Source organism: Calypte anna, chromosome 1 (assembly GCF_003957555.1).
Source record: "Calypte anna isolate BGI_N300 chromosome 1, bCalAnn1_v1.p, whole genome shotgun sequence".
NCBI classification, from domain to species: Eukaryota; Metazoa; Chordata; class Aves; order Apodiformes; family Trochilidae; genus Calypte; species Calypte anna.
Genome location: NC_044244.1, coordinates 93,051,530 through 93,108,739, shown reverse-complemented (window position 1 = coordinate 93,108,739; position 57,210 = coordinate 93,051,530). Strand labels below are relative to the sequence as shown.

The 57,210-nt window shown below is 44.0% G+C and overlaps 2 protein-coding genes across 7 annotated transcripts; one reads left to right on the top strand and one right to left on the bottom strand.

Annotated features, from left to right (window-relative positions):
* Positions 1–8,080: 8,080 nt before the first annotated feature.
* Positions 8,081–13,804, bottom strand: CREG1 (cellular repressor of E1A stimulated genes 1). Of its 3 annotated transcripts, none has more exons than XM_030449539.1 (4): positions 13,452–13,804; positions 11,377–11,496; positions 10,371–10,555; positions 8,081–9,827 (listed from the first exon to the last, which is right to left on the bottom strand). In XM_030449539.1, coding segments are annotated over exons 1-4 (612 nt in total). In that variant the 5' UTR covers positions 13,758–13,804; the 3' UTR covers positions 8,081–9,826. The 3 variants fall into 3 exon arrangements, with proteins under 3 accessions (XP_030305399.1, XP_030305408.1, XP_030305415.1); XM_030449548.1 differs by having other exon boundaries at positions 8,081–9,412; XM_030449555.1 differs by lacking the exon at positions 8,081–9,827 and having other exon boundaries at positions 10,370–10,555.
* A 9,565-nt stretch (positions 13,805–23,369) lies between these two features.
* RCSD1 (RCSD domain containing 1) lies at positions 23,370–56,960 on the top strand. 4 transcript variants are annotated; one of them, XM_030455562.1, is made up of 8 exons: positions 23,370–23,578; positions 29,811–29,858; positions 47,922–48,029; positions 50,357–50,446; positions 51,733–51,804; positions 53,082–53,285; positions 54,322–54,982; positions 55,819–56,960. In XM_030455562.1, the coding sequence occupies exons 1-7, from the start codon at positions 23,573–23,575 to the stop codon at positions 54,967–54,969; spliced, it is 1,176 nt and encodes a 391-aa protein (XP_030311422.1). In that variant the 5' UTR covers positions 23,370–23,572; the 3' UTR covers positions 54,970–54,982; positions 55,819–56,960. The 4 variants fall into 4 exon arrangements, with proteins under 4 accessions (XP_030311422.1, XP_030311414.1, XP_030311425.1 ...); XM_030455554.1 differs by having other exon boundaries at positions 54,322–56,960; XM_030455565.1 differs by lacking the exon at positions 29,811–29,858 and having other exon boundaries at positions 54,322–56,960.
* Positions 56,961–57,210: the final 250 nt, after the last annotated feature.

The following is a 57,210-nucleotide window of genomic DNA, read 5'->3' as shown; positions in this document are numbered from 1 at the left end:
CAATTATATGAAAATCATACCACTTGACACATTGATGCCAATTCTCACTTCATAGGAAGTCTTGCATTATTGTGCTCTTTTCAAACGTGAAAAAAATTTTCTTCTGTTAACAGAAATCATACAGTTTAGACAACTGTGAATTAGAAAAGCTTGAAAACATTACTTAGATACACCTTAAACCCAAAAACTCAGCCATCTCCCCATCAAAATACAACTAGCTCAACACAAAATTGCTGAATGTTAGCAATAACAGTACTATTAATACACTTAAGAATCAGATCTTAGGCTGGGAGGAGGCACAAGTGTTATTTTATTTTTTTTTTTAATTTCTAATTCTTAGGAAAAACAAAAGCGAAAGGAGAATATGCATCCCTAGCAGTTAGGGAAAAAAGGCCTGGTGATAACAATTTCTCAGTAGTATGAAGGCAACTGGCAGGATGAGACTTACGGTGCATGTAAGAAGTAAGGATTTATAGTCTTTTGGAAGCAAAGAAAATTGAAGTTCTTGGAAGAAAGCGACAAAGAAATTAATCACCTTGCTGTCTGGAGCGAAGAGGGCTAATAAACTGATAAAACAGTATTACGCTTTTATTTAATAATAGTTATATATTATGCCAGTAATACCAACATTATTAGACACTAGTTCTAATCCAGAAACCAAAACCTAGCACTGAGTGCCATACTGTGATACCTAGACACTACAACTGAGACTCTGCTCTCACTCAACCTTGAGGAGAGCTTCCTTTGTGGCTCTTCTGGAAGGAAAGGCTGAAGGCTGGAGACAGGCTCCAAATCACTGCCAGGCAGAAGGGAAAGCAGAGCCCATGAGAACCACCACACACTGGGGCCAAAAGAGGTATCTTTAGTCCCAGAGAGGGCTGTTTGCTTGGGTTCATGGTCTACATTCCACTGTGAGCTGGAAAAAGCCCTTTCTGTCCATGTCTCCACCTAAAAGAAGGTTAGCTGAAATCAGGAATTAGTGAGAAGGAAAAGACCCCTGTTTCCAATGCAGGCTGCCTAAATCTCACTGATGCCTTATCCAAAAGCTAAAATAATATCATACTAGTTATTGATATTTTTGGGTAACAGTATTTTCAGAGAAGCAAATGGCCCTGCTCATCACTATTCTGCTGACCCCTGTCTCCTCCTGTTATTGATCATAGCTTCTCCCTCAGGCAGAAAGCCAGCAGATTATCACTTTGAATAAAGAGCTGAGGCCAAAGGTAAGGAAAAGGAATGAAGAGCTGTATAAGAAAGGGAGATTAATGGCAGCAGTAGGCACAGAGGGAGAACAGCAGTTGGGCCAGTGTGTTTTGATGTCTAGATAGGGAAAGGTCAGAGAAATAGCGTATTTGGACTTCATTTAGAACTGCGGGTAGAGTCAGAAAAAGGCTTTGCACAAGAGCACCCCTAGAAATTCTTTCCTCCCCATCCCTCAGCTTTTGGAACAAGGCAAGCTTATCATTATAATCTAAATACAATGAAAGTATACAAAAGAGCAATCATGCTTGTATTGAGTTGTTCTTACAACAGGCACAGCATGGGAGATGCAAATCACATCCAGTTGAGGAATACAGAAAAAGATAAAGGGGAAGTTGTCTCTTCTCTAGGAAGAAACTTTTCTGTGTTCATACAGCTTGAAGTTACATTGTGAGGAATGATTTTCTTAGTGTCACCTCCTTTTCAGCCTGTTTGGTCATTGCATCTCTAGAACTACAGAGCACAGTAAAAACTTGGCCTAAACCACAACATGGGCAAGAGATGCCAGTCTTGTATGTGCATTTTTACCAACATTTTAAACTATACTGATGGTTCAGTTTATTCACTTCAGTCAGATCTTAAAAGCTTAGTTAACAACTGGACTAGAAGTGAATGCCAACACCAGGTTCAGCAGAACAAGCAGCTATTTGTCTCAATACAGAGAAGGCCACAGTGGAGACATAACACCCTCACTGCTGGGCTAAGAAAAGGTCTCAGCTAAACTTGACTCTTTATCTAAACAAATGTGTGGAGAGAAGTGCATTCTCAGAATTACCTGTGCTGGAAAGACTGCAAGATTTGATCTATGGTTCCTGAAACAGAACGGGTCAGGGAATCGAAGTGATACTCAAGTACTATTGAGTTGTATTCAATGCTGGTTAAGGTGCAGCTCATTATCTGTAGGATAATGTCTTAAAAAAAAAAAAAAAAAAAAAAAAAGACAAGGTATGGATTCAATTGGTTCTGTGTGTCAATATGCCATTCTTTTTCTGGACACAAGAAATCCTGAAATCCTGGAACAGCTCTAATGCCAGAGGCTTATTCATCCCCAGAAGCATCCCCTTTTCATGCTTACTGGTTATACTTTGGCTGTACTATAAAAAAGCAACAGGGTTTACAGTTTTAACAGGAAATAAATTAAAACTAAAAAACAAACCCACAATATAGTCAAGCTGACTATAAAAAAATAACTACACACTGCCCTCTGGCTCATGCATTGCTGCTACAGAGAACTTGCCTGTAACTGTCACTGGAGACTGCTGGGACTGAGAACAGGTCAAGTATCAAAAGTTTTCCTAAGCCTATTTGATACAATTAGTAATTGAAGGCAAAATTAATACTTATATTACCTGATGGAGCTGGCCAGCTTTACAGACTGCAGTTTTGCACCTGATCCATCAAGAAATGACAGCTCTATTGCCAGCATTAACAAGTATCAAAATAATTTAAGGTGCTAACAAAAAGATAATGGGTGTTAAATAAGCAAAAATTTCCTTTCATGAGCAAGCTGTAGCCCGCAGGCAATGCATTCCTTTTGCACAGTAGACTTAATAAACTGAAAATAGAAAGCCTGCTGTTTACAGCATGTGAGCCCACAACTTTTACTTACAAAATGTTTCAGCCTGACAGTCTGACATTGCTTCACAGCATTTCAATGCACTGTAGTGCCTTACAGTGAAGCAAAGCTTCACTGTAATTGGGTTAGACTGTGCTAATTCCCTTGGAATGCAGCAATTAATACTTATTTAGTGATAATTGCTGAATTCCAAGAGGATTAGTCCCTGCCCTGCACTTTTGCCACCACTGCAAATGGGGAGCTGGAAAGGAGACTACATAACTACAGATCTTGCTTTGCAGGTCCCAACAAAGAGACAAGAGAAGTTAGTCTTGCTACAACTGTTCCCATATAAGTGAACATACTTCTTTCCAGGGTAAAAAGAAATTTGACTGTCACTACTCCTTACAGCTGCATTGTGCAAATAGAAACCCTGCCACATCCAACCAGGAAAAAAACAAAACAAAACCAAAAAGAAATCAGACACCTGTGAAGTACCACAAAGACCGCCACGAGCGTATAAAAAGCAGGCTCTGATGCCATGTAAGCATGAATTCTTATTCGTTATTTTGGCTTTTCTGTGACTAGCAGTCCTCTGTTCCTGCTATGGCCTTAAATTTTCAGTGCAACATGGGTTTTAGAAACCTATGAAGGAGATTTTAGTAGAAACTTAAAACTCATCATCTCTGAATATTCAGTGTTAATACTACTGAATGCATTATTTCCAATTCTTTCCTCTTCAGTGAAACATCTACAATCTACTTTGGATTATTTTTGTGTGTGTGTGAGTATGTGTGAGTGTGTGTGTCCTGGAGTGATCACTGCTTATAACTTAAGGAAGCAGAATGTTTCTTTTCCTTTAGACTAGTCAAGCTACTCTCTCACATCATTAACATTTTCACCGGTTCCCTGATTACATTAAAGAGTACATAGACAAATTCTGGGACTTTACCACCAAACACACCTTCTGGAAATGCTGTTTTTAATTATAGAGCACTTGTAGCATTTTCTTGCATGGCTGTATGGGATGTAATTGATCAATAAGGTTATGTCTTTCACAGAATCACTTTGTTTAGAAAATACCTTCAAAATCATTGAGTCCTTCCATAACCTAATACTGACAAGACCTTAACTAAGCCATTATGAATAAGGAAGTATTCTAAAGCCACATTTTAGGACCTGTGACAGGTATCTTTGTTTCCTTTATTTTCTTCCCCTCTTTACCCCTAACACATCACTTCTGCATCTGGAGAGAAACTTAATTGAATGAACTGAAATTCATTTAAGTTGATCAGGCAACAGTTTGGGATTTTTTCTGAATGAGAACAGGAAAGTACTACACCAGGTTCTTATCACAAACTGCATTTAGTGCAATTATTTATCTATTGCTGATCCCTGAACCAATTGCTTCTTTTTGATCTAGAAAAGGTTATGTTTTAATACTGGGTGATGTTTAATAGGGCTCATAGGCATGAAACACCATAGAAATACAAAGTATTTTCAATGTTTTCACATAAATATACATACTTACCTATGCAGTTACATACATAGTACCCAATATTTCTTTAATATCTTTCTCCGTGTTTGTGTATGTGTACCCTATGCATGGCTTTGTCAAGTTATTCTGTGTTTGTATCAACCAGAAGTCACCTTGTTTTTTTAAAAAAACATTTCTCTCATCTAAAGGCACCAAAGTGATTTACAAGTACTTTATATGAGCCCTGAAAACTGTTATCTAGTTACATTTTTACAGATAAGAAAAAAAAAAAAAAGTAGGGGTGCAAAATGAGTAAGGTTACAACCTGAGCCAGTGACAGCAGCAAAAATAAGGTGAGGTAGTTCTAGACCTCTATGGGTAATGCTGAAATTGAGGGAGAGAATCCTCTCTCTAAAAGATACTTGCAGAACAGTTATTGGATCTGCCACCATGATTAATCTCTTTTGTTTAAACTGGAGAAATCATATGCAAAATAAAGCCTAAGAGATGCAGGAATCAGAAACAAAGAGTAGTGGGGAATTGTTACAGCTTTTCTCTTTAGCTTATGAACAGATGGAGGAAAAAAAAACCAAACAAAAAACCAATCACTACAGCTATCAGGTTCCTTAAGTAAAAAGAAGACATCCACTAAATAATACAAAAATTCATAAGATACTTCAGATACTAACTGCATGTGTGGTCTCAGTCAGCCAGAAGACTCCATGAAGCTCTGAAACCAGCACAATTAATGAAACTCATTTTTTTAAAAACCATGACCCTTGCTCCTTTAATATACATGAACTGAGTTTTGTTTCCTCTCTTGAGTTCCCAGTTGTCATGACATATATAGGAGCTTTGTGGCTTCAAGGTCAGACTACCCATTTCAAATCTAAATCTAACTGAGTAAAAAAATCTGACAAAAGCAAGTGTCCAGAAAACACATTACCTAAGCCTTCCTTCCATATAGAACTGGACTATGAAGAACATTAACAGCCTCAGCCAGAATGAATTAGTCTTACACTCTAATCCTATTATGCTATAATATTCAACACAGAAACCCCGAGGAAGCCTCTAGACATAGAAGCTCTAATGTCAAAAAGCCCTGGGATCAACTCCAACGCTTTTCATAAGAAGGTCCTGGCTGGAGCCTCCCAGCACAGAAAACACCTTGGAGACCAGCAAGGGGCAGCTCCTCCTCCAGCCCCACCACCAAGACCCACAGAACCTGGACAAGAAGAGCAGGTTGGGTGAGAGCAACCAGGGCCAAACACGTGAGGTCAAGGCAGGAGGACTAGACAAGCAGCAAGGACCCGATTTGTTACACAGCCCCCAGACAAAGAGAAGAGTTGAAGCAGGCTTTTCCTAGCCCTGCCTCACCACCCAAGCACCTGCACCTAATCAGGGCTGGGCTCCAGCACAGGCAGCCTGAACTACTGGAGGACTGGGAGGCATGGAGACAATCCAAGTTCAACAAGATTAATTAGCTGTTGGAAATTACAAATCAGAGTCAGGTGGCATAGTTCAGCTAAAAACAAACCCAACCATCTTCATACGAATGAACACCCTCACGTTGGATTCTTATGGCTAGTGAGTACTGAGAAATAAACATTATTGAGTCTGGAGGTGGCTGCTCCCAGAGATTTTATACCTCTCTCCATTTCCTTTACTAGAGTTTCTTAATTTAAAAACCTTTAAATCATTTTCATGGATATTACCTCTGAGCACTCCAAAGCACAAAATGATTACAAAACACAAAAAAAATGATGAATGCTTCTTTTTTAGCAGCTGGCAGGCTGCTGTATTTATGGAGGAAAGCACTCATAATGTAAAGCACTGTAGAAAAAGAATTTGTTCCTATTATGCCCCCTGTTGTATGCTTTACAGGCACCTTTGAGTTATGAGGAATTCAATAACCAATTTTAAGTATTAAACATGGAACAACAAACTCAAATGCAAGTCTGTGGTACCCTCTTGTGTTCAGCAATAATATAACAGTTTATTTGATTTTGACTCTAGATTCAGTGCATTGTTATTCAGGAAAAGCATGTTAAAAACAAATTCATCCATTAAGTCATGATTAATACTTTTGGTATTAATACATTGAGCTACCCCTATTTTATTGTAAAGATCACAGATACAGTACTAAATAGCTAAGAAATTAAATCCAGCAAGAAATGAATAAAGGATTAAAATGTGATATACATAAACTCTATTCTGTGATGATGTTGCATGTTGCAAGAAGCTACTGGACATAATTTTTATCTTAAAACACACAAAACCCCCCCTGAAAATCAAGAAGCAGAAACACAAACGTGTTAATGAGCAAGATTAGCAGACAAAGGAAAAAAGGGTTACTATATCGTCAGAGAGACAGGCTGATATTATCCTAATTAGATTCCCTGCTCACAAACTTCCTGTGACTTAGTGAGGTGCCTAAGGTTATCCTCTGGCTCTGATTCTTATCTACAAATGGAGATACATAACTTCCTGGGTATGGAGAGTAACTTAATTACTATTTAGAATATGTTTGGATACGTCAAGCATGTGATGCTAGAGGACACATGCAGTCAGAAGTCAAAACACTGATTCATTATTTACAGGTGTATTAATTTCTTGCACTTGGCCTGTTCTATTTTAAGCCACAATATTACTCTGGATATTAGGAAACAATAAAGCACACTCACAACCAATCTCCTGAATCAGCCTAATACAACTGTAAACACAGGAAAAGAAGGTGAGGAAAAACAAAAGCTGATGATTTTCTTGAGCTAGTTACATTAACATTTGCACACCTATTACTGAGATGCTTAGGGAGCTTGATACCCCGGTCTGCTTTACTATCCACTTTTACATATAAAAATGTCTTTATCCAAGTATTCAATGAGATGCATAGATATAGCAACTCCATCTCTGGTTCATCTCTGATTAACCCTCAAATCTGTACCTGTACATTTAGCTTAGCCCTTCCGTTGTTCACTATTCTCCAAAAGTCTGGCTGGGGACTTCTCAAATTTAAAATTGAGATTTCTCTGATCTAAAATTGTTCCAGTGAAACATGGTAGTATTACACAACTGTTTAAGATTAATTTTTATCCAAAAAGCCCTCCCTCCCCCAGTCAGAAAAAACCTGGGAATTAGTACTAGCGGAAACATCAAATCCAGCAAGACAACCAAAGAGAAACAAAATAAACCAAGCTTTATTCTGTACCAACCCCCCAAATGGAAGCACCTTTCAGAGGTGATGTACTGGGATAATTTTTTTCAGCATAGCTTGTTTGGGGTTATGTTTGGAATTTGTGATGAAAACATCAGTGTTCATAACACACCAGTGTTTCAGTAATCACTTACACAATGTCAAGGGCTTTTCTGCTTCCCACCTTGCCCCACCAGAGAGAGGGCTGGGGGTGAACAAGAAGTTGGGACAGCTGACCCCAACTGACCATCAGGATATCCCAGCCCATATGGCATTGTGCTCAGCAATAAAAGCTGGTGGAAGAACAATGGAAAGAAAGGGGCATGCAAAGTGATGGCATTTGTCTTCCCAAGTAACCTCTACACACGATGGAGCCCTGTTTTCTTGGAGATGGCTGAACACCTGCTTGCTGATGATATAGTCATTTAGAAATGTAGAAACCCTATCCAGAGGATACAATCAAATAAGGCTTCCTTATATTTATTCTCACAAACTCCACTTCTGTTATTTTTTTGTTCTGTTTCACAGTACTAGATGTAGAAAAGAAAGAAAAACAGGAAGATGTTTATTTCATCCAAGGAGGGAAAGTCGGGTGTAAGAGAGGTGTTTCACCATTTATTCCAACACGAGTGAAAGACTCCAGAGTGACAATAAAACAAGGACTGCAAAGAGAGGGTGCTTGAGTGAGAATGAGGAAGAGAAGTATTATTGAATGTGCAATAATTGGCAACACCACTTGTCAAAAAATACTTTAATTTTAACAAAGTTCAGCATAAGCTGTCTCACACAATAAAAATTATGGAGTAACATTCAGGTGTCAACATAGCAAGAATCAAGTCTTTACCAAAGGATCATTTGAAATTCCACAATTTTTATGCCTCATATAAAAATATTTTCAGATTAATATTTAATGTCAATGTTATCTGTTCAAAACAAACTGTTTCCATACTGTAATTTTTTTATCCTAAAATAATTTTAAATAGTACAGTGTGTTTGATATAGTAACAAGTACCTTTTTCCCCCGTTTCAGAGAAGAAAAACCTAATATATTACCTCAAAAAACTTTCACAAATCATCATAGTATTTAAGAAAAGCAGTGATATAATAAAAGCATTAAGATGTAGAGATGATTTGATATGACAAATTCTACTGTTCTATATATGGGTATGCCTCTAAGTAGTCAATATTTTCACATTCTTTACTGTCAGCTTGGTAATATTTGCTCATTTTAAAATCAACTTAATTGTTCGTAATACCTTCTGAACTTCCCATATGGGAAATGAGGGATGATGTAAGAGTATTAATTTATTTTTTTGTGGTTGTGTGTGGCTTATTTTAACAGATAATTAATTATGCATCCCTTTCATTAATTTTCATTCCCTACAATTAATAAATCATATGTCATATCGTATTAGCTTCTGTGTTGCTTCTGGGTTACTAAGCCAAAATTGCTGTGTATGGCTTCCAAAATGAAAAATCTGCTCAGTTCTACTGTTGAGGGTAGCTCTTGAATTGCAATTTGATCATATTAACAATGCTGAAAATTTCAGATTCCTAATAAGAAAACATTTGCCTTCCACAACATAGTAGTTGAATTTACAAGCCACTATTCTTCCCTTACACAAAAGCCAGATACATTAGGCATTACCACCTTCTTTTAAAGAGTCAGGGGATATAATCACTGCAAGCTGAAGAATTACCAAAACCTTATGAGGAGCTTTATGCACAGTTTGCACAAACACAATCATATTCTATAACACATAGGTGGCAAAATAGAAAAATGGCTTAGACAAGTGAGTGTATTGGCATACAAAGAAAATTCGTAAGAGAATTTGGGAACTCAGCACACCATTTGCCACTGCAATACAAGCAATGCTTTCCACTCCATAGTCAGCTGAGACACCCTGTAGTACTTTGCCACAAAGATCTAAAGTACACAGATATTAAAAAAATAATTTAATTGGGAAGTGATCACAAGAAGCTATTCTGTGCCTGAGTCACTGGAAGTTTTAGAACTGGACTAATCCTTCAGTTACTAGTAAACACAGCCTTTCTAAATGAAGACTGCCAGAGAGACACCTTTCTAGAATCACATCCAATGAATAAAATTTAGTTATGGCTTATGCACAAAGGTTTTTGAGTGCGCCATGATTCAATCTGTGCTAGTTAGTAAGAATTTACATTTGCTTCAGAAGTGTTATAAATGTTCATTAACAATGGAAGGTGCTTGATTTTTTTGCATTATTAATCCAGCTTAACAATAGATAGAAAAAAATAAGCCTTTCACAAAACAGCCAAAGTAATTCTTTTGTGTATCAGCATCACCAAGGATCTTTCTCCACCTACAAGGAGTAAAACCAAAATTGAACGTGTAAGTGCTGAATGCAGCAAAATGTATTTGAAAGTTCTTAAGACTTGGTTAAATGCAGACAATGGAACATAATTTCTCTATACTTCAATTTTGTTTTGAAAACAAATTTTGTTTTGAAAATATTAAGCAATATTGCTGCAATTCCATGAATACAGTTTCATAAAAGCCAAATAGTCTACCTATTTTTAACTATTAGACCAAAACATTATCTGGCTTGCAATTAGTTAAAGAACGGAGGACAGAGAGTATGCCCACTCTATGAGTCCTTCCTCTCAAGAAACTGTATTTAAGCTGAGTTGTAAGTGCAGTTAACCACAGGTAGTTCTAACCATACTTCAATTGATACTGTCAAGAAGGTGGATCCTCTGTTATGATTTCATACACTGCATCTAGTAGACTACTTACAGAAGAGATTTAAATGTGTATAAAAAAAAGGAAATACACACTGTAAATAATAAGACGTTTTACAGGTTCCAAATATAATGAGTTATGCGTGCAAAATTCAAGTACTTACTAAGGCTTGATGCTGTAGTATTCTTCTGGTGTCACAATTTTCAAACCACCAAAGTAGTCCAGGACCCAAATATTGGTGATGTTAAATTTGGCAAAGAACCAATTATGATCTTTAGGCCAACCTTCCATTTCAGGATGGCGACTGAATAGTGCCTTCTTTGCTATGTCTGCTTCTGAATCATTCACCTAAACAATAACGAGCAAAATATTACAGTAAGATACAGTTAAGAAATCTCAGCTAAAAACACACCACTGCAGACTGCAGCATGGTTTGTTTGGGGTTTTTTTTTCAGTTTAGTCACATCCAGTTCCAGAGCACTCATTCCGAGTCCATGCACCTTCACTGTGACCTATAACTGTATATGTGACAAAACATAACAGACAAAACAGACAAAAACTCCAAGGTAGCTACTTTAAACATCAAAAGGTGCTTTTAAAGTAAGCATGACCAAGGAAGTACTTCATCAACATAATGAAAAATATCTTGACAAGCCATAAAATGGGAATTTTACCTCCTCTGCCCTGCTTAATCCAAACAAACCCATCCAAATGTGTTTACATGCATGCAAATACACACACACACAAACAGGATGATACAAAAGAGTCTACAAGAGACTAGAAGCTGAAATGTGTGACAGCAATTAATATACGATGAGCAAATATTTAAAGGGTTCAATCAACAAATTAGATTTTTATGTATAGTACAAAAGGAACTAATTAAAATAAACAATTCCCTTACTGATGAGAAACTTGTGACAGCAATTAAAGGATTGCTGGAGTGTCACATGTAAACACCTGAGGTGTGAAAACACCAAATAAAAATTTAGACTACCATACAATTGACTGTAATGATAATTAGTCCTCATCCTCAATCATTATGCTCAATAATGGGATTAAGATCTTCAATGCAGGTATCTTCAATGCTTCAATAACACATGCAGTTCCTTCTATGGGACAGTGAAGTTCTGGAAGTTCTGGTGTATAAATGTCAACTTTTAGCTGCTTACCTTTACAATACCCCCACAGAAGATGATGTGAGCACAGAGGGGATTCTGGGGATCATACCTGTGCTTCTTGCAGTAAGGAGTCTGTGCCAAAGACACAGTTAAGGAGGCATTTGAATTTATCTGAAATGCAAATAGATAGGAGGTTTATATATTTTTTCAGTAAAATGTCACCATATTTTCAGCTTTTGGTATTCTATTCAGCTCAGTAAACCTGGTAAAAAGAGAAAGCTTTTGTCATCTTTTCCTACCTGTAGCTGAAAGTCTGCTTAGATAAGCTCTGAACTGGAAAGAAAGCCCAGTTTAGAAGTGTGCTGAACTTTGTTAGTGTAAAGTACAAACCTCAGGAGCCACTACTCCCTCAAACTCTGAATTCAATATACAATCCAGTAATTTCACATTCAATTGATGATATATTTCAATTTACATATATACAGGACAGTACAAAACACAAAGACATACAGTGAACTTCGTTTAGTTATTTCCAGTGGAAAGACTAGGGGTTACTGAAAAGCATATACCGCATTTCACAAACGTTGATAACATTAGTGAAAACAAAACCAAACAACCAACTTTCCTACCAAAACTATCCTCCTGGCTGCCCCCAAGCTGGTCAGCCCTTTTGAGGTTTAAACTGAATTTTAAAAGTTATGGTTAAAAAATCCTGAGCATTTAAGTAAGACAGCCCGAAGAATTAAAGAATTTCTAAAGCTAATCTGGTGGGCACAGCCTGAAAAGTATCGGTGCAAAACAGGGCTGTTTAGTGCAGAACATCACATTCTGAAGTTCATTATCTTCCAGAAAAGAAAGCTTACATGCATTGGGAAATTTAATTAAAATAGTGATCTCAAAAAGAAGGACCCCAAAGTCACTCAAAGTACCACTGAACTGCTGGAACAGGAGCTGCCATGGGACAGCTGGGAAGCTGCTTCAGCAGGAAGGAGCTGACTCATGATTATTCAGCAATATCTCCCAGCTCACGTGACTGTGAAAGGCAAAAGTTTCAGCCCTGTAGCAGCAGAATGAGGATCTGCAAAGGAGCCTTCTGAAGGAAAATGTTCATTAGCAGTTTATGCCATGATTTTTACCTTTGTCTGAAAAAAAAAGAAAACAAATGGCCATAGCTGGGGTGGAGAAAGAGATGCCATAAAAGATAAACAAGGCTTTTTACATCACTTACATACATAGTCAAACTATTTCAAAGTAACAAACTAAAACCTGACAGGCAACAAACGAGAAAAGTTTGTTAAATCAAAGTCTGAAGATTTTGGCGTTAAGCTTTGTGTTTATTTGTTCATCAAATAATGTAACAGTTACCAGAACAAAATTTTTTTTATAATAAAAGTAAGCACACAACCACTATTTCCCTAACTTTTTAGCCAGCCTTTGACGACACCCAAGCAAAGACCTGAGACAAGGCCAAGGTTTCAACATGCCTGTCTGCTGCCTTTAGTCATGTGCTTGCCTTTCCAGGAAGCTCCAGAGATTTAATTCCTATTCCTTCGGCAGTCCGGGTAAAAGCACTCTTTGCTCAAGCCCCACACTACCCATTTCCAATCTTTTTTATATTTTTTTAACGAAGTTCTGCCTGTTTCTGTATTTTGTGGCCCCTCGTTCCTCTGGTCAGCACTTCTGTAAGTTTCACTCACTCCCTCTACCTGAGAGCTTCTTAGCGATTTTTCAGACCTTGATCATCAGGAACTTCTTAAAGGGGACTACGGAGCCTCAACACAGACAGCACCACTTCACGTTTAGGTGTTCAAGGACTAATAGTTGTCCTCAGGGCTCACAAATGAGGTGACAGACCCAGAACAGGCAGCACATCACCGGCAACATCAAAAAGCGCTGCTCTAAACCCTGACTTCTACAAGAGAAATTCCAACTACCACTTGCTACCGAGATGAAAAAGCGCAGGCGACCAAAGAAAACCACGAAATTGAGGTAATAACCTCCGCGCTTTTAAGTTTTGAGCCTCCTTTACGTGCGTCACGGTGTCTGCTTGGGGTTCACACAGAGCTGGCCCTGCAGGGCACCCCCCTCCCACCCCACCTCTGCGCTGCCCGGCCGCTCCTCCTCACCTCCAGATCCTGCACGGAGATCTCCAAGTCGGTCAGGTAGAGGTAGGGGACCCCGCTGCCGCTGCCCGGCCCGGGGGGCCCGTCACTCAGGGAGAAGACATTGGCGAAGGGCTGGCCGCGCAGCCCCTCCTGCGTGGAGAGCGTGGCCAGCGCTCCCCAGTCGCAGTTGTGCAGGACGTAGCGAGCCATGCGCGCCGCTTCCTCGGGCGGAGGGATGGCCCCGCCGACCGCCAGCAGCATCAGCACTGCCACCACGCAGAGAAGGAGCCGCCGCGCCGCCATCCCGGACCCACCACCCACCGTCATGCACTGCCCGGCACCGCAGGCACCGACACCCAGGGCCCCTGCGCCACGAGAGGAGAGACAGGCCCCGCTGCTATCAGCCAATCGGAACAAGGCTGCCGGCCCCTCCTGCACCAATGAGGGCACGCCGGCGGCAGCCTTGCGAGTGGGAAATTCGCCGGCCTGCCGTCAACCAATGGGGTGGCGACGCCGGTTCTGGTCAGCCAATGAGAGTTGCGGGTAGGCGGGGACAATCCCCACGGCGTTCGTCGGTTGTAAACAATTCCGACAGCTCTGCCGCGCCGTCGTCAGAGGGGGCGGAGCCACTGCTAGCCCATCAGCCAATCAGGAGCCTCTTCAGAACTCTCTGCCAATCATGTTTCGCGGCCGGACAGCAGGAGAGAGCGGGGGGAGGAGGAGGGTAGAGGAGGGTAGGGGAGGGGAGAGAGGAGGGTAAAGGAGGGGAGAGAGGAGGGTAGAGGAGGGTAGAGAGGAGGGTAGAGAGGAGGGTAGAGAGGAGGGTAGAGGAGGGTAGAGAGGAGGGTAGAGAGGAGGGTAGAGAGGAGGGTAGAGGAGAGGAGGGTAGAGGAGGGTAGAGGAGGGTAGAGAGGAGGGTAGAGAGGAGGGTAGAGGAGGGTAGAGGAGGGTAGAGGAGGGTAGAGGAGGGGAGAGAGGAGGGGAGAGAGGAGGGTAGAGGAGGGTAGAGAGGAGGGTAGAGAGGAGGATAGAGGAGGGTAGAGAGGAGGGTAGAGAGGAGGGTAGAGGAGAGGAGGGTAGAGGAGGGTAGAGAGGAGGGTAGAGAGGAGGGTAGAGGAGGGTAGAGAGCAGGGTAGAGAGGAGGGTAGAGAGGAGGGTAGAGGCGTGCGCAGGCGCAGTGCCAGCAGGGGCGTTCCCGCGGGCGGCCGTTGGCCGTCGGGAGGGCGCTCACAGGACGCGGACGGGACTGGCGGCAGCGGTCGGGATCCGGGCTCCGATCCGGGTCCTGGTCACGGTCCCGGCTTCTGATGTGGGTCTGCTTCCCGGTCTCAGCTCCTGGTGCCGGTCATGCGGGCGGTGTGCGGTAGCCGTCGGGCACGTTGAAGCAGAGCCTGAGCCTTAGAACGACGCTGCCCATCTTGTGGCCCCCACTGGCGTGGAGTCGGGACGTTCTGCGAGGTCTGAGTGACCCAGCACGGTGCCCAGCAGCTGCCCCGGGTTGGTCTCGCTGGGGAGTTCGGTCAGATCCACAGGGTGGCTGTGGCACTGTCAGCCCCGGTACTCCGTGCTTCTGCTAAATCGGTCTCAAATTATTCTGCCAGAGCAAGTGTTTGTGTCCCACCCTCCTGGAGGAAAACCTTGGCCTATAATGACTGCAGTCAGGGTCGATCTGGAACTGGCTTGGACTACAAAGCTCATACGATCATTTGTCACTAGGCATAGCTGAAGTTTTATCACTTAAAAACTGCAGGATGTATGTCAAAGCCATCTCTGCGAAAACAAAACCTGGGTTGGCTGATTGAACAGCTTCTTGGCCTTCTATGTATTCCTTACAGAAATAAATACAAAGGTACACATTGCTTTGTCCATCACCTCGTGGTCACCTTATGTAGATTTGTATAAGGAAATATTTTTAACTGGAGCAATATTGAGACTTGATTCAACTTACCCTAAAAGACTGGAGCTTTCCATCTTACCAGCTATGTCTACACTATGCAATGTAGCACAGAGAAACCCAAATTAACTTTCTGTCACCACTGTCTGTCTGCAGGTGCCCCATAGCACCCATAGGTTACAGCAAGTCAGATGAATAATATAGCTGTAGTGAATTCAGAAAAGAAAATGCAGGACACATCCATTCCTTACCATTCCCTACATACTGTCCTGTTTCTGTGTGCAGTCGGAACAAAATTGTTTTCCCTCCAGTATTCCCCTCACCTGCAGAGCATATCCAGAGCCTGGCTTTCCCTCCTGGGACTAACCTACAGAGCCTCCCTCCCACTGCTTCCCTCTCCTGGGCCATGCTCTGGAGAAGCCTGTGTTTTGTCACAGAATCATAGAATCGTTTGTGTTGGAAAAGACCTTTAAGATCAAGTCCAACTGTTAACCAAGCACTGCCAAGTCCAACACTACACCGTGTCTCTAAGCACCATATCTAAATGTCTTCTAAATACCTCCAGGGATGGTGACTCAGACACTTCCCCGGGCAGCCTGTTCCAGTACCTAACAAGCCTTTCAGTAAACAATTTTTTCCTAATAGCCTATCTCAACCTCTCCTGGCACAACTTGAGGCTGTTTCTTCTCATCATATCACTTGTTACTCAGGAGAAGAGATCAGCCCCCACTGCCCCCACTGCATTACAACCTCCTTTCAGGTGCTTGTAGAGAGAGATAAGGTCTCATCCAGACTTAACAACCTCAGTTCCTTTTACCTGCTCATTGTAAGACTTGTGCTCTGGAACTTTCACTGGCTTTGTTGCCCTTTTTGGACATGCTCCAGCACCTCAATGCCCTTCTTGTAGTGAGGGGTCCAAAGCTGAACAGAGGTGCAGTTGAGGAGCAGCCTCACCAGTTATAACTGAGAAGAAAAACCAAACCAACAAGCAAAAAAAGACTTCTCTGAACCCCTGATGTGCAGCCACTCAGCTCTGGCAGGTAGCTGAGCTTGCAAGTTGCAAGTGCTCCAGCAGCAAAGGCAATGCCAGCAGCCTTGTCTGTGATGCAGGACAATTGCTATTTCAGGGCTAAGTGCTAAGGAAAAAAATGTCAAGAAAAGGAATGAAACGTGAGAGAGGAGACTGCACAAAATGTTGTCTCTATGTGCAGGATTGTACAGCAGATGTAGATGAGGGGCAGGAGTTTCCACTCCTGAAGGGAGTGAAGGGAAAAAGACAACAAAAAAGGGTCCAAGAGCTGTTCTGGAGGAGTGAAAAGAACCAAAGAAAGGGAGGAAAACGGTCTACAAAAGATGGCTTAGGAAAGCGAAGGGGATATGGAAGACAAACTGCGTGAAACTCCTGGTTAGATATTTTGCTTGCTAAAACAGAAACATAACAGCTTCCTCTTTTCTCTCCTCCCCAAGATGTGCTAGCATGCACAGAAACTGCATGTTTCTATTTTCAAGCAGCCCTGCCTTCTGAGAATTTGAGGGGGCAAATCAGGGAGTGTCTGTCTTCACTTGCTGCAGGCAAAGGGACAAATGGTAAAGGGAGCAGGGGGCATGAGTCTGTGAATTATTTTACTGGGGAGCATGAAAGCATGACAGGGAGCAGAAAGGAGGTGGTTGGTGGGGACAGCAAAGGAAAGATGGGGTGTCGTGGAAAGTATGTGAAAGTAACACCATATGCCAGAAGGATAAAAAGGATGTAAAGGAAAGAAGAAAAAGGGGATGGGGGAACCAGTGCTGGCAATTAGTTTTTGGTTTAGAAAAAGAAAATGCAGAATGGGGGAAGGTTTTCTGCTTTACAGTCTGAATTTATTAGCAGCTTGTATTTGCTGAACGTGGCCATCCTTGCCTCTGCTGGAAAGTGTGCATCTTGCTGGAGCGGCACAGCCTCTGTGGCAGAAGAAGCAAGGTGAACCCCCTGGAGAATGTGGAAGATCATTCTCCATTTGTCCTGGTACCACTGGAACCACACAACGGGATCTCCGAGGACAAGAGAAAACAGCCCATCCAAACAAAATCTGCCCAGTTTTCCTGGCCCCTCCCTGCCTTCCTGCCCCTGAAGCCGTGCGGCTTTTCTGCAGCTGACCTGCTCCTCAGCCACCATGGGGAGCTGCTGTCCAGCCCCAGCCTCCTGTAGGATTTGAGTTCATCAGGCTGGTGGGAATTCAGGCTCAACAGGATTTATGGAAGCAAATAGCATTGGCTCTTCACCAAGGAGAACAGGATTTATTAGGCTAACTAGTGTCTGCAGTGAGCAATGCACACCAGCATACAGACTCTCTTGCATGCTGCACTGAATGAAGGGGATTGTTTTGGTCCCCTATTGAAGCCTTTTAGGTTGCTCTGAAAAGTTGTTATCTGAAGCAAATTTCCAGGCTCTCTCACTTCCTCAGATATATCTCAGAAAGGAGAAGGATTCTCTCTGTTGTGGTGCAATATTTCTAGGGGCTCCTAGCCTCCTTGCATAACAAGTTCAAGAAAGTATTGTGGGCTATTAGTTCTCCTTTTCAGTTTTTGCTTATTTACACTACAAAACCAGTAAATAAACAGTAATATCTCACCATAGAATGAGCCTCTTTAGTCCCTCCAGGGGCTAGCTGGTTCATGGAACAATCTTAATTTCTGTGTGGTTTATATGCAACGGGCCCACAGGCTGAATCTGGGGGCTGTGTCTCTACAGAAGGTGAATTTTTACAGAGGGTGGGTAAGGTCTCCCTCCTGGCTAATCCATCGACATGCTCTGTCTGCCCTCTTCATTGATGGCTTTACCCTGGTCCAGCTCTCTCTTTAGATAGCACTGTTGTTGGATGGGGTGGGAAAGGTTTCTCTTCAGACACAAAGTCTAGCTACGTGCCAGGCCAGGCTTCCTGTCTAGGTCATGCAGTCTGTCCAAGAACAGAAACCTTTGTTTGTCCAGATAACACTTGTAGGCTGTGCAGTCTCTCTGTGTGTAGTGCTTGATTTCTGAGCCAGGCCAGCTCCCCTCATCCAAATGACAGCCAGGGTGATTAAAGTCACTTGCCGCTGTGTTTGACAGTAGAGACTGACCTGTGAGTCAGCTCTGGCAAAAGCTGAAGTACTCAGTGCTTTGAAGTGCCAATGCTCCATGCCACATGAGACCCACCATGCAAATTGTTTCTAAAAATGTTGGTTAGATATCCTCCTGAGGAGATATTAGCCCTGCCAAACAAGGCACTGCTACTACAACTAGGAAATGGCACACAATGCAGACCTTTGCCAAACACAAAAAAGGTGTTGTGCATAAGGCATTTATTTGTTCTCATTCTCATTCTCAAAGTTCCCAAAAATGACTTGCTTCAGAATTCAGCTTCTGCCCCTTTCATCTGTGTGTTTTCTAAAAGATAGGTCAAATGAATATAGTGCCGGTCTAGAATTCAGCTAAAAGTTCTCTTTACCATGCAAGCTTTCTCTGTGCAAAATGTGTTAGGGAGTGGGAATGCTGTTCAGTTTTCAACCAAAAAATCTTGCTGTTTATTCAGAGGTTGGGCTGCATGCTGAGGAAGCTGTTGAGATAGCCAGCTGTAACACTGCTTTCCAGGACTTTGAGAGATGGGCAGAAGGACTGGCCTGAGAACATAATCAAAAACAAGGATGTATCCAGCATAAATACCTGGATGTCAGCAGCCATGTTCTGAGTGTAACTTTTTGTTAATATTAAGCCTTTTTGTGTATTAAAACTAGTAACTGGTAGAGAAATTGTTCAGTCTAGAAGCAAGCTGTCAATGGCTGACACTGATAATATTTGTTCCATCCCTATATTAATATAATGGGGTGTAGTCATCCCTCTTAGAACCCCAGCTCAGTTTGTTCTCTGAAGTCAGGCAGATAAGCAGTGAAAGAAGTGCTCTCCAGAGAAATTTCAGGTTTGCAAGAGATGACACGAGCTACATGTACACCTCTGACCAGCCCCAGCTTGCCTGGTATGAATGAGGGTGGTCTACCTCAGTGTGATCTTACTATGAGCAGAGCCACTCAAGCAAAGCATTGCAGGTGGAATTCTCCCTGTACTATGCAGCATTTTTCTAACTCCACTTAGGGACAGCCTTTTGCCCAGAGCCTGGGAGCTAAGCACCCTGGTTAATCTGAATGATGATGTTACTACTCAGGCTCAGACTGACAGTCAGGAACACATGAAATCATTAAGTCTTCCAGTTAGTCTAACACCTACTTTTATGTGGCCACCACACAACACACACTCCCTGCCCAATAGAGCCTAGCAGGAATCACTTGTTAATTGCATCCTTTCATGTAATTCAAGCATCAGTGGTAATGGGACTTGCCCACTCACATCAGTTCCCAAGGGTGCACTGTGCCTGGCACACGAGTCTGGGTATACACGAGCATGCGTGTGTGCGTGTGTGTTCTCAGGCGTGCTTCACTGCAGCTGCAGAATTAGAGAGAGAAAAAAGTTGATGGTACAAAGCGTTCCAGCTGACTTCATTTCCTGCTGATAACTCCCTGAAGAGGAGGGTGAGGCTCAGCATCTGCAGTGTTAGTTTAATGATGAGGGGTGAGGGCAGGGTCTGTGGGAGCAGATACTTCAGAACATGATTAGCGGAATGGTGGGTTCAAAAAGCGAGTTTCCCATAGAAAACACTGCTCACATTTGCTTCCTGTCAGTTTGCTATTGTCGGAGGAGCCCCTGTGTAAACCCAACACAAAACAGGATGTTGGCTTTTTGAGCTGATTGATCTTTGAAATGCAAGTGCATTTTCACTGTGATTACTCTATCCCCTTTTTTTCGGTTGAGAATTGAGTTGCTGTAGTGGGAACAGGAAAGCTTGATACCGCTTTCTCAGGGGATCAAAAACCCAGCCTGGTAACAGCTGCTAGTCAATAATACAAATTCTGGAAAATTATGTGGATACCATCAGCCAAAGCCAGAGAGAGAGCCAGGCAGAAGGAGCTCAGATACTGGCACTGAATAGGGGAGTTCTACTAATCTCTAAACAAATGTCTTAACAAAGTGCCAATATTCAATCTGTCTTGCAGACACCCACAGCTCATCCACCACCCTGACAAACATACCTGCTGAGTTTGGGTACCCACACAGGCACACCCAAATGAGATAGCTGTGTGGACACTAATATCTGAGTCAAAGTTTCAGATGGCCCCCAAAAGCTTTCATTCCTGAGTTGCCTTTGAACAAGTTATTGCCATATCCCTGCACCTCCTTTCTCTTGACCTAGCACCCTATAGAGGCCCTATTCATACTTCATAGCCAAAATGCAAGCAGTCAGCAAATATTCCATAAGGAGATTTTAACATGGCAGAACTAGTTGTGCTCTCTCTTCTGCAGGCAAGCCAGGATGAAGGATTCCCTTGCACCTCTCCCCAGCATGCTGGATGTAGCAGGAACAGCAGTAATATGGCCTGAAGCGAACTTGCTGTTTTGGCCTCACACATCTTAAAAAGAATCAGCTGGGAAGCTGCGGTATCCAGGGGTCCAAAAGCACAACATTTTCTCATTCAGATTAAATTTCCCCCTAGAGTTTTCTTTTAATGGCACTTGTGATGACTGCATCGCTTTCTCCTGAAACAGATGTAGAAACTTATCTTCGCATATATGAACAAGTTAGTTTAATAGACACTGCTATATCGTAGGTCTGTGAACAGAGATACACACAGAGATGCAGAGAGTCATAATCTAAAATATCTCACATTCATACTTGCACATACACATAATGTAAAACACCCAGTTTCTTGGTGTGACCTCCTATAACAACATCTGTTCCAAGGTCCTTGTGGTTAAAGCATACGGGTTGTTTATTTCAGATTTTCTAGTGTTTTTCAGTCCAGAAACAAGAAAGTCTAGAGCAAATACACACCTCATGCCTTCCTGTCTGGATAAAAACATCCAGACAGTGTTTCTGTGCATTCTCTCCTTGCTCCTTCGGGAAGAAAAAATATCATTAATAAACAGAACGGTACCATATATCATGCTCAGAGCAATGTCATTTGGAAATACTGCTGGCAGAAAAGTTTTGCCTTGTGGCAAGATACTTGGGAACAGAAACAGAGTGAAGAATTGTGGTGTGGCAGCTGCAGCTACCTTTGCTTTAGTATTAGTATGGGTAAAGTGATACTATCTCTCCCTAGCAGTTTCCTTTTCTGTAAACCTAAGTTTCCTCTGCAAAGTACAATCCCTGAAAGCAGAAAGAAAATACTAAAATAGACCCTGAGCAGCATGAAGCAACCATTGGAGGTATGTGATTTTGACAGTCTGTTACATGGCAGACAGCTTGAAAGTGACACTTGTGACCAATGCCCACAGTGAAATCCCGAAGCATGAAATCCTCCTCCTTCCCAGCAGCAGGCAAAGGGTGAGCAGCCAAAGCACCCTGCCCTCCCTGATAGCTCAGTTCCTATCCCTTTTCCTAATTCAACATTGCCAGCAATTCAAGAAATCAGTAGGATTTCCAAAGAGGAAGATATTTCATTTTTACTTTTCTTTTACGTTTTAATCTATTTTCTTACAGCTGCAGAATCTTCTGGTTGCTTACAATAGAGGGGTTTCAACTAATCCAGTGTTTCAGCAACAGAAGATTAATTAGTTCTCTTGCCCAATCTCCAGATTGCAGAAACTCAGCCTATCATTCTTTCAGCTAAGGGCTCTGTAGCCATTGTATATTGAACTTGAGAGATAATGAGATCATTATTTAAATCTGCTAATTCCACAGGGGTCCTACAGCATGCAGTACAGCAACAGTTAATTATACTTTAAGAACAACAGTGTTGAGACAATTTGTCTGTTGCAATAACCTGGGATATCATGATGGTCACATTTAAATCCCCTCTGAAGTGTTTTCCAAGCAGAGACACTGCAAAGGAAAAGTATGCATCCCTTTCAGAAAAGATGCTTTAACCCTCTTCTGACCCGGAGGTTATCATCCCAAAACGATGACATGGCATTGTGTCACTTTGCAGCTGCATGCAGAGCAAGAAAGACAGCAGAAGACAAAGAGAGTGTTTCCAAATTCCTCTGCACCACCCTGCTCTCAAGAGGTTGGGATTGAAATTCTTCCGATGGAGCATATGCAAACAGTTGCTAAAAGAGATGTCTACAACACTGCAATATGAATGGAAAAGGAAACTGCAGCAAAACATTCCTGAGGCTTATTTTTTCCCATCTGAATTTCTCTGCCACCACAGAAACTTCTTACTTCCAGTGGACAAGTCTGTCCTTCCCTGTGAGGGGAGAGAAGAACATCCTTCGTCTTTTGATCTGGTAGTGTGAGAGACAGATTCAGAGTTGAAAGATCTAGTCCTGCTTTACAGCTAGGCAGTGACACTCTGCATGAGGTCCCCCTGCTTGTGCCCACATCTGTGCAGTGCCCTTCACAGTGGAGCCCTGATCTCTGACTGGGGAATCACCCAGCAGCACAGCAGTACTGCTGATACTACTTCTGATACTACTGCTGATACTACTGTCATCCCTGGGAGTCCCATCCATGCACCAGGACACCGAAGCCTTAAATTCTGTTCAAATACAGTCATCACCCATGGCTCCTCTTGTGCCCCTCTAGCCATTACAAAGACAGTTCACTGATGACTGAAATTACCTAGAAGTGTGAGGTAAAAGAGAAGGGAAGCTGCAGTTAAAGGAAAAAAGATCCTCCTGACAAACAAACAAGCAAGCAAGAAGATCCTGCAGACTTGGAGAGGGAAGGATAGGCAGGGGAGACATCCAGGCAGAGACACCAGGGGAGCAACTGCAAGCAAAGGAGAGAAACAGGCAAAACAAGGCAAAGAGGGTAATAGAGAGTAGTAGAAAATATGAAGGGGAGAAAGAAAGAAAGGTACAAAATGCACATGTAGTGTCCCCAAGTCTGGGCACAGCAGCAGAGTTTGCAGTTTGTTGTCTCATGAGCCCAGCACTCCGGGAAGGACAGTATCTGTTTAGATTTGTGTCTAAATTTAAACACTGATTGCTTTGCCTCCCCCTCCTCTCCCCTCCCTCCCTTCCTCTCACCCACCCGCCCTTCTTCCTTGTTCGTAGTGCAGGGCCACTCGCTGGGCTCTGTCAGTTTTCAAGCTGAGCAGCAGCTTGGATATTACCTACCCTCCCTCCACAGCAGCAGGATTTTGCTCTGGCTCGGCTGAAGCTTCCCCACACATAAGAGGGAAAGGGGTGGGGAAGCAAGACTGACCCGAGGACACCTCTCTCTTGCAGGACATGGAGGTAAAGAAAACTTTTTTTTCCACCAGCTTCTGAGTGGCTCCTCGATCTGCACTAGCTCCACCTTGCAAAGCAATTTCTCAGAAAGGCAGCTCAAAATACCTTTTCGGTGAGGGTCAGATAAATGTCCCTCTCCCCCCCCACCGCAGCTCCCACCATGACATTACAATGAGTGGTGGTTTTGAGTTCAGATTTGGAAAGTAGGGGGACGGCATGGGTAGACATTCCATCTGTGAAAGGGGAAGGAGGAAGGACAGCCTTTTTACTGCTTTAGTCTCTGAGGTGGGAGAGTTACATCTTTAAGGGCATCATTTGGAAAGGAGGCTTTAAAAATTCAGTAAAAATGGGGACGTGAAGAGAGGTGAACAAACTGTACAGGATTAGCGGGCTCCTTGGGGATGATTCCTGCCCAACCCCTGCAGCAGCAAGCAGCAGCAGCAGCGATTTGGACCCTGAGCAGTGTCCCCCCCGTTCTACGTGGACTGGGGCGGTCTCCCTTTCGTTCTTGATAAGAGCATTTTGTTTCAGGAAAGGGACCCCAGAACCGTTGCTTCAGCGAGGTAAATGAGTAGCACACCCCCAGAGGGTTTCCTGTGCCTTTTCCTCCATGCTGTGTGTCCCATGCTTCAGGAGAGTCAAAGCTCTTGTCTGTGGGTGGGCATACTGCTGGTGGACAGGGGCATAGAAGTAGGAGTCAGGCTTCCCTGGTGATTAAGTCCAAGCCTTCTCCTGTGTAGCACCCTGCTGGGCAAGGCAGTTCACCTCCCCTTGACTCTTTTCCCATTCACACAAAATGAGAGTGATGGTGTTTGCTTCGCTCATGTCAGGCTGGATTCTCTAGCTTTCCCAACTGTTTTTTAAGTGGCGAAGGAAAAAAAATATTTATTTTTAGGAGGGGCACAGGAGCTAGAAAGGTGATTGCAACATTGGCAAAACCTCAAATGACGAAAGAGAACTTTTGGACTTTCTCTCAGCTAAACACATATCTTGCTAAACCATTTAATACTGTCTTCACAGAAAAGCCCTTTTCTGCATCAGTGCAGCCTCAACAACAGAGAACATGCAGCAAAGCCAGGGAGTAGTGTGCTCAAAGCACCACTACTAATTTTCTTTGAAAGTTCCCAGTTACCTGTGCTGGCCTGACCCACAGGCAAGAATTAAAGATCAGGCATGATCATTACCACAGCAAGCCACCTTAACAGATTTTGCTGTAGAGAAGGACCAAGCAAGGATCAGACCAACTCAGCACAGACTACCTGTGGCATGACAAGACAGATAACTTCATTAGAGATTTTAGGTTTGATAGAGTAACTGTTTGATAGAGTGACAGACCAGTTAATGCTTGTTTTATTCTTTTTCATTATACACTATCAGAGTTTCTCAGAGGTAAAGGGGAGTCAAACTCTTAATTTGTTCTGCTGTGCACAGTTACTGTGCACAGCCACATATGGAGCATAGACTAAGTTAGGTCCAACACAGATATTTTGTCATGTTGAGGATACTCTCCCCCAGACTTTCTCCTCTCCACACACAGAGGAGTGCACCCCTTGAGTATTTTCTGTTGTCTGCCACAGCAGTGCTTCAGAGTAGAAAGGAATGGATGTCCTTCTGAGAGACTCGTGTGACACATACTGTGGGTCTGTCAGTCAGGAAGCTTCTCTGAAGTATTTAACCTAAGACCTTCTGACTGGATTTTGTTCTTTTACCTCTATTTCCCACATTTTCCCCATGTTACCATGTATTCTGATAATCTGTAGACTGCTGCATATATTCTTATTTTAAAAGCATCTCAGCTCCTAAGACATTTTTAAAGTAGTGTACTTGGTCTTCTCCTCCTGCCCCAACCCTCCAGAAAGGTGGTTAATGTCCCAAAAGTATGAAGATCTTAGACCCAAATAGAGCCAAAAGCAAGAACTTGAGTTCATCTGCCAGTTCTGTGCTTCGTTTCTTCCCGAGAGCTTTTTTTCAGGCAGTAGGACCCAGAGACTCACTACAGCCTTTTGCTTTACAAAACAGATTTAATGGTCCTATGCAACAGGAATGAGAAGTTTTGTCATTTCCCCATGTGCTTCATCAGTGGTGGGCAGAGCTTTTCTGTGCTTTCCTGCTGGCACAACTGGCAAGCTCTTTGCTCTAGAGGGACATGTGAGGATTACCAGCATTAGGGAAAGAAAGGGCAGAGGGCTGACCTTGCCAGCTGATTTCCATCAGGTCTTTGGCAGGAAGAACCTACTTTAGAGAAACCCACAGAAGCAAGATAGTTGGGATTGTTTCCTAGAGTGGTTACTGTGGTTTTGCTGCTCCTTAGGGGCTGGTACCTAGTCTTGCCCATTCTGCTGTCAGGAACAGGCCACACTGAAACCAGTAACTGTAACTATTTCACAGAATCACAGAATTGTCACAGCTGGAAAACACCTCTAAGATCACTGTGTCCAACTGTCAGCATCCCCCCCCGGTAAAATATATGCATCAATATCTGTATCGCTCACTGGAGCATGTCCTGAAGTGCCTCATTTACACAATTTTTAAAATACTTCCAGGGATGGTGATTCCACCACCTCCTAGGGCAGCCCATTCCAGTGCCTGACTACTCTCTCAGTAAAGAAATTCTTCTTCACATCTGGTCTAAACCTCCCCTGGAGCAACTTCAGGCCGTTCCCTCTGGTCCTGTCATTGTTCTCTTGAGAGAAGAGGCCAACACTCACCTCCTTACACCCTCTTCTCAGGTAGTTGAGTGAGCAATAAGGTCTCCTCTCAGCCTCCTCTTTTCCAAACTAAATATCTCCAATTTTCTCAGCCTCTCCTAATAGGACTTGGTTTCCAGACCCTTCACCAGCTTGGTTGCCCTTCTATGAACTCACTCCAGCAGCTCAATGTCTTTCTTGTAGTGAGGGGCCCAGAGCTGAACACAGCACTCAAGGTGCAGCCTCACCAGTGTTGAGTACAGGATTATGATTTCTTCCCTTCACCTGCTGACCACGCTGTTCCTGATACAGGCCAGGATGCTGTTGGCCTTCTTGGCCACCTGGGCACACTGCTGGCTCATGTTCAGCCGGCTGTTGACCAGCATCCCCAGGTCCTTTTCTGCCTGTCACCTCTCCAGCCACTCCTCCCCAAGCCTGTAGTGTTGCATGGGGTCGTTGTGACCAAAGTGCAGGACCTGGCACTTGGCCTTGTTAAACCTCATTTTATTGACCTTGGCCCGCTGATCCAGTCTGTCCATGTCCCTTTGCAGAGCCTTCCTGCCCTCGAGCAGACTGACACTCCCACCCAACTTGGTGTCATCTGCAAACTTACTGGGGAAGTACTAGATCACCTATTTAATTTAATCCCCTATTTAATTTAAGGTGCCAAAGAGGGAGAAAGAGGCAGCAAAACCTTCTTACAGTAAATGTAATTTCATGAGTCTGCTGTTCTTCAGGGCTTTTTTTGTGAAGAACCACCTTCTTGATGCAGTATGTGTTTGAGAATTAGCTTTCTTTGCAGTGTTACAACTCAAGAAAGAAACTTGAAATCATGAGGCTTATGTCACAGACTCTTAACATGAGGAATTCTTTTAAAGTGTTTCAAGTTGGCTTGGATGAAAGCTAACCCACTTGTAAAAAATCAAACCTTGTTTGCACTCATGGTACAAAAAAGGATCAGAAATTTTGTTGGCATGTTAGTTCACATCTTCAGATTTTGTCCAAGCTATCTAATTCCCACAGCTGTACCAAACCTTGCTGCAGACGTGATTTAAGGCATCCACTGGAAGTGCTTGTGGCTTTCTGCAGCCTGTATTCAACAGCAGTCATAGCATTTCTCTTCCCAGTCTCTCTGTAGGAGCTTGGGAGCATGGAGGCATTTGAACTTTTCTCACACAGCAGAGGGAAGCAATCCAAGACTGAACTGCAGTTTGGTGGCTCTCTGTGGTGCAATGGCTTCCCTTTGCTGCAAGGTGCAGCAACCAGGTTTATTTTGGAAAGGCTCCCCTCCTCTTTGTGCCTACCAACAGATTTAATTTCTTTCCATGACATCTCCTTTCCTATGTCTGTTTTCTGCAACTAACTCCTGGTAGATGTTTATTTTGCTTGTTGCTGCTACACTGTCTCTGGGGAGGGAGATCTTTTCCAGGGCTAAGAACAGTCCTCTGCTCATCTTGCCACATCCCTTCAGGCCAACCTATTGGACATGGCTTCAGCCTCAGGCCCTGTGCTCTCCCTACACCACAATGTTCTCATCTGGGACATCTGGGGAGTGATGAGGCCACTGGGTCTTTTCAGTAAATCCCCATTTTTTGCCAGGTGAGGATACCCTAGGTCCTGCTCCACTCCTCTAGTAAGCAGAAGAGCAGCATGGAGAAAATTCGCGAGTCCTCTGTTTTCCATCTCAATAAGAACCTGCAGAAACCTCTCAGGGTTCAAACATGTCCTCTCCCTCAGCTGGCAAGTTCAGAAGGCACCACTGGCTGTGGACAGACAGATATCATGGCTGAGCACATTTCCAGGTCTTTTATTCCAAATGCTTTTTTTTATTTTCAGGAGCCATGGGTAATGATGCCCTTACCCAAACTACAGCTATCTTTTAGCAGAAGTACTTGCCCTGTCCCTAGAAAAACTGCAATAAGGATATGTTACCTGTCACCCAAGAAGACTGAAGTGTAGGCACTGGAGAAAGGGTAGGTAGTACTGTGCAGAGAAGGGGCTGAAATCTGTAATCATTATGGTCCTCAGAGCAGCAGGACAGTACACCAAAGAGGTGAGCAGGGCTGAGTGAGGTCTCTGCCCACCCTTGAAGCTGTGGAGCCAAGATTAAGCACAGGCATTACGCCACTGCTAGTTCTGCCAGGAAACAGTTTCCCCTTCTCAGGAAGCTCTGCTGCTTGGCTTTCATTCCAAAAAATTAAAACATTTCTTTTCCACACTTCTTTTTTCTTTTTGCTTAACAGAACATTGTAAGCTCAAAATGTAGTGCCTGTGTAGAAAAGGGGACGAGTACTTAAATATATTAGGAGAGGTACCATATGACCCCATTTTACTCCTCAGGTCTGGGCAGACTTAGAACCTGCCTGGCAGTAAATGCCATGTCTACAGCAGAGCTGGAAAGGACCAGATTTGCCAGACTTCCACATTCTGGCAACTGGATGAAGCCTTCCTCTTGAAGAGCAGAAAGAAACAAATCCAAAGCCCCAAGGGCTCTGCTGTGACCCTTACTTGTACCTAGCAGCAACTGCAGAGTTAAAGATTTGCAGAATTAAAGCTTTTCCTATGCCACTGGAGAGGGACGATTCTTCTGAACCTGTCCTCTCCCTCACTCCCCATTTTAATCTTTGGGTATCTGAGTATTTCATGTCATGGAGACAGTATTTTGGAAAAGCTTTCTTTCCTGTACTCCACAGCCTAATTGGCAGGAGGTTACTGTTGAACAACACAGTATGCATACCGTCTCTCATACATTCCCAGGATCTGCTTATCTGAAGAACAGGGGGAAACATCAGCATTACTTTATCAATAGGCACTGCTGGTTTTCGTCATGGAAATGACCAAGCCCATATAAAGTAGGGGTGGTTTTCCTGTTTCCAAGTGTTTGGTTAACAGTTGCAGGGAGGGAGATGCTCCTCTTCCTAAAACACTCGCTCTGCTGCCTCAGTTTGGAATCTGGGATGGCAGCCATGCCCAGCAGCAAGAGAATCTGTTTGGAGGACCTGTTTGTTTTACTGGTGAAACCTTCTTGTAGGTGCTGTAATACTGCAGAGACACATTTTGTCTTGGTGACTTACAGACAACTATATACCTTTAACAGTTTGCATAAAGGCATGCATAAAGATGAATCTGATCTAGAGGCAGGAGATCTATTTGGTAAGGAGAAGTTACTACACATTTACTGAGCAGTTGTTTCACACTTATTTTCAGAGACACAGGACACGTCACTCTCACTGAGCCTGATGTAAGCATGGATTTAAATCTCGCTTCATCCAAGTCACAGCATATCCAGCTATAAGTCATGCCAGAAACACTTTTACATTAACATCAAGTCTGAGGCATATCTTTATGGTATCTTATCACTAGTATATGGGTCCCAGTACAACCACGAGGCTTATCTGCCCCATCAGTGCCTAATGAAGTTGTCACCTGTTAGAAGAAAATACATAGGTCCAAATTCCTGTCAGATACAAGGACATCCCTTGCTCAAAACAAAAACCTAGACCTCACCTGCAGCTCTTATAGATGCATTCCCTTTTTCTTTTGTTCTTCAGCATGAAATTATAAAAGAACTCAAAACCCAACAAGCAGGCAGCAAGATGGTAAGCTTGTTTTTGCAAATACGCAAATAAACATGTTTAGCCTTTATAATGAGATGCACACAGTGTTTTGGTCAGTGTGGATGACTACTGGACAATATTCAAAGGATATTGATTTACCACTGCCAGCTTCAACAAAGCCACTCAACCTCAGGTTTCTCAAAGTCATGCTCTCAGCATTATCAAATTGTGCTTTTGTACACACTCGTAGCTATGGCGTACAGTGGGGCTTTTCTGAGCATCTTGAAGTACTTCACAAAATATAACTCTTTCCCTCATGCTCCATCACCAAACCAAGCTACATATTGCTTCTTAAAGCCAGAAATATATTGCTCACTTAGACTGCAGCTTTTCAAGCACAGAGAACTGATGCATGTGGTTTGGAAAATCTTGGTATCTATAAAGGATGCAGACCAATGACTTGCTCAGAGAAAGACACGAAAATGCAAAGGCAAGGGAGAGCTGACTCAGAAAAATGGCATGAAACAAGTGATTGTGACTATGGAGGAAGACAGGACAGTAGTCTAAAACACAGAGGAATAGAATTAACTAGTGCATCATAACAGCAGTACACTTAGGAATAATGGGATCCAGTAAAAGGGAAGAGGTGCATCTCACCAAAGAGCAAACAGAACTTCTAGTAGTGAGGTCTGGATGGGTTCAGAATAGTGTAGTAGAAACCAAATGCAGTGGAAACCTCTTTGCTGTGAGAAATTAAAAAATATCCTGGACACAGCATTAGAAAGGTTATGGTTGCAGTGCTCTTCTGTTGCATTAAAGAAGTAACAATGATGAGGCCACCAGAGGGGCAGGACCATACTGTTTCTGCAGTACTTCCACATGTGGAGCTGATAGCAGAAGCTAATGGCTATTCAGCATCAGGCCCCCAAAGTGTTTTTGATTCCTTCCTGTACACCACATTGTTAAGCTCTGCAAACTTCTGTCTCTGGGAAACTTAGATCAAAATAAATGAACATCATATCTGCAAGAGTCTGGGAACTGTTCTTTTATTGTCTGACTAAAACACAACCCAAAATTTACTTTATATTCTTTCTTCCTGTTTTAAGAATGGGTGTCTTTATCCTTTAAAGCTGTGAACTGCAATCATGGGTTATTCGAGTCAATCATCTTGAAATACCTTTCTGCTGAGTACCTTGTTCGCCAGTGTAAGTTCAGATGAAACAGATCCACTTTATTATACACACACTTGAGCTTGTGTGCCAGGTTTCCTAGGAATCTCACCCCTTTGGCCCTGCAGTGATTGTGTGTTTAACTTGGGAAATGTGCACAGTATTATTTGGTTTCCCCTTTAGACTTTACAAAGTGCACAGAGGTGTGCTGTCCCTCCATAAAAAGCCAGTGTTTTCATTCCCAATTTCAAGGAATATATTCCCAGTTATAGGCAGAGAGGCTTTCCATGCAAACAAATACAGGTATTCACACTGGTCCTCTAGACAGCAGGTAAGGAGGACTAAGTGGAAGAAAGGAGACTGGAGCATGATATGACAGGAGAAATAAAAGTATCAAGTCAGGCAACTCAGACACATTGCCCATAGAGAAGGGAAACAGTCTTACCACCTTTTATCTCCTAGTTCAATAGAAAGTTGTCTTTTCCACCCATATCAGGACTTCTAATCTCATGTGATATCAAGGTCTGCTAGGTACAGATCAAGAAACCTTTGCCCACAGCCATCCAGGGATGTCCTCTCAGCCCCTCTCCCTCTGCTCCTTTGTATGTACTGAGCATGGGACTCACCTTCCTTGACTCTGCCCTCCCACCCCAGTTCCCTGCCCTTGGCACCTCACACCACTCCAATTGTGACTTCAAGTACCTGGTGTGGGTCACCCACCAGCAATGCTCTCCATGCCAGCCCTCGCAGACCTTTGCTCAGAAGTGTGGATGCTCAGGGTCCAGTCTTACAGGGTCCATCCTCTGCAGCATCTTCACACTCTGATCCAGCAACCTGCATCATCTCTGGCAGCTCTTGGAGCCTTTATAGAGGGCACCAGTTTAGTCTGTAGGTTCTTAAAGGCCAAAGCTGGAAGCCTTTTCTTTTTGCAGCCTGTGGGAAAGAAAAGCTATCAGGTAATGAAACTGTCATATACTATTTTGTCTGCCTCTGCTCTGCAGTACAAAAATTGCTGGATCATTCACTTGTAAGCTGAATATAATTTTTCTTCTCAACACCTTTCATTTTAAGGCCCATGAATTGCAGTGACATGCTGCACGGTGCTTCCTAATGCTGATGTTATTCACTGAGCAAGTGGTGAGCAGGCACCGAGCTCACACTTCTGGATACCTGGTTCCAGAGGCCCAGTTTTAACCTGGGCAAACTCTGTCAGAAGTTGAAGGAACTTAGACCCACTCTTGCAACAGAAAGAACATGCCACAGTTTAAATCAGTCATTGGGAAAAAGAAATTAGAGCACTGATGTAGGCAAACATTGGGTTTCTCCTTTATAGAGCTGTTGGGAGAATTTTATAAGCATGTTAACTCAGAAACAGGGATAATTACCTTACTCAGATCATAGTAAAAAATCCATGTCAGATGCGTAGCTGCAGCTCAGCAATCGCTTGTGTGCATTTTCCTTAGGGTGTATATTAGAGTCATTTACCTATGAAAAGCTCTAAATTGTTAAATGCATCGTGAGAGCTGATGCAGACTGAACTGAAAATTCAGAGACATTTTTAAATATAACTGCAAATTGCACCTGCCTGGATCTGTTTGCCCAGCATAGGTCCTGGGTTTCAGGCAAAGGGAGGGCAGCTGCTGATAAAGCAGCTTTGCAGATCCTAAGTGCCCCTTGGGTTGCTGAGCCCTCCAGGATCCAGCTCAAAAGACATCTCTGTGGATATAGCTTAGCATTCACACCTCAAGCTGGCTGCTGGCTGAGTGCTTACTATCACTTTCCTCCGCTCCATATCTGCGTATCTTTTTAGACTGAATTCCTGACTCAGATAAAAAATGAACTTCCTTCTCTGACCTGCTTGTATCCAGTGTAGACCTAATTTAATAGCAATGTGTTACAAAGATTGCACAGTCCTCACTGATGAGTCCTGGAAGCTGCAGCAATTGGGAGCTCTGTGTAGGCTCATTTTCCATTCTGATTTTCTCTTCCCAGCATGATAAATTAAGAGGACCTGAATCCCTCTGCTGCTACAACTAAACTGTCTGTAGTCTTGAGCTTAAATTGGGAGGTATCACAATCTAGTTAAAGCATTTAACCCAAGTATTTTGAATTTTTCACGCTTCTTGCATTCTGTGTCCCTTCTTTGACAGTTTGGTGACTTCAGTTTCTAATTGGACCTTCTGAAAAGCTTCAGACTATGTAATTAATGCAGACTACATGTGTACCTCCTTAAAGTTCATCCTCTTCATCCGTTCTTCTGGTCCAAGAGCAATCCTTTCCTCATCTCACCTGAAGCATCTTATGTCTAAGCCTCCTCCTTTTGAAGCCTCTTCCTTATTTCAGACTTCTGCAAAAAGCAGGGCTTTTTTCCTTACCACACATGAGGCAACCAGAGAAGAAGCTAAACTGAATCACAGGTGAAATCACAGGTGATTCATCGGGCTGAGCCATTTCCTACTACAGGGGCTATTCCATTTGCTCAGCCTGTTTCCTTCAGAGCAGCTGCCCAAGCATCTCTGTGTCTGCAGCTGAGCTCTGCACTGTGTCTACAGCTACAGGACTAAGAAAGTTGGTTAAAGCTACATCGTGATTTAGGTGGTTTAAAATAATGACTCTCTGCAAGGCACATTTTAACCAATGGAAAGCTGTTAATCTCAGAGGACTGTATCAGATAAACATGGCTCGTGCACTTTGTTTCCCATTTTCAATTAGTGTGCACATATGCCCACCCTTCCTGGCCATCTCTCTCCCCTGTGCCTTAGTCAAGGAGCGTGGGCCTGTATGACATGGGATGTACTTGCCTCACAGGCTGCACTTTTTCTCCTCTCTGTGCAGGCAGACTGGGAAGTTTTGCCAGTAGTCCCTCAATTAGCTCATCCCTCATCCTTCTAGAGGACCAAGAACTCCCCAGAACAAGACCTGGAAGTACACACAGAGATACACCAATTTATCTGGGGAAAGTTGACAGGTTGTGTACAGTTCCCAGACCATTAGGAAAAACAAACATCTGAGAGGGAAACATCAGGAAGCTCAGAAGGATCCTGAGGAAAGCCCCAGGCAGGAACAGAGCTCTGTACAAGCTGCTGGTGCAAACACTGCAATAGGTAAGCAGGCTGTGTCTCACAGTGGCCATCACTGCTCTTCTTCAGTACTACCATCTCACCCCTCCACCCCTGGAGGCATTTTCTAGTAGCATGAGTATCTCAAGGACAGATCCCAGATACTAGCTGTACAAGCTGCTAGAGACACATGGGAAGCAATGTGTTCCAGTCCAGCCAGACCATGGGCTTTGTAACAGCTGTTATCATCTGTAGATTAAGACATCAGCATCACTTTTCCAAGGGTACAGATCAGCCCTTGGCTCTGAAGGAGCTATTCCACATCTGGAGTGTCTGTGGATTCCTAAAAAAACATGACCTCATCAAGTTACCTATTCAATTGATAATTTCTGAGAAATAACCCCCTGCTTTCCCCCTCATGCTTTTCATGTATATTATATGTATTTTAGATATGTGTTGTAGCTCATGTCTGATTGTATCAACCAAATTTTCAGACAGTATTTGTTGCTGGAGGACTCTCATCATATGGAGAGAAGGAGTTAATGACAGGACTATATATCCTGCTTGACACACCAGTAAAGTCAGGTCTCTTCCTAAAATATGTCGAAAGCTGTGTAGGTGGTCATATAATTTAAGTCTGGTTAAATAAAAAGTGGTGCTGCTTGAAAGAGTGTAGGATCTTCGGTTATTTCTGAAAGTGATACACTGGCTCTCCAATGATGCTGAAATCCTGCTACCAAGTCAATGCCCACTGGTCTCCTTCACTGTTGCCTTCTTTAAAAGAGGAGCTAAAGGATGTGTTTTAGTGACCCTTTTTTTCAACATCTCTATCAAAATTTTCATAATCTTGAGTAACAGGAGTGCATGGTGCATCAGCTGCAGGATTCTGGCTCTCTGGCAGCACTCATGTTTTAGAATCACTAAGTATTTCACTAAAAACACTTAGAGCTCTTGCAAACGATGCAAAAAGACTGCAGATGTGTCACTGGTGTTCACTTGGAATGAGGAAAGAACTCTGTAACATCAACATTGTTCTTGTAAGGCCAAATGCTCATTATAATGAGCAAAAAAATTTTTAAAGTTTGTTTTTTTAAAACTGTTTGTTCCAGATAAACACAGCCAGTATTTAAAACCAACAAAAGAAAACAGCAGGACAGTAAGTTCCCAGAACTTCATAAAAGGAGAGGACACATAATTTAGTTATCTAGTATAGTCACATTTAGTAATTGCAGAGATTTTTTTAAAACTAATCACACCTTTGTAACTCAGTGCTTAAGGTTCCTAATGGCTCAGCTCCAATTTGCAAGGTAAAAGGTACCACTGAATAGTGGTTATATCGATGGTTTGAAATACATCACCAACTACAATGGCCACATAGTGACCTATCAGCTTTTGAATCTTGCTTTTTTATTTTTTGCTTTTTTTTCTCTTGAAGCTGTAGTGTATTACATCTCTCAGCTTCCTTTAAAGTGGCATGCCTTACCCCCTTCACAGCAAAATCCTGGAAAGAGACACCAGTGCACCCTAGAGACTCAGACGGGAGAACCCCATGTGTTATGCCCATGTGCATCCTGCACGGATGGGTTTTTGAAGTTGCACTGTTTCAGGTGACAGGAAAACTCCTCTTGCAAGGAGGGGTACTCCAAGAAAGGCTGCCATATGGCTTGCTTGGGCACAGCCTCTGTGCCTTTCATCATTCGTTTGCTGTGTGGCTGGATATGACCGCATCCAGCCAGATACCAACTTTATCCACAATTCTTTTCCTGCTGCCTGGAACTATTTCCACATTGGCTGCTTGGCTTCTCTGCAGGCAGCTGTGTCAGACTTTTAATGAGGCAATTACATACACATGGCCCTTTTACAGGAAAGGGTGAGGACTTTTCTCCTTGAGTTGATTGGACTCCTTATGAGGCTTATCTGTTTTCTCTGCTTTCACAGCCACACTGGTTGCCTGTTCTGTAGGCAACTGGTCTGGCTGGCAGTGTGGGTTTTTGCCTCTCCATCTAACTCTCCTTCCCTTTTCTCCCCATTGTCTGCAAGAAAATGTTCCCTGTATCTTTATAGCCAAGTGATCAGGATTATCATTATGACTTTTGACTGTACCTTAAACAGCTTCTCCCCCCTGTAGCCTCTGATTTCACTGGTACTTAGTAGCCTTTTATTTCACCTTCCTACCTCTCATCCTAACACCCTATCTTCTCACTGCAATAGGAGTTCTCTAGTCCTTTGAGTACTTTTTGGGCCTTTCCCCTTGACAGGCTGACAGAACTGTGGTTGTTCAGCCTGGAAAAGAGAAGGCTCTAGGGAGACTTTTTAGGGGCCTTCCATTACCTGGAGGAGCCTACAGGAAGGCTGGGGAGGGACTTTTTGCAAGGGCATGTAGTGGATGGGATAGGGGGAAATGGTTTCAAGCTGGAAACCATTAGATGTAGATTAGATATTAGGAAGAAATTCTTCTCTGTGAGGGTGGTGAGACAGTGGAACAGGTTGCTCAGGGAAGATGTGGGTGCTCCATCCCTGGAAGTATCCAAGGCCAGGTTGGATGGGACTTTAAGTAACCTGCTCTAGTGGGAGGTGACCCTGCCCATGGTAGGAGGGTTGGAACTAGATGATCTTTAAGGTCGCTTCCAACCCAAACCCTTCTATGATCCTATGAATAATCTGTCTTCTGGCACTAAATCTCATTTCAGTTGTTCTTATTGTTACTGTTTTAAACATCTTTGAGCTTCTCCTTCCTCTCATGTTGTTGCCTTATTGGGCTAGGGAAATCACAGTCTGACTCTGCTTGCTGAGCCTACACAGGTTACTGTGCACAGGCCATGGTTAGGATGAAGTCCTGCAGCAGCAGGAAGGCTGAGCTGCACAAACAGGGGATGCATGTGACCAAGATGTGAAATCTGTTGTCTTGCTAGCGAAGCCTCTTTAATAAGCCCTTACAATCATGCTGGATATTACAAATATTAAAGAATCTTTAGAAACCAGGCTGAAATGCCATTGAAAAGGTAGTTCACTGGGAGGCTATCAGTCCTTTGTGAGTGCTGGACTTCATTAGGACTTGGTTAGGAAGAGTTTCATGGCAACAGGTTATCTCAGTTAATTTGTGCCCAAGGTACCCTGTCCCACACAAAATCCAGATGACTGCTTCTCATAGATACATAGATGAAATGCAGATACTTGGCCTGGGTGCGTGATCATGCAGAGCTGACTGGGCTAATGACCTCACTGGTGCAAGTACAGCACCACACAGATTCATCCAGTTTGATGCTGCCATCAGGTGTCATGCAGCACTCTGTGACTGTGGGACACAAATCCCTTACTGTAGGTTTCCCTAGGTTGCTTTGCATTGCAGCGTATCTGTCCTCAGACGTGTGTTGTGGAGAACCAGTGTGCCACACAGCATCATGTGTCCAAGTGGAACTTCTGAATCCCCAGACTAAAATTCTACCCTGGATTTAGGGCTGAGGACAAGTTACTGTGTTCTAGGTCAACTGTGTACAGAACTGAAATACTAATCCATATCTTCAGCCTGGAAAAACCCCTTGCAACCATTGCCTGACTGCTGGTTCCTTCCCTAGGCATCTGCCTGCTTGATCACCCTGCTCGGCCTGTCATGGGTGGTCTGCTGCCCAGACCAAACTGACATTATAAATTGGGCATTTCCCTATTACACTCCTCCCACCTCATATCCTCATCTCTACTCTCCCCTCTGTTCTCCTGGGGGAATACTCTGAAGATGGTGAACACAAGCAAACGGGATGACATATTCACAATAAGCACTTCTAATGGAAAAGGAAAATGTGACACCTGTGTGTTGCTGGGGGTTTCTGCAGTCATCTCAGGCAAGGACTTCCAAAACACTACACATACACATCAAACAATTTTTTTTCCTTTTAAAGTGATCTGCCACCTCCTTCCCTGAGCAGCAAGTTGTGACAGAACAGCCAGATGCCTTATCCTGCACAGGGCACAGCAGAGCCAAGACCTGCTCAAGTCTCCATAAGGGATGGGATGAGGTTTCATGCGTGCTGCCCCTGCACAGGCACACTGCCCAGCAGAGCCAGGTGCTGCAGTTTGCTGCCTCTTTTGGTAATGATGGCTCTTGATCAAACTGTTCTTGGCAGTCTTTGATAGACATGATAAGACACTTGCTCAGGAAGCTGATGGCCCAGGCTCCATTCTGTTCTCAGGGCTTCAAACTCTTTGGTCTATCTAGCAAGTGATGATTTTTAATCCAATGCTTAAGGCAAGGCACTCACCAGCCTGCCTCTTAGAGTCATGCCAATGTGTAGTAAAGAATTCCAGGTTCTATGGGACAAAGGGGAGCTCATGCACTTGCCTGGTGGTCGCAGTGCTCTCCTGACAGAAAAAAATTTGGCTTCCCTGGGAACCATTTCTATGGGGTATGAAGCAGTGGCTACATATCCATTAAAATGTACAACCCTGCACATCACACTCTCAGCAGAGGCTCCTAACCATGAAGGTCTGAGGTACTGCTGCTGTAATGAATCAATAGGCAGTCACCAGTGTTGTCACTGCTAAGTGCTAAAGGCACACTCAAGATTTCACTTGTTCCTTTCACAGTGATATTTTCTGGCTTTGTCAGTCTCACCGGACAGAGCTGAGCAAGCACAGGCCAAGCACTCCTGAGAGCTACATACCATGGCACAAAGAAAACAATAACTTGCCATAAATCCAACCTCAAAGATTTCAACAGCAGCCAAAGACTAGTGCAAGGTGGCTGGCATACCCTTCCTATATAAGGGCCTTTCTAGCCTGGGTTGTTGATCTTAGGACATGCTACTAACAAACTACCCGGAGACAAACAGGAGGCTGCTTTCTCTGCTTTATACCCAGGGGGCTGTGAGGACAGCTGCAGGAGTCCCACCTCAGCAAGTTAAACTGAGACTTCATGCTGTTAGTCTGCTGAGAAGAGATGCCTTTTACGAGAGCTCAGGAAAGATGGCATTGATACTGACCATCCGTCATGAAAAACAATGCTACATGACATGAGCATTGCACCCACTGTACTATGTCAACAGCAAAGGGAGGGACTTCCCAGAGGGAAGGTTAAAATAATGATTACCTCATTTTATTTTAATTGTAGCCACTCTCTGAACCAGGAGGCAGTTAGTGGCTTTACCATGTCTAATATCCTGATGTCTACAGATGTTTCCTATAATTCTTTTGTGAAGGACACAGATCTTTGCTTGCAAGTCTGGCACTGGCTGCTCTCTGCTGCCCACCTCCTCCCATTCAGCACCAGCTGGCTCTGCCGACAGGGGCAGCTGCAGCATTACGGGTGGTGATGGGAGATGCATATGCACTTGACCTGTGGCACCTAGCTCCAACCTCCACCCTGTGCTCCTTGTTGCCCAGTATAAACTAGGTGGAGAGGTTTTTGTTCACAATAACCATTTGCTTTGATGTTCAGGATGTCTAAACTGTCCTGAGGCTACTTGGAAAGGACTACCAGAGAAGAACTGTCAGCAAGCTTCTGATCCAAGCAGGCAGCAAAGCTTTCTTGAGGAAAACCTCACTCCAACCATTGTGCTAACTATCTGTGTCCTAAACACAGGTAGCTCAAATCACTAAAAGAATGAAAATCATCTGGAATTTTCCCTCTGCATTAAGGGGCAAGGGCAGGAGTATATGAACTGTTTCTTTACAGCATAGCAAACAAGTTCAACACAGTGTTTCTTTTTTCAAAAAAGCATCTGTCCTTTTACTAGTTTCTAGATGCATGGTATCTCCCACCTCCACCCAATTCCCAAACCATGCTGTTGTGAGCCTTTAAATTTGGCAGATCTGAGACTGTAGGTTTGAAATTCCTGCACTGTATTTGGGAACTTCTTGCTGTCTTCTGGATGAAAGCTGTTCAGCATTGCCAAGCTAGGATATCCTCATGTTACCCTTTGGGCAGTGCTTGATCCTGAGTGGCAAGATGGCAGCAGTTTATGAGAGGACTCTCCAAAGGAGAAAATGAAGACCAGAACACTGCAAGACTTCAAAAAAATGTTACCTTGGAGAAAACTCCTCCCAAACATAGGGAAATGTTACATATTTTTACATTTTTTTTGTAAAGTAGAATTTTACTGCCCTTGCTCCTAAAAATGACCATGCAACCCTCCTTTGACATCATTGACATCATTGAATCACGGAAAGATCATCCAATTCCATCCCCCCTGCATGGGCATGAATACCTTCCAGAAGAGTAGGTTGCTGAAAGCACCATCCAAGTCCACATTCTTTGTACTATTCTGCCCTGTGTTATAGTCAGACATTCTTCCTCTTCATCACCCTCATTATTCAATAGCCTTGCAGTCCAGTTCAGATTCACATTCATCCTGTGTTGTTTCATCTGTTGTGGTCTAAATGCTGACCAGGGTGCCACTTCTGGGGAGGGGTGTTGTACTTCTCACACTTGTTCTTGTGGCAAGAAGCATACTCTCCACTGAAAATATTACTAAAAGAAAGAGTATCAAGAGGAGACCTGGCATTTTTGTTCCTGTGACATGCATTTCAGTAGTTCTAGTAAAATCTTCGTTAGAGCTCTTTTTTCCATTAAGATTAACTGAAGAAAGCTGCTAGATATAACCAGTCACTAATAATATTGACTACCTTGAAGGCAGCATGTGTAATCAGGAGTCCTAACTTCCCCCTGCCTCTCTCCAAAATTTCTGTGTCTAACATATTTGGACATTTTTTTGACATTTCTCAGTCAGTGAACAGAAGGAAACCTGACTGTGTAGCTACGTAGAGATATGTGCAGAAGAGGGGTGTGCTTGTATCAGAGGAGTTTAAAATCTGTCTTTGGGGTCAAGACCAGTCCCAAACCAACTCTGAGGTCTCATTGTGTTCAGAGAGTATTCACAAATCTGGAGCCCAAACTCCAGCATTCACAAAATATTCCCCCAGGCTGCGTGTTGCCTTCCCTGGATCTGAAAGACTGAAGATTGAGTCTGTTGCTTTTGACATCAAGCAGACACAGAGGCCACTCTGCTGTGGCTGGGGCTTGACCTTAACGTAAAAAAAGCTTCATCTTGCAAGTGCAATGGTTCTGCACTTTCATGAGAGACAGACAGGGGCTTAACACTAATTCCTTTTGCTGCATGTCAAACTAGAAACCTGTTTGCATGACCTTTAAAATGCCAGTTCCTGCAAACAACAGCCACGGATTTTGCAGGACATGCTGGGATCATCATTATACACCTCAGCATACCCTTATACTCTTTCACAGTTGAACTGTATATCCTAATCTCAGCCCCAGAATTCTCTTTGAATCTGCCAAACGGAAATCTTAATTTCTTTACTCAGCTTTCTGTTGTGTTTCATTCCTGCATCCCAGCAGTGAGGGACTCACAGCAGTTTGAGGACAGTTATTCCTTTTTGCCCAGCCATTTGTTAGTTAGCAGCTTAGATGAAAAGGATGGGGACTCTCTACCTGCTGCCATTCTTAAAGCTCACAAAATTTTCATCCGGGATGTGAAATGAGAGTGTTTAGCTTCTAGTAAAGTTCAACTAAAGAACAGACAACAGAAAGAAAAAAGTTGAAAGATACTATTTCTTTTCCAACATTTAGGCTACACCTGAAAAATCTGCAAGATATTCTGGTCGTGTCCTCTCCTGGAAAGTAACTGTGATAAGGCTCTGATATGCAAAGTCTGCAGAGCTAGCCTAGCTCCACTAGAGGAAAGCACAGAAGTGGCTCACACAGTGGTTTTTGCCCTGGTGGAGCACAGCACAGTAGCTATCACTCCTGTTCTATAGAGAATGGTAGGAAATGCAGGTAAGAGCCTTGGCGCAGCATCCCAGGGTGCTACAGGCTACACTGACACAATGATGGACAGGAGTGGTTATAAGGTATCACAGAGCCACAGCTGCAGTTGCTTCTAGCCGAGTCTTCTGACAGTAATTAAAATTTACCACAACCAGACAAGGATCAGATTCGTTCCCAGATAAGAGACGAAGTGAAAAAATAAACCACATAAATCCCTCCTGAACCAGTGACATGGAAGGTCTTCAGTGGCAATGATTTGTGAAGAAGGGTAAAGAGTGAGACGGGAAGATGCTTCACTGGGATGGAGAGGGGTCATCATAAGATGAAGAGGTTTGTTTTTTCAGGGATTACATTTCAGGATGTGTTGCTTCTTGGGCCAGGGGCACAGTGCACTGCTGAGCTTCAGTCAGAGCAATCATTATAAGATTGCCTTCTAGGGATGAAATAATGGGCTAAGGTGAGTGTGAGCCCACCTACTTCCTAGGCAAGATGTGCTAAGCCTGCCTTGATGCTTTTGTGGAACACAAGTAGAACAAGCAGGCTGAGAGTGTGGGTAGCAGCCTCTCCTTATTTTTGCTGCTCAGTTCCTCACCCTGTGATTCAGGTATTTTCCCACCCTCTTGCCTTTCAGTTTGTTCCTTTGGGGGAGTTTGTGTTTTTAATCTACCCTGCTAACTTACCTCTACACTCCCAGTCTGAACAATGTCCCCTTTTCAATGTGATATTGATGCCACTGATGTACTCACATTGACACAGATAAACAAATTTGTTCAGGTTATGTTGGCAGGAGAGTGCAAACTGGGAATCAACTAAATGGGACCTGCAGAGATGTGGTTTAATGAAACTATAAAATACATATTAGAGAGATTTTACCATCAGTAACTTGGGTTAGGATTATTTTTTATTATCTTTTGAATTGTTATTGGGTATTATTTTGACCCTTAAAAAGGTAGGATTGGTCCTGATACTCAGATACGTTTGGTGATGAGTTCATGATGCATTCTCCAGGGTGTAACCATGACCTCTCCAGATAGACAAGGAACTGTGCCTTAGATCTGTGTGAATGTTCAGTCACCTCCAGCTGATCTCAGTGGTGGAATCTTTTGATGGGTCAGAGAGAAGAAATTAGCCTATGGAAATGGTCAGCCAATGCTCCACCCAAACTGGTGGAACAGTACGGGAGGAACTCTTACTGATATCTCCTCTTCTTTGCTTGGTCTGCAAGCAAGCAGGACAACTCCAGTTCATCAGACCCCAACTCTGAACAGCAATCTTTTCAGGAGAGAGGCTTCAGCACCTCACTGCAGGGACAGGAGACATTCACCCCACTCCTGCTCCTGCGAGCTCTGTGAGGAGGCATGTTCCCGCTGCAGCTTAATTGATCATTCCCAAATGCTGCTTTCTGTGTCAGAAACAAGTACTTGAAAAGTCTGAGAACAGCTCTTTTCAACTAAGCTGATTGCAAATGAGTTCAGTTACACTGAAAACAGGCAACTCTATCAGATGAAGGCTGTTTTGCTTCTTATGTGAGCTGAGAGAGTTACCCCCATGGACACAGTATAAGCTTTCTCATGTAAACAAGGCCTACAACCCACTGGCTACTCAAACTCTTACTGAAAGATGAGAAGGCCAAGTGTCGTGTCTGGGAAGGCTTCATGCAGAAAGCATGTCCTTTGCCTTCGGAGGGCTAAGCCAGGCAGGGAAGAGGGAGTCTGCAAGAGGATCTGCTCCCTTCTCAAACCCATTACCTTAATGTGGGTTGGTGCTTTAACTTCAAAGGAAACCACAGTACTGCCTCCAATTGTTTCTTTCTGGACCCCAGGTAGGGTGTGATAGTGGTATATTTTGACATAAGTAGATTCCTTCTCTTCCTTTCCTTAGCTGAGCCGGTCCTGCAGGTGTAGAGCTTTGCCTCTGCCATGCAGTGAGGAAGACCTTCTCCCCAGACATGTGTCCAGCAGGATGCTGCTGTTTGTAGTCGGATTTCTGGAGATCTGTGCCAGGGTATTTATGGAGCTTTTGTGGATGCTTAATGGAACTTCTTCCGAATCACTTGATGCTTGCGTGTGCCCCCAGGGTTCACAGCTCACGCTCAGATGTGTTCTAGGCAGGAGGGAACAGACCACAGAGTGAAATACTGGTGCCATGGACCAGAACAGCCTTTACCAGCAAGCATGCAAAACTACAAATTTTCTGTCGTCTCAGCCCTCTGAATGGGAGGACACATAAGGACACAATTTCCTCAGTCTCTGACCCAGGTGGTTAAAGGGAAGCTCCCCCCCTGCACTCAAGCCCTGCCACCCCTCCATCCCCACAGCAATTCAAGTGCTTCTTGGGCTGTGCTGTGGATGCTACTGCTGAAGTGATTTTGGCTAAAAATAACTTCGTAAAGAGTTAAGGGAAGTATTTTTAGCCAAAATCATTTTAGTAATCCAGTTTACACACAGCCTCACAAACTCACACTGGTGCAAAGGAGAGGGGAAGGGGGAAAGGAAAGGTCAAGGGAGAATGAGCAGCTGGAAATATAAGCTGTGTTTCTGCCAGAACCAGGACCTTATGAAACTGTAGCCTGAAAGCACTGACCCTCTCATTTTCATCTAGCACACAGACAACTGCCTTCTTGTGGCTCAGTGTTGAAAGCTGGGTGCTGAGGATCACTTTCTGGATCTGATTTCTGTGAGCAAGACACTAGCCTTGAGCCGAGGCTCGGATGCCTTATTTTGTCTGCCTCTGACACGCTGTATTTGTCATCAGTTTTGCCATGCTAGCTTTTGCTTAGGTAGTTTGTATGTGAAGCAATTAAAAACCCCATCAGAGTCATGGGGAAGCTTTGCAGAGCTTGTGTGAGCACAGGTTATGTGAAGACAGCCAGGACAATTGACTTACATGAGAACTGCAGCAGGGGGTTGTGTCTACAAAGCTCTTAATAAGGAAGGGAGGGATGTGGAGGGCAGGAACTAGCCTCAAAACTACATCTAGATGCAGCTGCATGAGAAAAGGGGTGACAAGTGATGATAGCTTTCAGTAGCAAGTGGGTAGATCATGACCAAATGCTAGTGGGAGGGCTCGTGGGGGGCTGTTGGAGCCAGTTTTGCTCCAGTCCCAACAGCACATTCAGATTAATCTCAAAAACCACCTCTGGCTTTCAGGTTTTCCCCAGGCGTCTTTGCAGTTTTGATTTCATAAGAAATTCCTTGTCTGTAGTGACACTCCCTACCTGTAACTAAAATCCATGGTCTTCAAGAAAAGCTCTTTGTGAGTTCCCAAACAGGATACACAGATAAATTCTTTGGTCTTTTGACCTGTTTTCTGTGGGCCTGTAACATGCACCTTCTTTCAGCTGGTGCCCATGGAGGTTCAACAGGCTCCAACAGGAGAACTGGCAAATGTCACTGAGCAAGGTAATGACATTGCCATACTGAGGGGTCCCCTCTGTTATTACTCCTGTATCAGGCATCTTTATCAGCCCTACCATGTTCTGGCACATTAAATTGCATTAAATTGCCAATGAAGTTTGACTGTGATAGCCAGAGTTGACTGTGCCACAGCATTCAAGCATCTCTGGTCAGAGAGCTTCCCAGCATCCTTGAAAAGGTACAGCAGGAATGACAACCTGTGAAGGAAGCAGGGATCTCTGCTAAAAACAGTGGCATACCTTCAGGACCCGGGAAGTCAGGGAGATGGCATTCTCCTTGCAGTTCAAGGAAGTGAATGTTTTGCATCCAAGTGTCCTGGTACTGCCCACTCCCTTGACCGAAGACATGGAGCCTGGAACATCAGCTAGGGAAAAAAAAATGTAGAAAAAGCTGGATACAGGACAGTAATGTAATTGCCAGAAAGGATCTGAGAAAGGACTTTTCCTGTTGCAGAATGCACAGTGTAATCAGAGAGCCTGCAGCTGACAGTTTCAGAAGGACACAGCCCGTGGGCTACCTTTACTAATCTTAGAATGGCATGTTCACTGCTTCCTGCACCCAGCCAGCAAGCTTCATGCCAGTGAAGCTTCATGCATTGCAATCAATGCCTGCTACCAGCAAAACAAGGACCACGTGGAATCATTCCAGCCTCACAGCTTTGGTCAGATCCAGAGAAGGGAGCTGTGTTTTCAGACTGTAACTCAAAAAAAAAAAAAAAAAAGAAAAAAAAAAAAAGGAAAAAACAAGAGGTCAAAGAAGCCGAGAGGAAATGCATTGTATTTTCAGGGTAGAGGTGAAGGGTTACAAAAAATTCTCTTAGAGAAAAATGCTCAGCCTCAGCTGAGGCTACAGTTCAGGCATCTGTTCTGCCATGCCTAGTTATTCTGGGAGCCTCCCAATCCATCCTGCTTTCCTCAGGTTCACAGCATGGAGCCAGCCTGCAGCTGGGAACCACTCTCCCTGCCCACTTAACCCAGCCATCATTTTTCATGTAAAGCAGGTTGTCTTGCTGATCTGGTTACCTCCCCTTATTTGCCACTTCCTCTGCCTGTAATTACTCCAATGAAGGTTGAAAAGATGGAGGGAAGGTACTAGAAGTTCACTGAGAGGAACTTTTGTGGCTGGATGGAGGAAGGCTGGTCTGAAGTGATCCCATAGGAAGATTAAGGGAGAAGATGTAGTCAGGATCCTGGAAACAGGTAACAACAGATATCTACTGGGGCTTATGGGCCTGGCAGAAGGAAGATAGCATTTATTGGGAGCTACATCTCTCTGAGAAAGGCGTTTTTCTACAGTGCTAATGGACCTTGGTAATGCTGCTCTGTACCAGGTATTTCAGACTAGAGGTTGGTTCATGATGCACTGTGGCTCAGGCTGATCCTTAGTGTAGCCTCCTTGATTTCTTTTAATCTAGAAACTAAGTCTAGAAACTAGGAGTCTAAGGCAGTTCCTTCTTTAATATTGTTTCAATTTTCCACAGCTATTTCTCCACCCCCTGTATTGTGGTGACCCACACCACCATAAGTGGACCAGGCAGGTGTTTTCAGAGTCTTTCACCTCCACTGATGCTGAAGGAATGGTTGTGTTAAAGAGATAGCAAGTCCCTCCCTGGCAGAGCAGCATGAAGGGAAAAGGGCATCTGTGGCACCTTTGGAGAAACAAAAATGTATTTCTCTAGCAACAGCTTTTGGGGAAATTTTCTGACCGAGAAACAGAAATGTATTGAGGGAGAGCAGAGAGAAGCATGGTGCCAGTCATGGGTTCATGGTGGTGGTACAGGGAGCAGAGGTATGAGCTTCCTTCCAGGTTGATGGTTCATGGCCTGGTTTGTTGTTTTGAGGTCTCCACCTCCTAACAAAACAAGGATTGTTGGATAGTTGTTCCCAGTTCCTTTGCTTTAGTTTTCCCTGGCATCAGGTATTAGAAATGAAGAACAAAGGTTTCCTTTCATCAGCTTTGATTTGAAGGCTTTCTACTCATATTGCTTGATACACACATAGCAAAGAAAACAAGGTAACTGTGGGATGACACCAGAGCTGTGTGCTGTGGGAAGAGCTGCGCCGTCCAGTTTACAACAAGCCTCTGGCTTCTCAGCCTGTTTTCGGCCTAGGGGAGGGGAAGCTTCTCTCAGCCCTGGTATTTCCTCCCTCCACTCCTCCCTCATGCCTGATCTGTCACTGCCAAAAAAGCAGACAGCACAGGGACATCCCCAAGCAGATGCTGGCTTGCTGTGAGAGCAGGGAATGTCTTCATGCAGCAGAACCACTGGGAAATGAAGGGTGTCGGTGCCCAGGGCAGCAAAGAAAGATGTGAGGGCTGAGAAGGTGTATGGGAAAATCCTTTACTGCCCTGTTCCATCTGCTCTCTGTAAGGAAAAGATGAAGAGCAGACACTTGGCTTGAAATACCTAGTTTGCTTCCAGTGAAAAATACTGAGTGTAGGCTCTTCAGCCAGATCTGAAAGACCCTGTGTGAATTACTGTTTTTCTGGGATATTTGAAAACACTGCAAGGTCCTGTCTTCCCAAACCTCTTGCTCTCAGAATACATGATTGATGCCAGATGAGAGAAACTCTGCTTTAAGTCTGTGCTTACTCTTGAAATTTATACCACATACACAGGCTTCTCTTTAGCCTGCTTGCTTTTCTCAGCCTTTGCTCATAACTTCTTTTTTCCAATTTGTCAGAATAGGCCAGCAGAGACCAACTCAGAGGTGGACAAGTCAGCTTCACCCTCAGTGGCTCAGCTAGCAGGGAAGTTCAAAGAACAAGCAGCCAATATCCCTGGAAAAGAGGTAAGGAGATCCACAACCACCAGCAGGCAACTCAGTGGGTAATGAGACACTCACCTCTGCCTGTAGAAGTTAGATCATTGGTGATCTGAGCTTGAATCCACCTTGATTTTGAATCATTGAAAAGGATTAGTCTCCTAGTGCCACGAAATCTGCAACAGTCTCTTCCATGCATTGCTGCCTTGCAGACAAGTTTGTTGGTAAAGCCCCACCTCAGGACAACCAAACACTGTAACCGAGACAATGTAAAGCCAGGTAGTGTACACCTGTGTCCCTACAAGTAGCTGACAGCAAGCATGTACTATCTGGGCTGGCTTTCGTGGGCAAAGGGTAACAATGAATAATGAAATAGCTAATACTGAGCCACAGAAAAAAAAGAAAACAACAAATTCTGCAGTGTAGAAGCCAGTGGCAGGTCAATAGTACCTTGTTCACAGAAGAAGGTGGTTTCTGTAGAGGTCTGAGAAAGAAAGCTGTCTCTTTACTTGCCTTCATTACCTCTTCCCCACACTTCAGACTGTGCTTATCTCTGTCATGCTTAAGCTTTATTTTATTGAAAGCCCACTATGCCAAGCGTTGCCTCACAAGCTATCTTTGCCCAGGTAACCAAAGCACTCAAATACCTCTGCTAGGAAGAAAGGGTACCTCAGAGTGTTTCTGGTGGAGGTTGACATTTTAGAAGAGTCCCCTGTGTCATTATGCACTTTTTTAGAAGCATCAGTGTTTACTGGTGGCCCTCTTTGATCAATGGGTGCCCTTTAAAACAGAACTGCTTCCTTCTGCTGCTCAGCTGATTTCAGCAAATCTCAGGCTTGGGCCCAAGAGGATACTCCCTGCCACCCATCTGGGCTACAGCTGGATGCAGTAGTGACCTCTGTCCTGCTGGGCTGGCATGTCATTGTCATCCAGAGGTTAGCATTCTCATAGCTGAGCCCCAGGATGGGAATAGCCAATCTCTTCCCACGCACTTTTTCCCCCTTCTAGTCCGCCAGTGCAGCACTCTATCCATCCCATTACAGTTGTTTCCTCTTTTGAAGGTGTGGGATTTAATTGCACTCAGTCCCTCACCCTTAAGAAGGCACCAAGTTCCCAGACCTCTCTTGTGTTATCTACAGACCTCTGCTGCTCCCAAGCTAAGGCAGCGTGGAGGGGCCTCACAGAGGAAACTAATTTTCTCCAGAGACAGCAGAGGACAAAGTTTCCTGTCTTTCCTCTCCAAGCCATCTGTCACTTCCTCACCAGCTTTCTCAAGCTGGCTTCACATTGTCTTTAACCCTTGCTTGACCTATGTCAGCAAAGGGAACCTATCAGCCAGGGAACCTCTGAAACATTTACTCTGGCACAGCACAGCATTTCATGGTTGCAAAACAGTGGTTTTCATTAAGACATGCTGTTATTGCTTCCTAGCATGATGTAAGGGGAAGGGCTGGCTGCCCTTGGCTGCTTAGAGACACAGCATTGCCATGGCTGGGTGCAGCAACATCAGAAGTTAAGCAACACCAGGTTCTTCAAGACAGCCAACTCTAAAGAAGGCAAGGACACCATAATCCAGATTTTCACATGCCTGCCTGTTAGGAGGTAACAATATTATTCAAATATTATATTGTGGATATTATCCAAGATCCACAATATTATCCAAGTATTTTTTCTGTTAACACTCAGAAAAAGCATGTTAACAGCTTGGCAGGAGACTACAAACCTGGCATAAAACCCAAGACAGTTTGTCATCACAGCAACAGTTATGAAGAGGCAACTCCATAGGTACTGTGCTATGTGTCTCACTTCCTAGTGAGCACTCTGTACTTCTGAGAGCTCATGGACACGTAGGAGGAACCAGTGTCCCCTGGAGAATCTGTTTTTCAGTCAAATTAACTGTTACAGATAAGATCTTGTCTCTGCAAGCTGCTTTTCATCATAAGAGAGAGAAACAAATGGGGCTGGAGGACATGTTTAAAAAGCTGGGATTCCCCTTTTTGCCCCTAAGATATATCAGTTGAAGATGAAGCTTCTGGAAAGGCTTCTCCACCCTCCCCACCTTAGAAGACTGTCCTTTGCACAAAGGCCTAAGTCTTATCATTCATGCTGTGGAAAGAGGTATAGACTACTTTTACAACACTATCATTTGGTTTGAGATGCTGTAAGCACACCTAGCATGCCAGCCACATGTCCATATGCTAATTTTTGTGCTGCCTTTGGATGTTTCCTTTAGGCAAGCTCAGCCCTGATGTCCAAGTAGGTCACTTTCTGAGCATGGTCTTGGTGCTTGAATTTCACTTCTTTTTATAAAAACTGATTTCTCTGCTGCTGAGTTGGTTGTGTTCTTCTCTTAGGTACCACCACATAAGCCAGCTCGGAGGAAACCACCATGCTCCCTTCCATTGTATTCCCACAAAACTGAGACAAGTGATAATGATGAGCAAGTGAGTATCACTTTACTAGGGGTACAAGGTCTCTCCTCTCTGCAGCCTGTTCTCTCCTGAGACATGAGATTGGAGGTGGCAGAGAGGTCAAGCTGTAGAGCAAAAGAGATCTGTCATGCAGCTTACACACCCACACTGACTCAGTCAGCTCCACACTGCTTCCCACTCCTGTGGTGTGGTTGAAAATCCCATTTCTACTAGTTTTGCTTTTACCCTTAGAACACTGATGGCTCCACCCCTTAGCATCTTTCAAGTGCTTTAAAGCAGAAACTACAGGCATTTATTTAGATTTGACCATCACAGTGAGCATCCATGCTGTTTGTTGCCTTCAGATGAACTCCACCTTGAGTATAAAGGCATATTAGTTCTACCCTTGAGAATTTCCCTTCAGAAAAAGGGAATAATTAATCCAGATTGAAGAATGGTTTTGTCAGCAAGACCCTCAGAATATTGTCTTGTGGTGTCCTTCATAACCCAGTAGGGTCCCAATAGGCTGGCAGCTACTCACTGAAGTTTATGCTCAGGCCCTTTGCAGTGACTTTTGTCCTGTATTTCAGAGTACGAGCTTTACCCACCAAATTGCACATTGTCACCTGCCCTTAACAAGGAAATGGTTCTTTGCTCTTCTTTTCTCACAGCTACAGGCTCTAGCTACCTCCATGACAAAGAAGCACAAGCTTTAAATTATTAGATTCCTTAATTTTCCTGAAAAAAAAGCAATATGCCCCTTCTCAAAGCAATGCTCTCCCTTTCTCAAACTGTTCTCAGCTTTTCATAGCTATGCCTTTCTGGCCACTTATGCCTTTCCTGCCCATACTAACTAGCTACCCTTTAAATCTGTCAGTCAAGTGGTGGCAGAAAGTCTTTCCTATTACAAAAAGTTAACAGTATTTAACAACATTAAGGCTTGTACCCTTTAAGAAGTAGAATATTAATCTGTCTGGTCCTGAAACAATGCCAAGGAAAACTGTGTCATAGGTTATATACCTTAGTGAAGGCCATGTAACAGCAAAGCATCACCTAACTCAGACACTTCAGCCAGAAAGCAGATAACCACCTTTTATCCCAGAGGAAGGATACAAGTATGCAGAGCCCTAGGATGGCTACATAACAAGAGGGCAGCAGGGTCAGGAAAGAAGAAAGCAAACTTTTGTGAGAAGATGCTAGATGAGGCTTCATATGTTCCCCTGCTAGAACTTATCTCTTCCAAGTTTTTGTTCTTCATTGTATTTCCTCTTTTTCACCTACTTTAATGTCACTTTTTCATGCTTCATTTTGTTTTGCAGAAGCGGTCTCCAAATGCTTGCCCTGTTCCCAAGGTCAAAGTGAAAAGCTCTCCTATGATTGAAAAGCTGCAGGTAGGTCCTGGAATAGCCCACATGGCTGCCCCAGCAAATTAGAACTGATTGGCACTTGTCATGGCTTCTTCACTTGCAGAGCAGCCACAGGAATCCAGGAGCCACAGGTGACATCTAGGTAAGCAGGGCAGTCGCCTCACCAACAAGGGCCCAGTCCCACAATTACACAAACAAGGAAGGCAGAGAAGGTCTGGTGATGGTAACTAGTATTAGAAACAGTCCAGTGATCCTCAGGCACATCGATGGGCAGGGCAGTGCATGGGTCAGGATCATTTGCATCCGTGGGGTGGGCATGGCAGCAGCACAGCTCAGATAGGGAGCAGGGGCAGAAGCCTCACTTTAAATGTGAAAGAAAGTGAGGGAAACCCTGGCTGAAATGTCTTACAGCTCTTCCTTTGCAGCAATCTAAATCAGACTGAGTCACCTGCACACTATCAGGGTGCTGGCCTTGAGCACAGGCAGCTAAAATCCTGCAGTGGGGTGTGCACTCAGGGCTCTGGCACATCCCTATGCATGCCTAGAAGTTCTGTGCTTCCCTTGCCTCAATTGCCCCAGTGTTCACAAACACACCCAGTGCTTCATGCCCTTTTTGTATCTCTCAGCAGCACCTGATTCATGACACTGAGGGCAGCTCAGCACTTGGTAGCCAATAGACACAGTGTCCTGCCACTGCCAGCTGCTCTCCTGGCAGCACGTGTGACTCCCAAGCATGGTGCCTCCTGGCTGCCCTGACACAACCAAAGCCTATTCATAGCACTGTCCCTGTCCATGCACCCAAGGACATTTGCCTATGGCCACCAGGAAGTGTTGCCACAGTTAATCACAACACTTTTCCATGGTCTTCTCAGAACTGTGCAGATCATTCAGAAGACCTGCAGATAGATCAGGCTTGAAAATGTGAGGTCTGCTTGGGCACACAGAGGGATGGTTTAAATCTCAAAGTGGCTGCTTGTTCAGAATTCCTCCAGGCTCAGCCACTGCAGACCGTGGTGGCTTGGCTGGGTCACTGGAAAATCCCCAAAAGCCTCAGGATGACAAAGGGATACCTCCCGAGATCCAGCTGCTGGGGAAGGGCAAATGTCCAGTCATAACTCTTCTGCCTGGACTTGTTTGTTGACAGTGTCACCAGGAGAGACCCAAAACCAGTAGGTATGTGGGTTGTGACAGCTGAGAGATGTGGCAGCTCCCGCGGCAAGACCGAGGGTTCCTCCATGTGGTTGCCGCTTGTAGTACATGCCAGTTTCACACACAGAAGTGACGGGAAATTTTCTTTGCAGGCCAATCTGGTTTTTGCTCCAGCTGCTCTGCTGCCGGGAGCATCTCCCAAAAGCCCTGGTCTGAAAGCCCTGGTTTCTCCGTTCAGCACCCCTCCCTCAACGCCCAGCAGCCCAGGGGTTCAGTCCCAGCCTGGTGAAGTGCAGGAGACACCCGTCAGCTTTGATCAACCACCAGAAGGCACTCAGCTGCAATTCTACAACAAGGTAGAATGTGTGCTAGGGTTTCTCCACCATAGTGGGATAAATCTTGCTTATTGTTTGGGGACGAAGGGGAAGAGGAGGCTGTAGCCCTCAGTCCTGCTGTAATAGTGTGCATTTGTGGCCAACTAGATCTGTGCTGGGTTCAAAACAGTCTTTCAGTGTATCTCTCTGGAGCCTCCTCTCTGCACACAGACCTTCATCGTCCAGCAGCTCCAGTGGCCTTCCTGCCACAATGGCTAAAGAAAAAGGGTGAATTTCTTCACTGAAAGGGTTGTCAGGCACTGGAAGAGGATGGTTGAGTCACCATTTAAAAGAGTATTTAAAAGATGAGTAGCTGACGTGCTCAGGGACACAATTAGTGGTGGACTTGGAAGTGCTAGGATTAATGGTTAGACTTCATGATCCTAAAGGTCTTTTCCGAAGAAATTATTCTATGATTCTATGACTTAGTCACTTCAGCTCATCAATAACAGGCTGGCTGGTACCTGGACAGGGAGCACTGTAAGGAAGTGATGCCACATGCCAGCAAAAGTCAAAGGAGGCTGAGATGCAGTTTAGGGAGCTAAACTGAACACAGTGGTTAGCCAGGTGTCCCACAGCGTGCACAACACTTCAGTGGAGAACTATAGCCTGGGTTCACCACCATCAGCTGCAGTGCAAACTCCTTCCTCAGCAACCAAGTTGCCAAAAGTAGAAAAGGCTAAGACATCCCTAATCAGCAGCATCTCCATAATGGATGCAACATCCTTAGGTTTAGGGTTTGACTTGGAAATAGAGTCACATTTTAAATTGGGACAATAATGCCCAGTACCATCTTTACAGAAGGAAAGGAGGCATATATTAAGCAGCCACTTGTCATATAAAGCAGTCTCACAGCTGCAGAGAGCCCTCTTCTCCCTACCTCTCAGTGGCAGAGCAGGAAAATTGAGGCGAATAGAGTAGCAATCAAGTTTCCCATGGTATTTTCCTCTGTTCTGCTTTCCTGCTTTCCGGTACTGCTCTTTTGACTGCTTCAATATCTGCTTTTTCTGCCTCCAAGGTGCGGACGAGGGGATCAATAAAGCGCAGGCCTCCCTCCAGGAGGTTCCGAAGATCTCTGTCTGAGTATGGAGAAGTGGAAGATTTAGGGGTCATCATCTCCTCTCCAGAAAATGGTGCCAAGGAAGATGAAGATGAGGTGTTTGGGCCCAAGGGCAAGACACAGGAGGTAGAAACAGAGAGCAAAGAGGAAAAGAAACAGATGGGGTCTGATGAGAAGTCCCCCTCAAGGGAAGGATCCAGGAGATCAGAAGATGAAGAAAAAGGAGAAAAACAGGCAGAGGAAACGACTCCTTGCAAGAGTAACACAGGGGATAGAAAGGAGAAGGAGGAGGTGTGTCAAGGGTCCTCAGGGGAGAGCTCTCCCCAGCTTCCCTCTGAAGACAAGGAGGAGAGGGTGTGTGAGGGTCCCCAGGGAGAAGAGCAGCAAGGAGGTGGCTGTGACCAGGAAAAGGAGGACAAGGAAAAGGAAGAAGCTGAAACTAAAGCTGAAGCCGAAGTGAAGGAGACCAGTGAGAGCACAGATGCACAGAGAACATCAGACACTGAAGAAACACCACTGGCACCCCAACCACTGCAGGACACAGTGGGTTTAGAGACTGACAGTGAGCCTTCAATGTCAGCCATGCAAGACCAGAACACAGCTTAACTGTGACACACAGGTAAGATGGGTCAGCTCCTAAAATATTAGAGGGTTTTGCTTACTAATGAAGATGGCAACTGTGACAGAACACACCAACATTTCTGCTGCTTCCCACACCTCAAGAGGGTCAAATCTCAGGCCTGTGGAGGCTGCAAGGCAGATATTTAAAACAACCAGCCCTCCTGGGGTGTTACAGAGGGAGAGGATGGAAAAACAAAGCTGATTGGGGCTTCGGTAAAACAGAAGGACTCTGCTCATTAGGAACCCTGTCCAATTGCTCTTTTGAAAGCAATTTGAAAATATTTACAGTACAAAGCACTTTTCCCCAGCAGTAACCATGTATATACTATATCAATATGCCTCCTTGCATATACACATTTATATACATGTATGCACATGTTGTATATATACATGCATACAAATATATTCTCTCCATTTGTGTTTAGCTTGTTAGCTTTGCCAGCAAAAAGTGTTTCCACACATACCAGCTTCATGATCTGCCCTGGAAGCATGCAAACACAGCCATTTGCCACTTGAAATAAAAGAGGATTTCTACTGGCTAAAGCAGGGTTTGTTCCATGTAGCTTCTTATGTATTCTTTAACCAATGATAACGTAGTTGCAGATGCCCAAGCAAGAATCTCATTCCACCTCAACCACCTGTCTCCTCTTCTAATGCCTCTTTGGCTTGGCATGGTGCAACTGAAGGAAGCAGGCTGGTGCTCAGGCTGCAGCTTGCCTTTTTGTCCTAGCATGGAAATTACCCAAGTACCCCCAGGTCACAGGCTAGCCAGGAATGTATTTACTCAGACCCATGATTATTTTTCATCATTTCCTTACTTTTCTCCTCCAAAAGGACATACCAAATCAGGGCACAGGAGACAACACCTGAATAGGAGCCATCTAACACAATCAAGGTGGAAGCTACTAGAAAACCCTAAGTGGCAGAAGAGGAGCAGAATATGGATATCCCCTGAGGTCCAGACTCATCCTGGAGCTGAGTGGCTGCTCCCTGGCTCTCTGCTTTGCACCATCATCTTTTGGAACAGTCAGAACAAGAGACTGGCTTGCAGTCACTTCAAAGTTTAAAATTGGGGTGCTGGCTGATGTTCCTAAGTAATACTCAAGCACTGAGAGACCTGATAGGTGCTGTACTGGAGCTGACAGCCACTACCACTCCTAGGCCCTCTTCTCCCTTGTCCAACTCCAAAATGTCCTTCTCATCTCCCCTGCACTGGTCTTAGACAAAGTCAATCAATTACACATGTACATGGATGGTGAATTTTTGATAGCTTCTTTTGAAATACTTTGTGTTTTCAAATTTCAGTAAAGAATGTTTTAACAGTAGGAAAAAAAATGCTTCCTCCATATATGCTGTATTGCAGACAATGTGAAACCTAAACATGGGGAAAACTCTTAGGACATTGTTCATAAAGCACAAAATCACTTTGAAGTGTGAGTTGAGCTGTGAAATCAGCTGATCTGTGAAACAGCTAGCCATGGTGGGCTGTGTGCTTCAACTTTATGGTGTTTTTGGTGCTGGTGGAAAGTAACAAACATCAGATTTGATGTACAGAAAAGATGTCCTGCATAGGTCAATAGGGCAGATTTTCTTATCTGGCTCTGTGTTCCAGTCTAGATTTGGATTTAGAAGTGCCACCTGTCCATCAGTCTTTCATCGCTTCCAGACCCTATCCAGCCTTCTAATTCCTTTTCAAAATTATTTTTTGTGTGGCCACCAAGTGGCACTCATGAACAGTGGCTTACTGGAAACAGCTAATTCATTTTATGTATGTCAAAAAACAGGTCTCAGATGGCTGATTTTCCAGTCATATGGCCTGAGTGTATATGAATTGGCTAAGGACAGACAGCTAGTCCCTCCTGAGTTTTTGGACTAGTTTTGCATTGACTCTTGGGGTAATAGTTAAGTCATGGATCTGGTAGCTGCAAAACAAAAAATACTTTTCCATCTGGAGAGTATTTGTTAGCCATAAAAAATAAGTTATTCAGGGAAAGATAGATAACAGACCCTCACCTGACCAGTTTCTTGACAGTAGTGCATGAAGCTGTGTCTGCGATACTGAATAAAAAGCTGGCTCCAGGCCACAGGGCTCAAGTCCACAGTATGACATGGAGCTGTGGAAAAGAGGAGCTGGAGACAGCAAGCCAGTATCAGAAGCTGAGTCAAGGGGTCAACTAGCTGTGAGGTGGTGTGAACCACCAGGAGCCAGTGCTTGAAGCTGCTGCC

What these genes read in the sequence shown, in the direction of transcription:
- CREG1 (XM_030449539.1), bottom strand. Translation starts at nt 13,757, where the DNA reads ATGACGGTGGGTGGTGGGTCCGGGATGGCGGCGCGGCGGCTCCTTCTC. An exon ending in TCTCCGTGCAGGATCTGGAG is followed by an intron (nt 11,497 to 13,451) that starts GTGAGGAGGAGC and finishes TTTGCATTTCAG; the next exon opens with ATAAATTCAAATGCCTCCTT. An exon ending in TCTGTGGGGGTATTGTAAAG is followed by an intron (nt 10,556 to 11,376) that starts GTAAGCAGCTAA and finishes GTTATTGTTTAG; the next exon opens with GTGAATGATTCAGAAGCAGA.
- RCSD1 (XM_030455562.1), top strand. An exon ending in CAAGTGATAATGATGAGCAA is followed by an intron (nt 50,447 to 51,732) that starts GTGAGTATCACT and finishes TTTGTTTTGCAG; the next exon opens with AAGCGGTCTCCAAATGCTTG. An exon ending in AGCTGCAATTCTACAACAAG is followed by an intron (nt 53,286 to 54,321) that starts GTAGAATGTGTG and finishes TCTGCCTCCAAG; the next exon opens with GTGCGGACGAGGGGATCAAT.